The following is a 65,873-nucleotide window of genomic DNA, read 5'->3' on the forward strand; positions in this document are numbered from 1 at the left end:
GGTCCCTATTCCTTCCCAAGTGAAAAAAAGGTTTGTTTTCTAAATCCTCTCAAGGAAAAACATAAGGCACCAAAGGGGAAAGGATTAGAAGGCAATAACATAATCAATAACAAAGAGTTCATTGATAATCACGCTTCCGTTTAACCATTCATCAATGGATTCAGGTATGTCATTTTGTCTTGATTTCTTGATAATACACATGGTAAATGATCCAAAGTGTAAGGTTTATGTTCTGAAATTTATGTTTACAAATGTAATTTCTAAAATTACAAGAGACGATTCATATTTTAATCAAATTTTAAGAAGTGTATTTGTAATTTATATTAAAATTAATGAATCAACAACTTACAAGAAAAGTAAATCCAATCTCCTTAAACAATAAGTCTGAAATTCAAACTTATCCATTTAGATATTTTTGAGTAGGGGAGGTTAAATTTATACATAAAATAAATCTAAATTATAAAATAATAAATTTAAATAATTTTTAAATAATTAAATATGAATTTGTAGTATTAATGCTCTTTAAATTAAGAATGACAACGGGTCGGGGTGGGGCCGGGGATTACACTCCTCGTCCTCGATCCCCGATGGTAGAAATGTCCCCGTCCCCCGTCCCAATCCTCGACGGGGAGCCTATCACCACCTCGTCCCCATCCCCTAACAGGGATCGGGTTTCCTCGGCCCCGAAAATTCCCCGACCAAAATGAAAAAAAAAAACAAAAAAAAAACAAAACAAAACAATAGAAGATCTGAGCATATTATACTAGATTGAACAATATCATTATCAAATCTCAGATCTAAGCCTATACCATACAGATATATTCAACACACCTAGGTATATTCAATACACCATACAGATCTATTCAACACACTCACCCTAATATATTCAAATACCAGAAATATTTAACATACCTATACAGATCTGGCCTATCAACTTCAACACAGATTTGAGCATATATCAGATCTGAGCCTATCAACTTCATCATCATCATCATCAACAACAACACACTAACGATGGAGGGACGTGATCGACAGTGATGGAGAGGGAGGGAGGGAGAGAGAGAGAGAGAGAGAGAGAGATCAAAAACCCTAAGACTTTCTTGCCGAAGACAGGACAGCGAAAGAGGAGGGAGATCGGCGGTGATGGGAGGAGGGAGGTCGCTGCCAACGCCGTGAGTGGTTGCTACGCAAGCAGAGAGAGAGAGAGAGGCTGAGAGATTAATGAATGAGAGTGAAGACAGACAAACATATATTATATATATGTGGGGGAATATTTAGGAAATTGTTCAGTGATAATTCGGGGCCGGGGCCGGGATACCTATCATCATCCTCGACCTGAAAACTGTTGGGGATTTAATTTTTAATACCATCCCCGACCCTATGGAGATAATTTTCGAAGAAAACCCGTTCTAATTGAGATCGGAGGATCGGATCCCCGTCAAACCGGGTTTAAATTACCATCTCTACTTCAAATACACAATTTTTAGTAAAATATATCTAGGAGTTATACAGAAGCAATGACCCCTGGAAGTTTATGGGTATGTTTGGTTTGAGTTTGGGAGATGGGTTTTAGAGATAAAAAGTATGAAAAGTTGTTTGGTTTGGTTTTTTTCAAAAGATGTTTTGAAAAATTATTTTGAGAGAGAATTTTGAAAAAAGTGATTGATTTGATGTGTATGAGAGAGAGAGATTTGTTTGGAAAACTTGTAAACCAAACAAGTTTTGAAAAAAAATTTTAGAAAAATTTATTTAGTTTAATTACTTTTAAAAATTTATTTGTAGAGAATTTTTTTCAAAAATTTTTGAGAAACACAAACCAAACAAGGCCTATAACTCCCTCATGGTCAAAAGCGAAAGACAATGTCGTAACATCCGAATCTTGCTTTATTTTACCGGTGGTCCCACCATAAAGAGTCTTCCAACTAACAAAAAAATGCCATTTCTTGACTTTAATTATTATGAGGATAAATTATAAATACATCGTTGATATTTGTTTAAAATATAAATTATTTTTTGTGATTTAAAAAATTACAAATATTTTTATGTTAAAATTTTTTATTTAACATAATTAATTAAAAAAGTAAAATTTCTAACTGCTCACTTATACAATAATAAAATTATATAAATTATTAATTAAAATAAAATTTTAATATTATTAAAAACTATTAATTAACTTAATAATTTATTAATAAAATGACTTATTTGTTATGAAATTAAAAATTTTTGGAGGCATTATATAATTTCTAAAACTATAGAGGTAATTTTTAATTTAAATAAATCTCAAACAACATTTGTAATTTACCCTTATTTTTATTTTGACTTTACATATTTTAAGTTTTTAAAATTTTTGTATAATAATAGACACAATATAATATAAAAAAATATTATTATATTAAAATTTATATTTATATAATAAATATTGTAAAATATATAATAAAATATTTTTCGATCGTGTGATTTTTAATATCAATTTTTATCTAATTTTAAATATAAATTAATTTTTAAAACAAATTTGAAGGCAAAAAAATAAATAAATAAAATATCAAACAAAAACTCTCTCAATTCTAAAGTAATGATTCTTTTTAAGAACCTAACTTTTTTTACAGTACAATTATTATATTTTAAAATATTATTTTTTTAAAATTATCCTTTAATAGTAATTTTTTAAAAATATTAATTATTATAATTGTATTTTTTGTGTTATTAATAAATTTTAAAAAGAGTAAAATAATAAATTTATATTGTTTTATTTCTTAATTTTTGAAAAAAAAACTAATATTTTAAAATAATAAAAAATAAAATATAAAAGTAATATTTTGGAACCAAGAAGCAAGGATCTCTTCCTTGACTTTCCTATTTGACTCCCTACTTGATGGGTCATTGAGTTCATTTTTTGGTCTAATTAAAGGGTGTAATTTTAACCCAGCCCGGCCTGGCCTATCCCATGTTGGGCTTTGCGGGCTCCCGCCAAAAAAATCAGGTCGGGCCGGACCGACCCACGGGCCAAAAAACTAGGCCCAGGCCCAGAGATATTCGAGTTTGGGGGGCCCAATGGGCCGAGCATCGGGCCAGGCCCTTGCGCTTGGGCCTGGGCTCGGGCTTTGGACGAGCCTAAACAAATTTTTTTATTTTTTTCACCAAAATTTTATTATTTTTCATTAAAAATAACACTAGGCATCGGGTGGGCCGGGCTTTTGGACGGGCCTTTAGCGGGCCAAGCAGGTCGGGCCCACAGGCCAGGCCAGGCTTCAAAACAATGGCCCAGGCCCGGGCCCAAGGCCTCGGACTAGGCTTGGGCTCGGGCCTAAACAGGCCGGGCCCACCTCAGGTCGCCGGCGGGCCATGAGCCAAAATTACACCCCTAGTCTAATTTAGATGATTCGAACTATTTATATTTTAGAATTTATCATGTACATCATACCTGTAAAAAATCAAAATGATCAAATATCGAAAGAATTAAAAACCGTTTATTAAAGAAATTTAACAAATAGTTTCATTGTTTAATAAAACTTTTAATTCATATAATTTTTGATATTCGATCGATTTAATTTTTTACAAATATAATATATATGATAAATTTTAAAATATAACCTATTTAAATTATCAAAATTAAACCCAAAAATCAACTCAAAAACCCATCAAGTAAGAAATTAAAGTAGGGTGGCTAGGGAGGGATCCTTGCTCCCAAGAGTATACTCAATGGAAAATGAGTGGGAGCACTAGTTAGTATTACTACTAATAATATAGTAGTAGGCTTTATCATAAATAATTTGATATTTTAATCTTGATATTATATTTTTTTTTTATTGAATACTATGTTATTAACCCAATATCAAATTCCATCACAGTTTCCACATGCGACCTGAAACAAAATTCCAAACCCAAACAAACCTAACCCACATCGGACTCATATCCGGCGACGACCCACCGAAGAGAGAGAAGATCTCCGATGGGGTACACCGCCGCCGCCGCCACCGCCACCACCACCACCACAAACACCACAGACGGCGGCGATTCAGAGTCAATCTCTCTCCTCCAAGCCGAGAAAATCCCAAAAGACTCATTCCACTTAGCCTACCTCATCTACTTCACCCTCGGCACCGGCTACCTCCTCCCCTGGAACGCTTTCATCACCGCCGTCGATTACTTCTCCTACCTCTACCCTGACGCCTCCGTCGACCGCGTCTTCTCCGTCGCCTACATGGTCGTCGGCGTCATCTCCCTCCTCTTCATCGTCTTCTACGCCCACAAATCCGATTCCTACATTCGCATCAATGTTGGTCTTGCTCTCTTCGTTGTCTCTCTACTCGTTGTTCCGATCATGGATGTGGTCTACATTAAGGGTCGGGTTGGCATCTATGATGGGTTCTATGTGACTACGGCCGCGGTGGCTCTTTCGGGTATCGCCGATGCGTTGGTTCAGGGTGGGATCATTGGGGCTGCTGGTCAGTTGCCTGATCGGTATATGCAGGCTGTTGTTGCTGGCACTGCTGCTTCAGGTACTGATCTAATCGAAAATGTAACGTGTTTTTGGTTTTGGGTATTTTTGGGGATTGGAAACCAGAGTGTTTTTGTTTTTTGGGGTTTTCTAAATGTCCAATTTTCATCAAGTGTGATCTTGAGCTTGTTTTGGATATTGGGTATTTTCTGAAATTGGAAACAGAGTATTTTGATTATTGGGTCTTGGGAGGGTATGGCTTCTATCCAGTTCGGAATCAGATTAGACCGTGCTGTTGGGGCCGGATCAGATTGGACCGTGCTGTTGGGCTCGTGAGGGCTACTACGGGTCTCGTTTTGATAATCTGAACCGTTCTCACGGGTCTCGATTTGATAATCTAAATCGTTCAATGTGTATAGAACTCGTCGAGTACTATGTGTTTATAAAAAAATCACGTTGATCGGATATTGATAGCTGTGTGATCAAAAAAAAGTTTTTTTGTCAACCATTAATTTGTTCACTGTTTAATTTTGTTAATACGAAACTGATTTGATCATATAACTATCGATATCCGATCAACGTGATTTTTTTCAGGCATATAATACTCGACGAGTTCTACAAATTAAACGGTTTAGATTATCAAAATAGGACCCGTGAGCCCCTATGGGCCCAATATCACGGTCTAGTCTGGACTGAAGCCATACCCTTTCTGGGATTGGAAACAAAGGGTGTTTTTTTTAAATTATTATTAATAAACGTCAATTTTTCATGAAAAATGATCTTGACCTTGTTTTGGATATTGGGTGTTTTCTGGGATTGGAAAACAGTTTTTTTTTTTTTTTTTTTTTTTTGGGGGGGGGGGGGGGGGCGGGGGTTTAAATGTCAAATTTTCATGAGGTGTGATCTGAGTTGCTTTGCTCTTGCTGTGAGTTTGTTTACTATTGCAAAATGTCATACAAAATTTAAATCTATAAAAATTAGGGCCTTGCTTTTTGTTACCATTTCTTCATGAGTTCACTATTGCTTTTGATTATCATTAGTTGATTTTAAGTTTGCAGTTTTTGCTACAAACACAAAATACACATAAATGGGGAAAAAAAGATCTTATAGGGTTTGTTTAATTTTGAAAAATCTTATCCTCCATATACATTATGGGTATGCTTCTGTGACCGATTTATATATTTCTAGACTTATTCCGCATTAGTTGATCCCTTTTTACCTAGTTATCTACTACTGTGTCATGATTTAACCAAAAATGGCAGGTGGCTTTATTTAGTTACAGTACAGCTTTTCTTACTAACAATTTGATGAACAAACATAATGCAAAGAAGACAGCTTTAAAGAAAATCAGTAAAGTCCCATTACGTCAAATACTTCATTATTTGTGTCCTATGAAGCACGGATACTTCAAAAAGGGTGACGTATCCGTATCGGATACTTATCGGATACCGATACGTATCGGATACTCGCGGATACGTATCGGATATTTTTAAAAGTATCGGATACTTCTTAATTAATTTTTTATTAATTTTGAAGTATCGGATACTTAATTTTAAAGTATCGGATACTCGAAGTTACATATTACTTATAATATTTTGTTTAGTTCTTTGATAAGAGGAATATAGTGAGAGTTAAAGTAATAGAATTTGTCAAATTGATGTATCCTTGTTGTCTCTCTCACTTCTCTCTCGTTTTCTCACTCTCTCACGTTTCTTCTCTCCGCTCTCTTTCTTTTTTTGATGTTGGCATGTAAGGATGATGTTTAATTTGTATTTGCTTTTGCTTTTGCTTTTAGTTTTGGATGTTTTATGAATGTTTGAGCACTTTTAGGTTAATAGGAATCCCTCTCTTTATTTATTAATTTACTTTAAGTTTTATTTTCATGCATATTACATTATTAAAATTATAAATTTTTTTTTTTACGAATGTATCCCCGCTATACCCGTATCATACGTTTTCAAGTTTTGACGTATTGCCATATCCACATCCCCATATCACCATATCCGTATCCGTATCCGTGCTTCGTAGGCTATCATTGATGACTTAAAAAAGTATATTTGCTAAAATTTTTATTTAAGAATAGTTTTTTGGCTTTAGCTAAGGTCTTGTGATATTCACTGATGAAGGGGAACATGTTGAAGCTATTGACCTTGAAGACTCTTAGTTTTATAGGAATCTTTCTTCTTTATCAAGTTGTCTTTTGCTTTAGGTTTTATTTTTATGCATACTGCATTACTAAAAATTGTTAAAATAATATTTTTTACGAACGTATCCCCGCCGTATCCGTATCCTAGTTTTTCAAATTTTGTCGTATCGCCGTATCCGTATCGTATTGTATCCGTATCCCCTATCTGTATCCGTGCTTCCTAGTTTGTGTCTGTTGGTAAGATTTTTATTTGTTTCCTTACTATTGGCAATTTTGTTAGTGGGGTCTTATTTGTGAGGGATTTGAATGAAGTGGAATAATTTTGCAGTAAAACACTACTTGGTAGTCAACTATTAAATGTGTCGTGTTATTGTAGTTCTTTAGATGTTGTATACATTAGTTCACCAAATTGCAGACATGGCAAGTTATTATTCTAATTTAGAAAGGTGAAGGGAGCCAAACACGTAGTATCATTGTGTAAGTTGGCACCCCTTTACTTCGTTGTATACAATGAATTTCATGATTAAGATCAAGGCATATTTGTCTTAGGTATCCCACTTACACATTAAAATATCATATATTCACCACTGCTGATTCTTTAATTAATTTTAGGGAAAGAAATTTCAACAAGTTTCTGTTCTTAATTTTAATGATTACCCGATCTAATAATAGGCTAAAAATATATTAGTGCCGGTTGTGAGGAAAGGCATTGATTATCGATTTTTTAATGAATCCTAACTATTGTGAGAGGTTTTTCGAAGTAGCTAACTTACCTGGATTTGAATCGGGTAAGATAATCAAGTTCAAATGAAATGACACGCTTGATTTTATTTATTTATTATTTTTTAATTCAAATCCTTATGCTCTATGTTCCTATCTTACCTGGATTACAAATACATTCAGTTATGTGTCATTTCATTTGAACTTGATTCGGTTCAAGTTTGTGAAAAAAAAAAAATGATTTAGGGAAAAATCGTTAAGAAGCAAAAAGAAGAATCACATTCTATTCAATATTAGACCTTCGAACAGAAAGTCATTCAAAACGTAATTAGGATGGAATATGCTCTGGGATGGACGGATTCAAACCTTAAAATAATGGGACCAAAACCTGTTGCCTTACCACTTGGCCACATCCCATTTTAATTTCTATTCGACACTAATAAAGAATAATGTTGGTGTTGATTGATCGTCAGGTCAAAGTCTGAATATCTAATCTATAGAATAGATTAGATTGTTGGTAGTATTTGACACATTGAATTTATTGATTATTACATATAATCCAATTAAGATACCGTGTGAAATTAAAATTTCTTCTATTCTCCTTTGAAAATGGCAGGATTTTTTATCGGGTGAAGTCAAAGAAAAAGAACGATTTTTTTTTTTTGTGTCTACCTTACTTTCTTCTTTTCTATTTATATCAATAACGCAATCAAAGTGCAATTATCTATCTCCAAGGACAAAATTTTTGTTATGCTTTAATATCTTTAGTTTGATGCTGAAAGGCACAACTGAAATTGAACTTCTTTTTATTCTAGTACATACAAGTCTGCCTTAAAGGGCTCAGTAATAGAAGCAGCCTTTCATGCAAGTCCTTAATTTATGTATGCATTTTGGTGTTGGTTTGCATTTTGGTGTTGGTTTGTATGTTACGTATCTAACCATGTGCTTATTTGTATCTGAGTTTGTGTGATTACGGGGAAGAACTGTGTGGAGTTACAACAGTGAAGTTAGTTAATTATAGTAGGTCATAATGAGAAGGTTCAAATCTATTTTGGTGCAAAGTAGTGAAGCAACTTCATCATTGTGGGTTCACATTAAGAAGGTGGACTACACTTTATTGTCTATACATTTTTTATGTAAATGAAAAGCTCAATCCTTTTTATTTTGTTGCCCTCATATGCAAGTTTTGCAAGTGAAATTTCCAACAAAAGCAGCTTAATCTTTTACACATTGACGCAGGTGTCCTTGTTTCATTTCTAAGGATTTTTACCAAGGCTGTATATCCCCAAGACACCAGTGGCCTGAGACAAAGTGCAATTCTCTATTTCATTGTCAGCATTGTTGTGATGATCATATGTGTTGTTTTCTACAATGTGGCACATAGGCTACCAGTTATTAAGTACTACAACGATTTGAAGACTCAAGCTAAAAATGAGCAAGAAGAGAACGGTGTCCTGACCGGGGCACTATGGAGATCAGCCTTGTTCAATATCGTCGGTAGAATCAAATGGTATGGGTTTGGAATCCTCATCATATACGTCGTAACTTTGTCAATATTTCCTGGTTATATCACCGAAGATGTCCATTCCCAGACGCTAAAAGACTGGTACCCAATCCTCCTCCTCACGAGCTACAACGTGTTTGATCTAGTTGGGAAGTCTCTAACCGCTCTCTATCTCCTCGGGAATGCAAGTGTTGCAATTGGTTCGTCGTTTGCAAGATTATTGTTTCTCCCTCTCTTCTGGGGTTGCTTGCACGGTCCTGAAATCTTCCGAACAGAGGTTCCGGTGACATTGCTGACATGTCTTTTGGGCCTCACAAATGGGTACTTGACTAGTGTCTTAATGATTTTGGCTCCCAAAACCGTCCAGCTGCTACATGCCGAGACTGCGGGGATCGTGATGGTTCTACTCTTGGTTGTTGGCCTGGCAATTGGTTCAATCGTGGCGTGGTTTTGGGTCATATGACGCCCTAGCAGTTTCACAATATCCACATAAATCTGGAATGGCCCTTCTGTTGACCTACTGTTTTTCTCATTGTGTAAAAGTCTCTAATCCTTGTGTTGGTAATTCGATCCTCTACTTCCATACTGAAGCAAAGGGTTGTGAAGCTATTAAGCAACTTGAAAATTGTACATTAGTAGCTATCATGTGGGAAAATACCTCTTTCTATTCTTTTTCTTTTTCTTTTTCTTTTTTTTACCTAAAGAAACAGGCCATTAGATTGACTTATCTGTGTGGGAATGTGCAATCAAACTTTGAGGATTGCAACTACCGCTTTTATGTTTCACTACTTGTGAGTTCCACTCGTATAGAAAGAAGTTTAAAATCTGTTGTGATATTTATTACGAGAGTGTTGTATATGGTTCTATTTCTTCCCATGTTTCGCTTTTTCTTCCCATGTTTGGACTATTTCTTGTTGGGTTATTGGGCTTTTGTTCAGTGCTCTACCATTGTTGGATTTTAATTATTCAGATATTGTTAAAATCGATGATACATGTATAATTTTAGATATTAAAATCACATATCATATATTTTGGAGACTAAAGTTTACTTTTAAAGTGAGTTTAAATGACACATATCACATATTTTGCGATTAGAAGTGTAATTTATTAAAGTGGATTTTTATTGACTTCAATGACAGTTTAAATTAGTGGACTAAGCTAAAATATTTTTTATGCACTTAGAATTAAATAGAGGGAATTTTTTTTAGGGTCTTTGGTATTAAAATTTTATAATATAAAGGATATTTAATATTTTTCATAATGTTTAAGGTCCCTCAAATCGATTCAGAGGAAAATTTGATTCAGAAAAAAATTTTCCGGAGAAATTCTGGGAAGGCTAGAGAAATTCTTTGGATTCTAGTCTAGAGATTTTCTCTAGATTTCTAGGCTATCTAGGCTAGATTTTCAGAGAATTTCTCTGATTTTCGCAATAATTTCTTTGGGTTCAAATCATAAAATTTCTCTGTCTTCCCAATCACGATGTGCAATACACAAATTGAACACCCAAATAAGTAACAACAACAACCAATATACATACATTTAGGGAATCTTTCCAAATAAATTATGGGAAGGCTAGAGAAATTATCTGAATTCTAATTTATAGATTTTCTCTTGATTGCCTTCCCAATCACAATGTGCAATACACAAATCGATAACCCAAATAAGCAATAACAATAACCAATATATATATATATATATATATATATAGAGAGAGAGAGAGAGAGAGAGAGAGACTCACTGGATTGTATATCGAAGCCATTGAATTTGGCTCCTATAGAGGTTAAATAGGCGCCCAAGTTGTAGAACACAATCAAATCATTAAGTTGGAGCTCTAGCAGCTTACAATCTATCGTCACTACATCCATTCAATCACAAGTTGGTCCAAATATAGTGGATGGCCATCTCATCCCGCATCCATCCTCTTCATCTTTTGACTGATTAGTAGTAGTGGCTTGAGTGCTATTGATGACCGATCATGGAGTGGGTTATCTCTAGAACATATAATTTTCTCTGGAACCTCAACAATTTCAGAGTTTTCAGATTCTTCACTCCAACGATGAACGGTCTAAAACACTGTCCATTGTAGAACTCTTTGAAGCATATGGTTTTCAGAGATGAAATGGCGGCACCGGGGCCAATAGGTTCACCGCCGTCATTGATGCCACGGAGGCGCTTGATGGAGAGCTCTTTAAGAGAGGAACAGTGATCGAGCACTATGTTCATGCATTTGACTTCGAACATGCAAGATCTACATGAGAACTTCTTCAAATCCTTGCAGTTCTTGGCGAAAACAGCCATGCCGAGGTTGGTGAGCTCGCGGCAACCACAAAGCTTGAGACACATAAGGTTAACGCAACGGAGCAAGGTAAGAACCAGGACGTCATCATCTAGGCTGACAAATCGCCGGTCGCATCGGAGAGCGAGCTTCGTGATGGTGTCGAAGTGAGAGAAGATCGAGGGAGAGAGAAATGAGATTTAATTTAAAAGAGTCAAATTTTTCTGTGCAAAAAGAAAAAAAAGAGTAATCTCATAAAAAAATCAGAATTTCACCATTGTAATAATAGAAATCCTGAATTTTTTATTTCATCAATTTAAATCATAACTTTTGAATTGTTTTCAATCAAAACTATAAGCCTATTTCCATAATGTAGGTGTATATATAATGTTTAAAATATCATTTTTATTAAGTTTAATGATTAAAATATTAATTTTTATGTCAATTTTATTTAATGAAAATAAATAAATAATTTAAAATGAAGACAAATTAAAAATTAAAAATTTAAATTAACAAAATTAAAAATTTAGAATTTATATTATTATAACAGTCAAATCTATTCCCACCAATCACCAAATACAAGCTCCTATATTCCACTATTGTTTTCGGAGTATTTCCTCTCTTTTTTTTGGGTTTAGGTTTTTTTGTGTTTTTTGTGGGTAAATTACAAACAACCTTGAGATTTACTTAAATTATAAATTACTTCATCTAATTCTAAAAATTATATTATGCTCTTTAAGATTTCTAATTTTATATCGAATAGGTATTTTTGTTAATAAATCATCAAGTTAATTAATAGTTTTAATAATGTTAAAATTTTATTTCAATTAATAATTTAGATAATTTTATTATTATATAAGTAAACAGTTAGAAATTTCACATTTAGCGAGGTATTTGTAATTTTTCAAATCACAGAGAACAATTTAGATTTTAAACAAACCTCAAAAGGTGTATTTGTAATTATTCTTTTATTTTTGGTTTCTCATTGGATGTCGGAGCTAGTTTATTCGCATCTTGACTAATTCGTGCTTACGGTGGAAGTATGCTGCTGGCAACGAGATATTACAACTGCCAAGACTCGAACTAAGGAGCAAACTTAGTCAAACCCATAGCCTTACACAATAGTTGACAAGTCACTGGACCACAAATTTGTAGTTTCGGATAATGTTTGAAACTCTATAAAAAATTTTACAATTATATTCATAATGATATAATATAATATATATTAATTTTTAATTTATTACATAATTAACAATATAGAATTAAATATATCATTATAAATAAATTTTTGAATATAAAAACGTGAGTTGCGAACATTTGCCATGCCGAACACAAAGCAGTTACAACATTCTTGAGACGCCACACCACACGGGTATACCTGAGGACCACCGAAAGACTTCTCATCAACAGATAGGGTACTCCCGTAATTTCCGCAGAGTACGGGGGAAACACCCTTTCACAATTTTGGGGACTCTCGGCTTCCCGTAATTTCCACACACAAAAAAACGTGTTTTTCTTTTTTTGATTCCAACTTTCGATTTGATTCGATCACTACGTTTCACCTCTTCGCACACTCTCAGAGTCGGCAGTGGAATCAAATCAGTCGATCTTCACAATCCTCATCGTCTTCAATCTCAAAGATCGAAACTTTCTTTGTTTGTTTCCTTTAACAATGGAATTGGCAGATTTACCCGAAGCCGGTACCAATTTCCGACCCAGGTCCTTCGAAATCGATCTCAACGAGACCCCCCTGCCCTCTCCTCGCGAAACCCTCGACGCCGAGGGAGAGATTTTGGTGTGTGGTGGTTGCGGCCGAGGGTTTCATGTCAAGTGTTTGGGGATAAAGGATGACCAAAAGTCTAGAGAGAGAAAATGCTTCAAGTGTCTGATGAGCAATGGTGGAAGAGCAGGGATTTTGGACATGAATGCGTCGCCGCCGCGAGAGGAACTTGGAGAGGGGTTTGTTGTGGATTTGGAGAGCTCTGGACATAGAGTTCCAGCTAGGGTTCCAGAGCAAAAGGATGACAAGTATGATTTTATTTATTTGTTTTTCGTTTAATTGCTTTCAATTGGACTACTGTTGCATTGAATGGGGTTAAATTTAATTCTTTTAAGATAAAAAATGGCATAAAAATTCTGTCAGTTATATATGACCTGAATTCTAATAACTTAAGGTTCAAATATACTGAAATCCAGGTGTTTTGTTTTTTTTTTTTTTGAAATGGTGGATTCAATTTTTTACTTTTACTTGTTTGTGTTAAATTTATAATTGTTGTCATTGTCATCAAAGTTGAGCATCTCTCTCTCTCTCCCCATCAAATTTGAGTGGTAATTTTGTTAAAAGCTTGATCTGTTATAGAACACTCCAATCATAACTTTTTCTTCTTTTTATCGTCAAATATTTTTGAAAACTTCCTAACTTGTCCTGAAAAGTTGTTTTAACCATTTTTTATGGAAGAAAAATCATTTGCAATTCTTATTCTTTTTAAAATTTCATCAAATTTGAGTAAAAAATATGACTGTTGGGAATTTGGTGAAGGATTTGGTTCATCCTTGATTTGGTGAAAAATTTGTATCTCCCTTGATTTGATGGGGTTGGAGTGCAAATTTGATGAAAAAAAAAGAAGGATTGGAGATGCTCTTTCTAGAAGTTGTTTTGCTGGTTGATTCGAAAACCTGTGACTATTTGCATGTACTTCAATTTCTATTGACAGAATTGGATTAGCTACTCTACATTGGTATGATTTGTAAAATGATTTTCATGCTTGTGCAGCGGCTTTTCTAGTGGTTAGGTGTTCATTTGGCAAGAAAATTACTCTGCTCTTTTAGAAACAAAAACTTTATTGAAATGTACAAAGATACTGACAAACAAGAAGTCAAGTAAAAAAAGAGCAATTGAATAGAGATAAGAAAGGAGGATAAAAATTCCTCTTTTTCTCCACCAAAGTATATGCAGCTTTCTTAGCTCAGAAATCATCGCTCTGGTTGGTAGGCCCTTGGACCCAAGAAAAATAAGAGCCCATCATTTGAGCAATGGACAAAATCCATGAGTAAAATGCTGATTTTTTGGAGCCTTAAAATCTACACTTTAATCAATTTAACAGATATCGTAAATTCTCCTAGTGTTAAATGTTGATTGGTTTGAGTTAACTAATTAAAAGTCTTATATTACAGTGGTTAACAGTTAATGTCTTTGGCCTGTAGAATGCATGCCATGCGTGATATACCTTTCGTTGGTCACCCTCTCAATGCCCCAGTGACGACTTCAAATTTGTTATATCTGGAAAATAGATTTAATCTCCAAAAGGCATCTCGTGGTTTGACACAAATTCCTAAATCAGTTTTTGAAGATATAGTGCTGGACAGACTGTATAGAACGTCAATGGAAGCAGGTTTGAGCTCCACGCCTAAAGGAGGGCTTTGGCCCAGTCATTGTACACCTCTAAACTTTTTTCGTCAGAGTCAAAGTGAGGTGTATCTTCAAACTCTTAGAGAATATATACGTGAGAAACAAGGTTTGTTAGGAGACAATTGGTGTGTGGAATTTATTTATTGTAAAAACAGATGTAAAACCTTTGCGGTTTATTGTGCTCCTGATGGCAATAGGTTTGAGTCAATGTCTGATGTTGCTGGGCATCTTGGATTATTGTCAAACTATCTTTCATTGGAAATGGAGGACAGGAATGATGGGTTTGCTTCACTGCAGAAAGGATTGCATTTAAACCGGAGACGAAAGGAATTTTTGAGGTTTTCAAGAGCCAATAACTATAGAGATAGTCAGAATAATCCGGCTGGCAAATTTGAGAGCAGCAGGAGCAATATGGAAGCCAACTCCATGGAATATGGTGGCTGTGGATTTCAGCAATTTCAGGTAAATGTGTGCATAATCTACTCTGTCTTGTGTTTATGCATTTTATTTTACATATTGTTGGAAGTTATTCAGGTTGAATACTTGGACTAATTGAATTTTCTATTTATGTCTGAATTTCTTTTAAAATATTTTCTGTTTTTCCAGGATGGCTTCCCTTTGCAATTTGAAGATTTTTTTGTCCTTTCTGTGGGCAAGGTTGATCCACGGCCCTCATACCATAACAGTAGTCAGATCTGGCCTGTAGGTTACAGATCTTGCTGGCATGATAAGATTAGTGGGTCCATTTTTGTTTGTGAAGTTTCAGATGGTGGTGATTCAGGTCCCATCTTCAAGGTTCGAAGATATCCGTGCTCCACACAACCTGTTCCTATTGGTTTGACAGTCCTCCTGAGGCAAAAATCTGACTTGTATTATTGGCAAGATAAAGTTGGAAGTGATGATTCAGCTAGTTTTGGGATGGATGATGATGAGAATCTGAGTATTCAGATGATGCTTACAGAAGATAGCCCACCAAATTTGGAAGATGTTGATTTTCAAAAAGCATATAGTTCGACAACCCAAAGATTTTTAAGCATTATAACAGATGATTTAGGGCAGGGTGACTGTATTGGTGAATTTTTAGTTGAAGGGAGGTCATCACCAATGGTTTGGGAAATGGCCTCTCGAACTCTAATGCATGCTTTCCATAAGGTATTGAAGCAAACAGGTGCAATCCAGTTTTGTTGTAAACATGATGTGAATGGAGATCATGTTAAAGCAGCAGACAATGCTGATTCATTATCCAAGTTTTGTTATTCGTTTGGCCCTACTAACATTCCGCATTTAATTCAGAGCAATAATGAGGTTGACACTTATAGTGAAGTGCTGATGAAATGGTTACAACAGGACAGATTTGGATTAGATGTGGAATTTGTACAAGAAATCTTAGAACAACTTCCCGGGGTTCATGCCTGTTCAGAGTACAGATTTCTGAACAAAAGAAATCAGAACTTAGGTTTGCAAACAGTTGGAAGTGGGTTTTTTCTGTCTAAAAGGAAGAGTAGGAAAGGAGCAGATGGTTCTTTCCTAAGCTTTAAAAGACCTCGGAAGCAGTTAGTTGAAAACTTGGGCACGAAGAAATCTTTTCCTTTAGGCAAGCCATTGAGTTCAAAGCTTCCTGCACATTTGATCGGTGACGTTCTTCAGGTATCTTGATAAACTTTTGTTTTGAGTGATGAAATGGAAGGCTCTGTTTGGCTGAGATTTCAGTTTTTTTTTTTAATTAAAATAATTTGATAAAAAAAAATTAAAAACATTCATTATTTTCAAATAATTCTCTTTTTTTGGGCAGAAATAATTTTTGAAAATTCAAAATATCTTGTTTTAGTGTTTATCTTTTGTTAAACTAGATTTTCAAAAAAAAATCAAAAAATCAAAAAAATCAAAAATCAAAAAATAAGTTATGAAAACTCAACCAAACAGAGAGCTTATCTCTGAGTAGCATATTCTCATCATTTTGCTCATGTTTAGGTTTGGGAGTTTCTATGGCGTTTCTCAAAGGTTTTAGGCTTGGAGGAACCTTTTTCATTCCAGGAACTTGAAAATGAACTTATGAATCCTTGGTTAGACACAAAAAATCCACTAAAAGAAGCTGAAAATGATTTCCAAAATGGTGGGGATGTCACCTTGTGTACTGGTGCAGCATTGAGAAAGGCCCATAGCTCACTGCTGAAAGTGTTAATTAGTGAACTCCTTTTGAAAGTTGCGGGATATATAGACCCCAACTTTGATGTGGGAGAATGTAAGTCGAGACGAGGTAAAAAGAAAGATGCAGACAACTCAGTTAATTCAAAGAAAACAAAGTTTGATATGCTCAAGATCAATGGACTTACTTGGCCCGAATTAGCTCGGAGATACATCCTAGTTGTCCTGTCCATCATGGAGGGTGACCTTGAATCTACAGAGAGTAATGGCCGGGAGAGCAGTAAGATCTTTCATTGCTTACAGGGTGACGGTGGAACTCTTTGTGGTGCCCTTACAGGAGTAGCTGGAATGGAGATAGATGCACAAGTAAGATTTAGTCTCCTTTCATTATTCTCCTTTTCAATAGTGTTAGTTACTTTTTGAATCTTTAGTGGATCATGTTTAAAAGAGGAAAGTCTCCAGTACCAGTTTGCTGACATTGGTCGTCGACTATGCATTGTGAAAAAGCATGATATTGTTTTCTGGCACAAAGTAATTTTTTATGTGATGCTTAGGTAATATTTGGGTAAAAGGTTGATTAGAAATATGTTCTCAGAATGCAGATATACCCTTACAACCTTCGGTTTGTTTATGAAGAAATGCTGGCTCTAATGTTTGCTTCTTTGTTACTTGTTGCCACTGCATTTTGAAAGCTTCTAGAATTTTTGGGAAGATCAAATACTTACGAGCTGAAGGGCCACATAATGTTATTTATTATCTTCCTAGTTTATGTTTCATGTGGTCATTTATGGTTCTTTATTGGGGAAAAGCCATTATATATGTCTCAGAATTCAAACCAGACCACAATACTCTCTTTAATCTGTCTTATAAATTTTGTTTTCCATCAACCTCATACTTAGTTTCCATTTGCTCTTGTTGAACTTATGACTTTTCCATGTTGCTGGTTGGTAATTCAGTAAAACTCTATATTTTCTACTTTTTGTGTCAAATGTAGCGTGAATCCTTCTTGGATAAAGTTGCACTAATTTATGTGATTCTCAGCTTCTTGCAGAGGCTAAAAAGAAAGTCTTTGGTTTCATGAAGAAAAATCACATTAGCGCAGATCAAGGAGCGGTTGATGCATCAAGTGCTTCCAAAGTTATTGAGGTGAATAGCAGTGAAGTCCCTGAGTGGGTGCAGGCACTAGAACCTATAAGAAAGCTACCCACAAATGTTGGAGCCAGAATTAGGAAGTGTGTGCGTGATGCTTTAGAGAAAAATCCTCCAGAATGGGCAAAGAAGATACTGGAACATTCAATTAGCAAGGAAGTTTACAAAGGGAATGCATCAGGACCCACGAAGGTGCTTTTTCTTTGTTTTTTTCTTTTAAATGTTATTTCAAATGTTATCTATTTAATTAAGGTGGACGAGCAAGATTCATTTGCAAAGCACATTTATTGAAGTGATACTGCCTGTATCATGGATCTTGTCCGAGATTAAACAACTCAAAAATTCAAGTTTTCCTCTTGAGTTCTCTTATTTCTTTGTATATTCAGCCACAGGATGGTTAATCCTTCAGTAAGATTTGACTTTATTTTGGAAAGAAACCCCATGATAGGCTGAGATATTCTTAACTACTACAGCAGTTCCATCTGAAACCATAATTTCATACTTGTTTGGGATCAGCTAAAAAAAGCCGCTTTTTTGGAGAAATAAGCAAAAATCAAAAGCCTGTTTGTGAAGAGCTAAAAAATCCAACAGCTTTCCCACTAACAAAAAATGCAACTTTTTTAGCAATTCCCAAACACAGCAGCTTTTTTAGATTCTAAAAAAGTTAATGCCATGAATTCACTAAATTTCTAAATTTACAAGTTCTTCCAAGTTTGACACTCTGAAACTAAATGTTTCAATACTCGATCCAAATTTGGAATGATTAATTCTTTTGCCCACAATTTAGCCAAATTGTGGAACATGTAATTAAATCCTATTTTTGGGTTCACATTCCAGATTTTTTTTTTTAAAAATTATTCTGAATTTGTGGCTTAGTATGTTTAATCTAGGCTGTCTGACAATGTGAATTTCCCCCAATTTTCACAGCTATTTGCTGAATTTGGATACTAGTGGTTGCAATTAAGTAAATTTAGTGTAGATTTGCTTTTCCTCATGTAAAATAGTCCTTGGATGTTCAAAATAAAATATAAAAAAAAAGTAATAAGAGTCCTTGTATTAATTTTGATGTTGGACTTTTATTCATTTGCCATTGATTGATTGCAGAGAGCCATTGTCTCATTGCTGGCGGATATGAGCCTTGAAAATCTGCAGCCCAAACCTGATAAAAAAGAGAAAGTGAAAAGTACGAGCACTGTATCTGAGTTAATAATGAAACAGTGCCGCATTGTATTACGGCGTGCTGCTGCTGAAGATGAAGAAAAAGTCTTCTGCAATCTGTTAGGAAAAACACTTATTAATCCTAATGATAATGATGATGAGGGACTCCTAGGATATCCTGCAATGGTATCTCGTCCTTTAGACTTCAGGACTATTGATATGAGATTGGCTTACAAGGCCTATGGTGGATCCCACGAAGCTTTCCTTGAAGATGTTCGGGAGGTATTTTTTTCTTAATTAAATTAAAGTGCTATGTCCCCTACATGTCACTGGTAATAAGTTTAATTAGGATATACTGTTTGAGTTGCATTATGCTTTCGTGAATTTCCATCATGCACAGGAAACATTATTATAGTATTGCAGAAGTTTGATGTTCAAATGTCTAATTATGTTTATGTATTATGGTGCATGAATTGGATGGTCACGATGGCTAACATTAATGTTCTTTTGGTAGGTTTGGAATAACATTCGCACTGCATATGCAGATCAATCTGATTTGGTCGAAACTTTATCCCAAAAGTTCGAAGTTATATATGAAAAAGAGGTTGGTTGGTACCTCTCCTTTTGCTTTTACTTCTCTGCAAAGTCTTCATCCATATTAGCCGTCCCTTTGTTACAATCAATTGATTTGTCTACTTTTTGTACAGCTTCCAATATCTCAAAATGGATATACTTCTTTGTTAAAATGGATGCTAACTGAGGAATGTTGTATAGCTTTTCAAACCATTATTACAACAGTTGCCTCAAAATGGCATAATACTAGCTGAAGTGATATGTCTATTAAATGCTTGTTCAATCTATAACAGTAAATCATTTTGAATGAGATCTTATCTGTCTTCAATCTGAAATTATTTATAAGTGGGGATGAATTATTTGTTATATCTTCAAAAGGTCAATGTCACCCCTCTCAATGATTTATGTTGTTAGGTCTGGTAGTTTTGTATCAAGACGAAACTTAGAGAGAGATGTTTTATATATTCGCAGACCTGGACATTTTTCAACCAAAGAGAGAGAGAGAGAGAGAGAGAGAGAGAGAGAAGAGAATCTTGATGAAATTTGGTTGTCTCTAGTAATAGTCTTGCTTATTAGTCCTCGTTAAGCATGTGGGCCTCTTAATCCATCTGATTACATCAATTTTGGATGCATTCCAGCACTTCAATGGGTTCCTCGAATTCTGAAAATAATTTTCTTGGGTTGGCCAAGACTAATATTTCAGTCATATGGTTTTGTTTTTGTATTTGTTTTTTTAAATGTGTGCAGTTATTATGTTTGTGCTGGAAATTTGGTTATTATTGCCTTGATTTAGTCAATATTCTAAGATCTGTTTTTTCCTATGTAAATATGGAAAGTAAAGGCTGTATAGAATCAGGAAAAATAGGAAAGTAGAAGCTGTCAAATATTAGCTTTAATTAGTTTCCTTTTCTGTTGTAATTGCTCTCTTTATAAGAGAGAATCATATTCTCATTCTTTAAGTGATTAAAAATATATTCCTTCCTCATATTTTCTGAGTTGGTATCAGAGCAAAAAACACAGCAGCCCTAAAACCATCGTAGCCATGTCGGAAGTCACATCCGAAACCACTTCAACCCCTGCCGCTGCCATTCCGGTGAAAACATCCAACTCTCACTCTGTCCAAATCACCACCATCCGCCTAAATGGTGATAATTTTCTCTGCTGGTCACAATCTGTCCGGATGTATATCCGTGGGCAAGGAAAGATCGGTTACATCACTGGTGACAAGAAGGCTCCTGCTGTTAATGATCCGCTGTTCGACAGTTGGGACGCTGAAACCTCCATGGTTATGACATGGTTGGTCAATTCCATGGAGGAGGATATAAGCTCTAATTACATGTGCTATACTACTGCACAAGAGTTGTGGGATAATGTTAGTCAGATGTATTCTGACCTAGGAAATCAATCTCAAGTTTTCGAATTGACTTTGAAGTTGGGAGAGATTCGTCAAGGAGATGATTCCGTCACAAAATATTTCAATTCGTTGAAAAGGTTGTGGCAGGATCTTGACATCTTCAACACATACGAATGGAAATCGGTTGACGACTGCAACCACTACAAGAAAACTGTGGAAGACAGCCGTATTTACAAGTTTCTTGCCGGCCACAACATTGAGTTCGATGAAGTGCGAGGAAGAATTATTGGCAGACCTCCTCTCCCATCCATTGGCGAAGTATTTGCCGAAGTCAGAAGGGAAGAGAGCCGAAGGAGCGTCATGCTTAAGAAAAACAGTTTCTGGTGAGTCAATTGAAATTTCTGCTTCAATTAGCGATGCTGCGGCCAACAAGGCTGCAAATTACCAGCGCAGGTTTGATGATAAGTCACGGGTCTGGTGTGATTTTTGCAACAAGCCTCGCCATACACGCGAAACGTGTTGGAAGATCCATGGCAAACCTGTCAACTGGAAAAGTAGCAAACGAGGAGAGAAGAATCGTGGCTTTCCTACTGCTAATGTAGCCGATTCAGGTTCCTTCAACAAAGAGCAGATTGATCAACTCTTAAAGTTGATAAAATCCAACTCCTCATCCGGTACTCCTAGTGTTTTTTTGGCACAAACAGGTAGAAATCCTAAAGCCTTCTCTTGCCTAAACTTCTCTTCGTGGATCATAGATTCCGGTGCCTCCGATCACATGACTAGTGTAAAAATTTATGTATTATTGATTGATATTGATGTCGTATATATTGATTGATGTTCTGAATGTTGTATATAATGTGAAGGTACCTCTCCTTTTATAGAGGGGAGAGTGTTACAAAGGAGCCAAAGAGCCGAAAGAAGAAAACATAGTTATTAAACACTTTACATATTATATTCTAACAGCCCCCCTCAAACTCAAGGAGGATAGGTACTAGCCAACTTGAGTTTGGAGAGAGTAACAAAACAGAAAAATAAGCTGACAAATAAAATTAAAAAAATGGGATAGGAGACACTGTATGGTCGTGTCAGACCGTTGTAGCAGACAGTTTACGGGGTCATGTCGGACCGTTGTAGCAGACACTGTGTGGTCGTGTCAGACCGATGTAGAAGACAGTTTATGGGGTCATGTCGGACCGTTGGAGCAGGACAGTTTACGGGGTCATGTCGGACCGATGTAACAGCTGACCGGAATCAATGTCGGGACAGTTTATAGAGTCTTGTCGGACCCTTGTAGAAACTAACCGGAATCTATGTCGGGACAGTTTACAGAGTCTTGTCGGACCCCTGAAAAAGTTGCACCCTCAAAAAATGTGCCCAAAGTTGTCAAAAAGGCGTGCCATCAAAAGGCGTGCCCAATTCATCAAAAGGTGTGCCATCAAAAGGCGTGTCCACTTTATCAAAAGATGTGCCATGAAAAGGCGTGCCAGTGTGTCGGGCGTCAAGAGGCGCGCGATGCGCGTGGCTGCTTCGGCTATTTAACCATGACAGAGCCTGAGGCCGAGGCAGAAGCAAAAACCTGCGAAATCCTCTGTAAAACTCTTCGTTGTGCTGAGAGAGAGAGGCTTTAACACTGTTGTGCTGAGAGAGAAACGCTGTAATACGCTGTAACACTCTGTTGCCCAGAAAAATGGCCTCGTCCTCGTCCTCGTCTTCCCGTGGACTGCTCACCCTCTTTCCCGACCTTAACGAGTCAACGAGAGAGAGAACTGGTGCGGTGGCACTGGAACCTCAACCAAGCGCCCCGGAGTTTGCTCTGTTGAACTTTCCGATGCGGTCGGTGGAGCAAAGAATGGCAGTGCAGTCGGATGTGGAGGCCAATCAGTATACTTTGAAGGCATGTGTGGAAAGCATGACGGCGGTCACAAACCTGTCGAACCGGCTGCAGAGTAGGACAAATGAGGTGCAGCATTTAAACTCCCAGCTGGCTCTGCTCCAACGCATGTATAAGGATGCGCGAGCAGAGATAAGCGTGCTAAAGGCGGAAAACAAGGAGCTGAAGCGGAAGGCCACCGTGATGTTCCGATTTGGAGGGACGCCATATGCTGCAGTGGAGGAGCAGGGAGTAGTGATCGTGCCCAGTGGAGTGGGAAACACGGAGGCAACACCGGCAAGGGCTGCTCAGGACGGAGGCAAGAAGAAGAGACCTGCGGCTGAGTAAAGAAGAAAAATCCCACTGTGGGTGTGGTTGTGTTGTTTGTGGTTTTTTTTTTTTTTTTTTTTTTTTTTTTTTGGTGTAAAATGGTGATCGGGGTGAGCCCCGACATGAATAAAATAAGTTGGTGTGCAGTTCATCTTCGTCCTCGTTGTTGTTGTTGTTGTTTTTTTTTTTTTTTTTTTTTTTTTTTTTTTTTTTTTGCGCAAAGAAAAAAATAATGATATAAAGTAAGATGAGAGGTGTGCAAATCAGGTGGTGGGGCGGTGTCTTTTCAAAAGATAGAGTAAAATAAAGATATAAAAAAAAAAAAAAAAAAAAATCTCGTGGGTGTGTGGGGGAGTGTTGGGTCAGCATGTGTATGGCAAAGAAGACAAACCCACGTGACTGACATTCGGATAGTTCGATATATTAATAACCGCTAGCGACTTGCAACTATGCTTTAGGGTTGCAAGGACCTCATCATCAAGACCAGGGCAGCCCATGAGAGACGGGAGAGACGGCGCCGGAGCTCCAGTAGGCGGCGTCGGAGGACTCAGTAGCGGAGACAGCGCCGGAGATGTCGGCTTGAGAACAGAGGAGCTAGTTAGGAGCCTCAGAATTCTGTCCAGCATCACTGCCGCATCTGGGTTCTTCGTCGGCAGCTGAGCCGCCACCTCCGACGGCGACACATAGGCACCTGGACCAGCCTTACCCATGATCTCCAAAAGGTCAAGCTCAATGGCCGATTTCAACACCATGGGAAGAACAGACGCGCTCGCTAAAGACTGAGTTAACCCGGGTGAGGACTTAGGAGATGAGGTCGGTGGCTTCACGGACGGTGTCAGAGCCACCGAAGGAGTCGCGGCGGCCTTCGGCGGCGACGCCATCGGAGATTTCGTCGGTGAAGCTGCCGGAGCCTGAGCGATGGCAGATCCAGCCACCAAAGCGAACATCAAAAACCACCACTACGCTCGGGTAAGCCATTGGAGTTGATTTTCTCTCTCTAGAAACACTACAAAAACAGGGAGTTTTAGAGAGAGAAAGCTAGAGTATAGAGAGAGAGAGAATTAGAAAATTTGGGTTTGTCCGGCGGACGGCCAAGGCGAGGTTGCCGCCCGCCGGTGAAGCGGAATCACTAAGTTCTTAACCTCGCTCTGATACCATGTAAAAATTTATGTATTATTGATTGATATTGATGTCGTATATATTGATTGATGTTCTGAATGTTGTATATAATGTGAAGGTACCTCTCCTTTTATAGAGGGGAGAGTGTTACAAAGGAGCCAAAGAGCCGAAAGAAGAAAACATAGTTATTAAACACTTTACATATTATATTCTAACAACTAGTTTTTCCCATTTATTTAGTACCTATTTCCCTTGTTCTGGTCATGACAAAATCAGAATAGCCGATGGTAGTTTTTCACCTATTGCAGGAAAAGGATTTATTAAACTAACTGAGAAAATTAATCTCAATTCTGTTCTTCACGTCCCCAACTTAGCCTGTAACCTTTTGTCTATCAGTAAACTATCTAAGGATTCTAATTGTCGTGTTACATTTTTTGAATCCCATTGTGAATTTCAGGACCAGAACTCGGGACTGATGATTGGGTGTGCTAGGATGCTTGAAGGTCTTTACTACTTTGATGAAGTACTTTTTAGTAATAAAAAAGCTCAGAGCTGTAATAGTACTAATTCAATCTCTGTTCGAGAAAAAATAATGCTATGGCACTATAGGCTAGGACATCCTAGTTTTCTTTATCTGAAACATTTATTTCCAGAACTATTTAAAGGGATTGATTGTTCTTCTTTTCATTGTGAAAGTTGCATTTTTGCAAAATTTCATCGCTCTACTTATTTGCCAAAACATTACTAGGCTTCCAAACCTTTTTATTTGATTCATAGTGATGTTTGGGGCCCTTCTAAAATCACAACTCTTTCTGGTAAAAGATGGTTTGTTACATTTATTGATGACCATACCCGCTTATGTTAGATTTATTTGATGAATAAAAAATCTGACGTGAAAACTTTATTCACAAATTTTTACAATATGATTGAAAACCAATTTCAAACCAAAATTGGTATTTTACATTCTGATAATGGAACAGAATATTTCAATGAGCAGTTGGGTGAGTTTTTGGCAAAAAAGGGGATTTTTCATCAATCTACATGTCGGGATACCCCTCAACAAAATGGCATTGCAGAACGAAAAAATAAACATTTACTTGAAGTAGCACGTGCTATAATGTTTTACATGCATGTTCCTAAATATTTATGGGGTGAAACAATTTTAACAGCCTCTTATTTGATAAACAGGATGCTTACAAAGGTGTTAACATACAAAACACCTTTTGATTGTCTCAAAACTTTTTTCCTTGACACGAGGTTGTTTTCTGATTTACCCGCCAAAGTTTTTGGATGTACTGCCTATGCTCATGTTCCCAGTCAATTTCGTTCAAAACTTGACCCCCGTGCTCAAGGTTCTGAAAAGCGGTTGCGGTCGCCGTAACGGTGGCGGTGACGCGGTTGAGGTTGCGGGGTGTAAAGGCCGTAGTGTAACGGTTGCGGTAACCGGAACCGTGAATTGTTTTATTTTTTGCACAATTTGAAAAAAACTTACCGATATGCATATTTTTTTTCCATGATCATATTTATTGGATTAAAAATAAATATTGATCAATTTTTGTAAATTTTAAGTATGATGCAATATATTTCATATATTTAAATAACTATAAATTGAATTTTTTACATTTTATTTTAATAATTAATGACTTTATATTATATAAAAAATCAATCACTAACTATTATATATAAGATAAACAATGATAAAAGTAAAAGAATAAATTAGAGCTTAAATATATATATATATATATATATTTTAACCAAGCCAAATAGATAATGACCACACTTACTGTTATTATTATTTTCAAACAATATATAGATAGACACACACAAATAAAATGATTTAGTGATAGCAGCTGAATAGAATAGCATAGGTCTTACAGTTTTAACAAATCAATAACATGTTCTTCATCTTCCCTCTTCTCTCTCTCTATCTCTTGCTCCTCCATTTTCTCTCTTTATCTTCCCTCTTCTCTCTATCCCTCTTCTCCCATTTTCAGTTTTTTTTTTTTTTGTGTTTTTTCGAAAGAAACAGTTTGAAACTGTTATGTAACGGTGCGTAACAGGCCGTTACGCCTGTTACGGCACTGTTACAACCGCTACGGCAGCCGCTACGGCCGACACACCTGTGAATCTCAATCACACTGCAAAAGCGGCCGTAACGGGTGGCGGTAACTGCCAAAACCGTTACGTAACGGAGTTATGTAACGGTTGCGGCCGCTTTTTAAAACCTTGTCCGTGCTATAAAATGTGTTTTTTTTGGGTTATTCCTCAAACCAAAAGGGGTATAAGTGTTTCGATCCTCAAACCAAGAAATTTCATGTGAGTATGGATGTGTCATTTGTGGAAACAAAATCCTACTTCCCCAACAATTCTCTTCAGGGGGAGACAAGTGGAGTAGAAGACAATTTTTGGGATATTTCTATTCCACTCGCCAATGTCATTTATCCTACACAAAAACCACATCTGTCTGATAATGATCACTTAGGAGAACCAAGTTCTTTGGTGTCTAGTCAAAAAGATTCTTGTTTAGGGGGAGAAGTACTACAAAATGATCTAAATTCTGAGCTTCAAGTTTATACTAGGAAGCGATTTCATCTGAGGAATAATGACCCGAATGTCCATCCTAATGACCCGAATATCCACCCGAGTTCTGGCATCGAAATTTTAGGTAATCCTATTCCTTCTATTTCCGACCTTGATGTTCCTATAGCAATTAGGAAAGGTGTTCGAAATTGCATTAAACATCCTATTGCAAATTACCTCTCCTATCAAAGACTGTCTAAAAACCATAGAGCTTTCACATCTAGGATTTCACACTTGTTTGTTCCAAGGAATATACAGGAAGCATTGGATGATCCGAATTGGAAACTAGCAGTCATGGAGGAGATGAATGCTTTAAGGAGAAGTGGTACTTGGGAAATAGTTGATCTACCCAAAGACAAAAAAATAGTTGGGTGTAAATGGGTGTTTACGATAAAATGTAACGCAGATGGAAGCGATGAGAGATACAAGGCGAGACTGGTGGCTAAAGGCTTCACTCAAATTTATGGGATCGACTATCAGGAGACGTTTTCTCCTGTTGCTAAAATAAATTCCATCAGAGTACTGTTATCTCTTGCAGTAAATTCAGATTGGCCTCTACATCAACTTGACATTAAAAATGTATTTCTCAATGGTGATCTTGAAGAGGAGGTGTTCATGAGCCTACCGCCGGGATTTGAGCAGAGACTTGGTAGCGACAAAGTATGCAGATTGAACAAGTCATTATACGGACTCAAACAATCACCAAGAGCGTGGTTTGAACGCTTTGGAAAGGCAGTTATCAGTTGTGGCTTCTCGCAGAGTCAAGCAGATCACACAATATTTTATAAACATTCAAAAGACATTAAAATTGCAATTTTGATTGTTTATGTTGATGACATCATTTTAACTGGTGATGATGAAGCAGAGTTAGCAGCCCTCAAAGAGAAACTCGCAAAAGAATTTCAAATTAAGGATCTGGGAGCCCTCAAGTATTTCCTCGGAATGGAATTTGCAAGATCCAAAGAAGGTATATTCGTTAATCAGAGAAAATATGTTCTTGATCTCCTTGGAGAAACAGGTATGCTTGGTTGTAAGATGGTGGAGACTCCGATCGAGCCTAACTTGAAGTTACAAGCTGCTAAGGCTGAAGAAGTCAAAGAGAGGGCACAATATCAGCGACTTGTAGGAAAATTGATTTACTTGTCTCATACGCGGCCTGATATTGCCTTTGCAGTCAGCATGGTAAGTCAGTTCATGCACTCACCAGGGGCAGAGCACTTTGAGGCTATTTATAAGATCTTAAGATATTTGAAAGGAACTCCAGGGAGAGGCTTACTGTTCAAGAAACATGGACATCTTCAAGTTGAAGTATACACAGATGCAGACTGGGCAGGAAGTGTTGCAGACAGGAGATCAACATCCGGATATTGCTCCTTTGTAGGTGGGAACCTAGTTACATGGCGGAGTAAAAAACAGAATGTGGTAGCTAGAAGTAGTGCAGAAGTAGAGTTCAAAGCTGTTGCCCATGGAATCAGTGAAGTAATGTGGATTAAAAGAATTTTTGAAGAATTAAAGCTTTCTCACCCGACTCCTATGAAGGTCTATTGTGACAACAAAGCAGCTGTTAAAATTGATGTATTATTGATTGATGTATTGATAATTGTTGATTTATTGAATGTTACAATGATTCCTATATATAGAAGAGTAGGTGGTAGTAGGTGGTAGATGGAGTAGGTAAAGTGGAGGTGGTAGGTGGAGTAGGTGAAGTGGAGGTGGTAGTGGTGTAGTGGGTTTAGTGGAGTAGGTGAGGTGGTAGTGGTGTAGTGGGTTAGGTTTAGTGGGTGAAGTAGGTGATAGGTTTTAACAGCCCCCCGCAAACTCAAGGGGGATAGGAACTAACCAACTTGAGTTTGGAGAGAGTAACAAAACAAGAAAATACATAAAAATAAAAGAAGATAGGAGACACTGTATGGTCGTGTCAGACCGTTGGTGAAGACACTGTATGGTGGTGTCATAACGTTGTAGAGGACACTGTATGGGGGTGTCATAACCATGTAGAGGACACTGTATGGTGGTGTCATAACGGTGTAGAGGACACTGGATGGCGGTGTCAGACCGATGTAGAAAACAGTTTATGGGGTCATGTCGGACCGTTGTAGCAGACAATGTTGTGATAGTTGTTGTGACAGTTTACGGAGTCTTGCTGGACCCTTGTAGAAACTAACCGAAATCAATGTCGGGACAGTTGACAGAGTCTTGTCGGACCCATGAAGGAGCTAACCGGAATCAATGTCGGGACAGTTTACAGAGTCTTGTCGGACCCTTGAAGGAGCTAACCGGAATCAATGTCGGGACAGTTTACAGAGTCTTGTCGGACCCCTAAAAAGTCGCACCCTCAAAAGGTGTGCCCAATCTTTCAAAAGGCGTGCCATCAAAAAGGCGTGCCCAATCCATAAAAAGACGTGCCATCAAAATGCGTGCCCAATCCATAAAAAGACGTGCCATCAAAAGGCGAGCCCAAGTCATAAAAAGATGTGCCGGACATGATGGCGAGGCACGTGAGTGCCTTGGCTGGCGCGCCCGTTTGTCGTCTGGCGTCAAGTGGCGCGCGATACGCATGGCTGCCCCGTCTATTTAACCAAGGTTGATGCTGAGGCTGAGGCAGACAAAAAAACTTCTGAAAATCCTCTGAAAAAACTCTTCCTTTACTGAGAGAGAAACTCTGTAATACTCTGTAACCAACCCGTCTCTGAAACACTCAGCAACATGGCCTCTTCTTCTCGTCCAGCTACCCAGAACATGGCCTCCTCTTCCCGTGGTCTGCTCACGCTCTTTCCAGAATTGAACGAGTCCACAAGAGAAATAACTGGTGCGGTAGCCAGTGAACCTCAACCAAACACCTCTGGTTTTGCTCCGTTGAACTTTCCGATGTGGTCGGTGGAGCAAAAAATGGCGGTGCAAACTGATATTGAGGCCAATCAGTATACTCTGAAGTCATGTGTGGAAACCATGACTGCGGTCACAAACCTGTCGCACCGGCTGCAGAGCAGGACAAATGAGGTGCAACAGTTAAACTCCCAGCTGGCTCTGCTCCAACGCATGTATAAGGATGCGCGAGCAGAGATAAGTGTGCTAAAGACAGAAAACAAGGAGCTGAAACGGAAGGCCACCGTGATGTTCCGATTTGGAGGTCCACCATATGTTGTAGTGGAGGAGCAGGGAGGAGGCAACTTGCTTGGTGGTTTAGGAAGCACGGAGGCAACACCGGCAAGGGCCGCCAGGACGGAGGCAAGAAGAAAAGACCGGCGGAATAGGCGAAGAAGTGAGGTCGGTGGGTGGCCGTCTGCAGAAAAGAAAACAAATCTTTGGGTGTTGTGTTTTTTTTTTTTTTTTTTGTGTGTAAAATTGTGATCGGGATTGATCCCTGAGATGAATAAAATATGGTTTGATGTGCAAAGCTATATGGTATGAATGAAATTTGAAAAAGATTAAAAATAATGTGAAAGAAAAATAAAGAAAGAAATAATAAGAATATATTGGAAATCGGCAATGGTGTTCGGTATATATATATATATATTGTTTTTTTTTTATTTTTTTATTTTTTTATTTTTGAAAAGAAGAGATAAAACAAAAATAAATAAATAAAGAAACAAAGTAAGCACCGAGAGAGATTAAAGTGCATTGGTTAGGGGATCACGTGGGTAGCTGTCAATCTCACCGATGAAGTAATCAATCAACATATCTCTTGCTGAGTCACTGTGGCCCACGTCTTCAAAATCATCTGGTGCATCTTTCCCAGTTGCTGTTAGCAAGACTTCATTACCTCCAGGATGATTATCCAAGAATGATGTTACATCATACACCTTTCCAGAGATGATAATCCAGCAATCCTGTTTGTGATTGTGATTTGCAACCTCCTCAAACGAGTGGACTTTCAAATTTGAACTCATATCTGCCACTAGTGGGGGAGAGAGGTTGAGGGAGCTCACGTGACAGAAAGCGTCGCACGGGACGCCGGACCATGTGCAGTGGCTGGTGGAGATGTTCCAGCTGGAGGGAAATGATTGGGTTTGGTGGGTGGAGTCTTGGGGTGAAGGCTGAGTCAAAGCAAAGATAGGATAGGGCTTGGTTTGAGGAAATGAGATGTCTTCGTCGAAGAAGATCACGCTGAAGAGCTCCGACGGAGAGGCGTTCGAAGTGGAGGAGTTGGTGGCGCTGGAATCGCAGACGATCAAGCACATGATCGAGGACGATTGCGCCCACAGCGTCATTCCTCTCCCCAACGTCACCAGCAAGATCCTCGCTAAGGTCATCGAGTACTGCAAAAAAGCACGTCCAGATTTCCAAGAGTACAAAGCCAGCAAGCCACTACAAAGACTGGTGTATAGGAGGGTACATTGAATTGGTACAAACAAGGCATTCGAGAAGCTCCTGGACGCTCGTGGTGGGATGAATCGCAGAAGATACAACATTGTTGTGAGGCTTCGAAGAAGGAAACTGAGAGTGATGAAGATGAGGAAACAAAGAAAGAAGAGTTTCTGGTATGTGTTTGTGGTATGTGTTGAAAAAATTCCAGCGGGCAGCGAAGACAAGGTTGCCGGCCGGCTGCCCGCCGGAAAGAAAAGAGTATAGGCCTAAATCTTATAGCTCTGATACCATGTTAAAATTGATGTATTATTGATTGATGTATTGATAATTGTTGATTTATTGAATGTTACAATGATTCTTATATATAGAAGAGTAGGTGGTAGTAGGTGGTAGATGGAGTAGGTAAAGTGGAGGTGGTAGGTGGAGTAGGTGAAGTGGAGGTGGTAGTGGTGTAGTGGGTTTAGTGGAGTAGGTGAGGTGGTAGTGGTGTAGTGGGTTAGGTTTAGTGGGTGAAGTAGGTGATAGGTTTTAACAGCAGCTATATCCATAGCTCATAATCCAGTTCTACATGATCGCACAACATATAGAAGTGGATAAACATTTCATCAAGGAGAAAATCAATGCTGGCATAATATGTATGACCTACCTTCCAACAGATGAACAATTAGCTGATGTGCTAACGAAGGGACTACACAAGAAGCAATTTGATAAGCTAACTAGCAAGCTGGCTATGGAAGATATCTTCAAACCAGCTTGAGGGGGAGTGCTGGAAATTTGGTTATTATTGCCTTGATTTAGTCAATATTCTAGGATCTGCTTTTTCCTATGTAAATATGGAAAGTAAAGGCTGTATAGAATCAGGAAAAATAGGTAGGTAGAAGCTGTCAAATATTAGCTTTAATTAGTTTCCTTTTCTGTTGTAATTGCTCTCTTTATAAGAGAGAATCATGTTCTCATTCTTTAAGTGATTAAAAATATATTCCTTCCTCATATTTTCTGAGTGTTTGTTTGACCAAAATTTAACGAAGTTATTTCTTGCTTCAGGTCCTGACACTGGTCCAGAAGTTTGCTGAGAATACCAATTCTTTAAACATAAGGGATGAAGCAAAAAAAGAGTCTGATGATATGCTTTTACATGCAAATGAGAGCTCACTTTCCAAAGCTCCCTGGGATGAGGATGTATGCAAAGTGTGTGGATTAGACAAAGATGATGACAATGTTCTTTTGTGCGATACTTGTGATTCTGAGTATCATACATATTGCTTAAACCCTCCACTTGCTAGAATTCCGGAAGGAAATTGGTATTGCCCTTCTTGTATTGCTGGTCAATTCAAGTCTCAAGGCACATCACATGGTACTCTGGTCAGTCAATGCCGGAGAAAGAGACGCCGCGGAGAATTCACACAAAATTTTATGGAGACACTGAGCCAATTAGCACTCACTATGGAGTCGAAAGAGTACTGGGAGCTCAATGTAGAAGAGGTTAGTCTGTATACACCTTTGTGTGAACATTGAAATTCCATATACTACTTTTTTGGGCTGATCTGTTTGCATCTGTGCTGCTTTACCAGATTTGCTACTACTGTGGTTTTGAGTAGAGTATAGATTCTCATACTTCTCTTATAAGAATAGTTGTCCAATACCTATAGAATACCACCCCATACCATTTGCAGCATGCTTTTCCTTGTATATATGGCACTATGATCCGTTTCTGTATTTCGTGACGGTTATCATATCGGATCACAGATAACATATCAATAATGCTATACTAACCACATTTCTATAGCATATTATGCTTACCATCTTGTCAACACAATATTGGTGTAATGGATCCCACAACTAATGTATATCTCCAATGCAGTGCTGACAACTAGATTGTCACATCAGATGGTAAGATAAGATGGTAGAAATAGATGGCCATTGTAGTCTCTATTAGTTATATGACGATGTCATTCCTTTTTTCTATTTCCCCTACTAATGTTATGACTAAGTCTTATTTTCCCTTGATGCAGAGAATTTTACTTCTAAAATTTTTGTGTGACGAGACACTGAACTCGGGCATTCTTCGTGACCACCTAGATCATTGTGCCTCTATATCTACTGATTTGCAGCAGAAGCTGAGGTTCCTATCTTCTGAATTGAAGAACCTATCATGCAAGGAAGAAAATCTGCCAAAAGCAAACAATGTGCATAATAGAGTTGGAGAATTGGCTTCAGATGGGTTGCCTTGTATCATTGATAGAAATCAAAATTTTAAGGAGTCTGATATAGTTGGTCAACTACGAAATCAACAGCCTGTTGAGGAGCAGAGTCTAGTACCTGAGAATCATTTTTCCAGAAACCTTGAGATGAGCTCCCTTGAGAATGAGATTTCTGTTATCCAGGATTCAATTGCTCATGTAGAATCTGAACTTCTGAAGGTATCTGTTCGAAAAGAATTTTTGGGAAAGGACTCTGGTGGCCGAGTGTACTGGGTTTTTGGCAGGCCCGATACTTCCTCACTGGTGGTTTTTAATGGTTGTATGGAGGTAAAAAAGAGTGAAATGAAAGAGCTTGGAGATCCTACTGAAAAAAATTCAAATTTGAGGAACTCATTGGTTTCTTACCAATCTGATACTGAAATTGAAGAACTCGTTGGTTGGCTGAGAGATGGTGATGCAAGGGATAGAGAACTGAAAGAGTCTATCATGCGTTGGCGAAGAAATAAATGCAAAGACTCCAATAATGCTGAAAATCAAATTCAAAATGACCTCTCCAATGGTGGAAAAGCTTTTGAATCCAATTTTCCGGTGACCGAGGCTATGACTGTTTTGGAAAAGAAGTTTGGTTCTTGCTTGAAACCAGAGGTTACCGATGTCTCAAAGAAGACGGGTCCGAAAGATAAGGTATCTTTTGAGGGTAGAATGTACAGATGTGAATGCCTAGAACCTATATTGCCTGTTAGACCTCATTGCCGATCGTGCCACCAGACATTTTCCATGAGCACGGAACTAGAGAGTCATAATGATGGAAACTGCAGTGCAGGTTCACCTGTCCCCGAGAATAACAAAGAACGTGAAGATTTAAAGAAGGGGAAGAGGATGACAACTAAAACCCTAGCTGAGCAGCGCTGTACCGACAAAGGATTTTTTAGAAAATCAAGAAGCGGAAAGAATGAGATTGGCTATAATGCAGTAAAATTTCAAGAGCCGGATTGTCCGTTTGACTCTGAGGAGATCAAGTCAAAGTTTGTCACCAGGAACTCTCTTAAGGAATTGGTAGATGACGTGGGACTTATTAGATCTAATGGGATTCCATCATTTTTGCCGAGTTTATCTCCTTATCTCAGTGACCCTGCCTTAAGGTTAGTCCTTACCGGAAAGAATGAGATCAATAATGGAAAGGAATTTGTGGGTATGAACGGTAATAGCAGTTCCAACAATTTGCCAAGAAATGCTGAAAACGACATTGATGAGGCATCGAAAATTGAGAGATTAGACTCTAATTTTACGAATGAAAGGGTTCAATTGTCTGCTAGAAAGAACAGATGTCCAAAGCTTGGGGTTGGTAAGCACTGCGTGTTTCGTGAATCGTCATCGAGACGATTAGTGGGTAGGGTTTCTCAACTTCTACGGCAACTCAAGATCAACTTGCTTGACATGGATGCGGCGCTTCCTGAGGAAGCTCTGAGACCTTCTATGTCCCATTTGGAAAAAAGATCTGCCTGGCGTGCATTTGTAAAATCTGCAGGTTCAATCTATGAGGTTAGTTTTATATCTCCATTTTTATTATTGCATTAACCTAATTTGAATTTTTAGTGTCAACTTTAGTCTCCACTTGAGTGTTTTAGAAAGTTGATTTTTATAAAACAACTTCCTATCCAAATTGTCTTTCATGATGCGTTTTAAGTCGGACTCTCTAATCAGGTTCTTGGGGTTTTCATTTTCAGTGATCCTCTATTTTCATTGTGATATTGCTGTTCTCCTTTCACACTCTGTTTGTTTTAGCGGAAAACATTTTCTACCAAATTTTTTTCCTAGAAAATGTTTTTTTTTTTTTTGGTTGCGACCTTGAAACTAATGTGCTATGGTTGTATTAGTGGTAGCGGGCTTGGTGGTGGAGGTGTTGGTGCAGTGGCATTAGTAAGACTGTCCAGAAAACATTTTCAACCTCAATAACTGGTTTTCCGTTTTATATTTGTTTTCTGTCATACCAAATGAATACTAATAAATACAGAAACCGTTTTCCAAAAAATTGTTTTTGGCCGAAATAAATGGAGTGTCATAGTTAGGCTTGTAGGCTCTAGAATCCCTGTAGGAATGGGACTTTCTTTTCATGTATCATGTTCATTGTTGGTTCGTACTGTTTAAACTCCATGCATTTGGTTTTATAAACTGAACTTTTTAACTGTATTTTCAGATGGTCCAAGCAACAATCACACTCGAGAACATGATAAAATCCAAATACTTGAAAAACAGTTGGTGGTATTGGTCTTCTCTTTCTGCTGCAGCCAGTATTTCTACTCTTTCGGCTCTATCTCTCCGCATATACACCTTGGATTCTGCCATCATGTTTGAAAAGCCTTCGCCAACTTCGGATTCTATAGAAGATATCAAATCAAATCAAAATGACAATGCGAAACCAAAAACTAGACAAAGCACAAGAAGGAAAGACTCTGGAGGGTGAAATCGAGCAGACACTTGTTACCATTGTAAATTTTTTTTTGGACCTAGTTGAATCTGAAGCAGTCTTGACCTCTTCTTAATGTGGAGTTCTTTTGTAACCCTAATGTTGGAAGGCATGAGGGCATTTGCTGCTGCCATGCCCCCTTCTTGTCTGTATATAGAAAGCAAGGCTGATTCACTGATAGATGTCGGATGGTGATTCAGAATCAACTTGTGCTGAACTGGTTTCTCAGAATGGGAGCTGCTGGTGCCGTCTTCCGAAGAGTAAAATTTACATTTTGTATATGAAAGTATCACTCTGGGAAAAAAAGAGTAAAAAAAAGGAATCTGCGCAGGAGTAGGTCTGTTGTGTATATGTATATGTTTAAGAATGTTGTCCAGGTTTTTGTTAGAAATGTGAAGGCTTAGTTTAAATCCAGCCCTTCTGTACAACAAGGATTAGGCCTGGGATCCTTTCCTTAATCGCTCTATTTTTCTGTTTTTAAATACATGTTTTGAGATGGTCATATGTTGAAATATTCACCAGATTCAAATGGAAAATAAAGAAATAACATTTTGGCACCAAAAAATACTTTTGTAAATTTCCATTTCTGCAAGATCCACAACTGAAACTGCAGCTCAAATATGAGTGAACCATCAAAACACTAACAGGATGGTCACTTCTAAAACCAAATTTCAAGTGTTCTACAAAAACCTCCTTTGACTGGAGATATATATAGCCCTCAAATGCATGGCAGAATCCAAACAAACAAACAAACAAAGCAACCATTCTTTAAAAGCACCCTTTTATATATATTGATTGAGCACTTCAAAAGGTTTACTAATACAATCTAATCCAGATATCAAAATACTGGTTTTCCACAACATTGATATTATGCAGATGCGAAGTGCAACAAAAAAAAAAATTGGATTTAACTGCACCAACTTGCCTAAATCATTACAAACTGAAGAATAAATCATGCCTCAAGAGAAGTGCCGCGTGCCTTCGTTCTTTTAGAGTACAAGGGAGAGTTGAGACAGAAATAATGTCGAAGAAAAAGTAAATGAAAATCAATTCTGCAGCTACAGGGAAGCCCTCAACATCTGGATGAAATTCATCAGGTTTTAGACCTCAAAGCAAGACCAGTCTCTATTTTCTTAATTTCAAAGATGAGCATTCTCCACATCTTCAGCACAAACATTTCCGCTTCATCATCCAAGATAGACTGGAGCCTCTCCAGCATTTCAGATGCCTTCACGTGTTCACACGTGCTGGACACAATGTAGTCCACCAGTGAGGTCTCTTCCTCGCCCAGGAACTCTGTTATCTTCTTAGAGATCCATGGTCTCATTCTATCGTGCAGCTCATTCTGAGAGTTCGTAAAAAACAATGAGATATACCTTTGAACACATCACCATTATAAAACAATACAACAATTAAACATAAACTATAGATACTTGAACCCTTCATCCAATTATTTACTCGTTTGGCAAAACCCAAGGGAGGCAATTTTTGAGAACAGAGGGACTAAATTTGGCAAAAAACCCTTCATCCAATTATTTACTCGTTTGGCAAAACCCAAGGGAGGCAATTTTTGACAACAGAGGGACTAAATTTGACAAAAAATCAAATACAGAAATCTAAAAATAATTTTCAATTCAGTTTGCATTTACCAAGAGAGATTTATGTGCACCCATGGTACATTTACCAGAAACATGTTTCTGCCTATGTTACATGGACTTGAAGGGTTGTGTATCTAGAGGTCAGACCCATTAATCCTCTTAAGTTAAAGGTTATGGGAATCAGCAAAAGAGGGTCATATTTTCATGTTTGTAATCTATGTTGTTGGATTAAATAGTTTTCTATGTAACAGAGAGTGTCAAAAGACATTATACTCATTTACAGCAACAATGCAACAAAATATGTATATAACGCCATTGTTGAATACAATCACAGAAATGTACAATATAGAGTATTGAACACATATCTCACACTCTAATCAAAGTGTCCAACAAAGGCATTTGAAGAGTCCAGATATGTCACCTGCTTAGAAGCTAGGTCCAACGACTACACTCTCAAAGCTGCCTCCAAAGAATCTTATTTATCTATTTCATATTCTCGTGGTTACCTCCAAGGAATCTACATTCAATTCAGTAGAATATATGCCTTTCCCAGCTTTGAAAAAAAAAAAAACAAAAGGAAAGATATGTCTGACTAAACCCTAATGCTATGTTTGGATTTTTCAAGGGAAAGGAAAATGAAATGGCAATTAAATTACTTCATTAATGAAACAAAAACAATAACAATAACAAATGCCTATTCATCTTCTTCTCATTTTCCTAACCCAACCTAAAATACAAATAAAATTAGCTTCCTTCACTTTATTTTCTCTTCCTATAAAACCCTTTTTCTTTTCCAAAATCCAAACATAGCCTAAAGATTAGGTCATGCTGGGATTCTGCTATTCGGAAACATGTCCTTGAAATTTCAAGCAAAAACTATGAAATCAAAAATTTATGGTACAAGTTACTCACCTTATCATAAACGGCCCAGTTAATTTCATATGAGAATAACTCATCCTTGGTCTTCGGTATCATATCAATTAATTGCTTCGCATCCAATAGCTTTTTATTATCAGGTGTCTTCACTTTATCCAGTCCTTGTTCCCGATCTCGGTCGCGTTCAAAATTCTCTTTTTTACGTTCATCCCTGGTGCGATGTGTCTCAAACTCATTCCGGTCTCGATCCCGCTGGCTAGACCTACTATCATGAGAACGTCTTGTTCTTTCTTTTTCTGCATCAGGCCTCTCTTCTTTCGGAGCAACACCAGAGATACGTTTTGCAAATTCTGCTGCCGCAGCCAAGTTTGGAGATGGTGCGCCAGAAGTGGTAGGGGCAACGTGCAGTTCCTCAGTTGAGTAATCAATGGGAACCAGCGGCCTCATCTTTTTATCTTTCTGTGCATCCTCATCTTCCTCCTCATTGAAAACAGAGGGGACAGCAGTCCGTTTTCCTGATCCCATAAGACCAAACCCCAACTTTTTAGCAGGAACATTGCTATTATGCCTATCTGATGCAGCAATTGATCCCATGACTAATTCATCCCCATTGCCATTAGGTACACTCCCACCCCCTGGCAAATGGATGTCCAAACCTGTTTACCAAAAAAAAAAAAAAACCGATGATCAAATTAATAAATGAAGGAAAGTGACTACAGACAAAAAAATAGAAGAAGAAATTTAAGTTTAAAAAAAAAAACTTGCCATCGTGGTTTCCATGATCAGAATCCCCATCATAAGTTTCATCAACATCCATGTCTTTGCTCCCGACATTAGTTTCATCAGGCAATATGGCTTTATCACTTCCATTAGTTATGTAGCCAGGCAAAATTTCCAGCGCAGCTTTCTGTTGTTGTTTCTGCTGCTGCAGTTCCTCATCAGCCCTCCTCTTGGCCTCAGCATCTTCTTCCTCTTCTCTTTGTCTATCGGCCATGTCTTCTTCCTTTTCCCTTAGCTTTCTTTTTCTCTCCTCTGACCCGCTGCTCTTGTGTTTCCTCCTTTTGGAATCACCATCATCGTTGTCATGCTCCTGGTCCATAATTTCCCGCTTCCGTTTGTACTCCCTTTCTTTCTCCTTCTCCTTCTCCAGCTTCCTCATATACTCTTTATCTCTCTCCCGTATTTCCCACTCCTTAACACGCGCCTTGTACCTACGATCATCTTCCTTAAGCTTGTACTCTCTTTCCCTCTCTCTCCTAGCTCGTTCCTGCTCCCTATCTCTTTCATATCTTTCCAGTTCTCTTTCTTTTTCCCGTTTCAGATCTCGCTCCTTATCTCTGCTCCTCCTATCATACCTTCTACTCCTATCAGGTGAGCTTGTTTCAGGTCTGTCATGCTCACTTGTAGGTTTACTTTCACTTGTCATCTCATCATCAATTTTATCTTCTGCAGCATCTGCAAAAGAAAAATTAGGGTACACGTCACATGGAGGATCTACTTTAAAGAGAGTATAATGTATAAACAAACTATAGCAATAAAACTCCCAATATCTGATACAAAAGACTCACCATTTCTCATTATATCCACATCCGAGTCCCCATCCTTTGATCTAGCTGGTTGCTCTGAGTTTGATTTACCAGAACCATCAGCAGCTGTCAGTGGAGGTGGAGGTGGTGGGGGTAAAGGGTTGTTCTTTAACCTCTCTTCTATCATACCAGTAAGCTTCTCTAAAGCTTCTCGGTCAGCTTCCCTGTCTTCATCGGTCACAATGCCAAAGTTAGCAGTGTCATTATTTTCTTCATTCCCTGAATCCTTGTCATCTTTCTTTGAGTCATCGACAGAGGGTTTTGGAGGTTCACTCTTCTCAGCACTCAGTGCACCTTCTTGATCTTTCTGGTCCCCTTCAGTTTCAGTCTCTCTGAGTTTCTTTGAGTTTTCAGCTTTCTTTTCAACATAACGCTCAAGATACTCTCTTGTTGCTTGTGTAACATTTATCTGCAGAGGCAGGTGTATCAAATTTACCCAATAAGTTCAGGAGTAGATCAAACATCAAAAATTAAAAGCAAATACAAAGAATGCAAAATTTTCAACACACAACAAAGATGATAATTAATGCACATTAATATCCAAAAAGGATAAGCACCTCAAGTCATACATGATTCACACAATAACTTCCTTTTCTTTTTGATACAAGAGTAGATATAAGGCTGTTCAAGTTCGAGCAGCAAACACTTAAACTAGGTCTGCAGACACTGACCTATCCTTTTGAGTATCAGCATACAATCCATACTTACAGTTACAGAGTAATTGTTTTCATAGAAACTATAAACACCTGATGGCACATTGTATAAAGCAATGCCACCAGGATCACCTTCCACAGTGTGGCTCCCCCACCACTACTACACCCTATTCAAAAACCTTTCCATCTTTCAACCACACTCTCAAATCGAAAGGGGTTTTTACCACAGTGAATACCTCTACAATCAGACAGGATGGATAAGTGACCAGACACTGGCCTCAGCATAACCACCTAGGTCACGTTTGAAAACTTCTCTTCCTGCTCTGAGGATCTCCAGGTTGTAGCATCAAGTATACCTAGCTCCAACCAGAAGCAAGTCCATTGGCTTGTTCCCATCAATGAAATCCAAAGATTCCCTCACGGCTGAGGAATTGTGATCACAACCCCTCCATTCCACTGGAAATCGAATGACATTAAAGTAATCTCCTATGCAACATGGCTTAGACCGCCTTTCTTTCGCAATCCCGAACTCCCAACAAAAGTCCTTCCTGCTGGCCTGCAATACTTGTCCATACAAATTGAGAAAGTCTGTTGTTGGAAGCCATCCTCCACCAAGGCAGATAAATAAGACACAGAATGCTTTCCTAAAGACATCTTTTCTCTCTGCCACCCTCCTATCCCAAAGCACCAAAAAGCCACCCGTTGCCACCCTATTATCCCAAAGCACCAAAATGCCACCCATTGTACCCTTTGCTGCCACAGCTCCCAACTTACAAACCTAGAACTCCGCAAGCTTCTAAGTTCTAACTATATCACTAATCACATTATATGTTACATTATCTAACAATTCACGATTCAATTCACAATTCATACATAGATTGATGCAAATCTATGGATTAATTTATTTTGGGATATATTTTTGGTCAAAGATCAAAAATCCAATACCAACCTAAACGGGAGGAACATATTCGACACTTGCCGATAGAAAAAGACAATGCAGTATATTGCAGACTTGATGTCAATTACCTAAAATGAAACATAAAATAATAATGACAACAACAACAATAATTATAAAACTAATATTCATATTAGTGCTAGTAGTGGTAGTAAAAGCCTGGAAAATACCATAAAGTATGGAACCCAAAAAAAGAAAAAGAAAAAGAGAAAAAAGGAAATCATCGCTTACCACCAACTCTTGTCCATCAACATTTAATTTACTCAGCAGCCTTAATGCACGAAGAACCCCTTCAGCGGACTCAAATTCACAAAAACCAAATCCTTTTGGAGTGCCGTTTGTCGGATCTTGAGCACGTTTCCAATTCTTGACAGGTCCACAAAGCTTCACAAATCAAGAGATATGGGAATTGTTAGTTCAGTAAATTGGGGGAGGGGGAGGGCTACACTTAACCAAAGAAGGGGTATACACATTTATAAACCTACTTGAAGGAGAGAGAGGATGAAATCACTTTCAACTGTTGATGCAATCTTGCCAACATAAACTGTAGTTTGCGGTTTCTCTGTTGGTGCAACACTTGGAAAGAGTGCTGGCCTAGCAATAGGGGGAACAATCGGACCACGAATTCCTAGAACAGGGGGCCGTGACAATGGTGGAACCATGCCAATTGCACCTGGTGGCCGTAGAGAAAATGCTTGCCGAACCATTGGCGTGAATGGATAGCGAATACCTGCAAGAATGGGAAAAAAAATCTATGCAAAATTGTCAGAACAGGTTTACAGACCAATTATAGTAACAACAGTCTTTCCCATCCATAAAACTACGTAGCTAAAATAATTTCACAGAATAACTAAATGCTTTTACCACATATTACATGCATAATAGAGATGGCAGCACAGGCATGGGAACAATCACCACCTGAACAGATAACCTGAAGGAACATAAAGACAATAACATCGAGCTCATAAATCATGGATATGTGAGGTGAGCTTACCTTATGCATCCACTTGCAAATAGTAGCCTTCTCAAACTAACCCATGCACTGATTATGAAGTTTTGAAATTGGATAACATGCGTCTCATTAACGCCAAAGAAATTGAAGATACAAATATTTTAGTGTTCCAGAATCTTTAAATATCTCAACTGTTAACATCTCAATGCGCAAATAACCACAAAGAAAGAACCAGATAGAGGGGGAGAGAGAAAGAAAGAAAGAGAGACTGTAAATGAAAAGATAGTGATACCTTGGAATGCAAAGGCAATGAGGACTCAGTTGCTAACATGATCTGCTGCCGCAATTCAAATATCAAGAGCCCATTAAAGGGAAAACAAAGTATCCTTATAACTACCAGATAATAGCCCACTAAATGAACATGGCCAACCAGACAATATTTAGCATGACAACTAGGAAGAATACATTTGTTCAACTATTCCCTATCGTTCAATTTCCTCTATGCCAGTTTTGAGCATAGAAACAAATTTTTCACTAAAATGATGTCATATTTCAAAAAAGAAAAAAAAAATTCAAGGAAACTAAGCAAATATGTGCATACCAACAAAGGAGTTGTAGAGTGGAAGTCTCTAAGGAACTGCAATATGAAGCCTTCGAACCTTTCTGACCGAAATCAATCAGGACACTGTAGGAGAAAACATCCTGTCATCGATACCCCTTATACAACCAGCACGAATTGCTTCCAACTCCTCTCAACCAAACTTTTCCCCTCTAAATCATACTATTAAACCCATGTAATATAAAGGCAAATGCTAACGAGTGCCCTTGGGGCATTGTTTATTATTGGGATTAGAGTGAAAATATAAAAAAGTGTTTTGATTTGAGTGAAAAGTATTTTGAATTCAATAAAAAAGGGTATAGTGTTCCTTTTTTTTCTTCTTCTTCTTCTTCTTCTTCTTGTGCTATAGAGGAACTTGTTAGCAAGACCCATAGAACTATACTAATACTATCCATGAACCATAAACAACTCTTCATAATAACTTCAATACACAAAATATTGGGTTTACCAAATAAAATAAAATAAAATATAAAGTTCACAATTTTCTAGTACTTACAAATTTTAAAGATGTGCATACAACTTCATGCATCAGAACCAGAGCAATGGCACGATCAAAAGGTTGTTGCCGCTAAAATAACAATAATAACTATAAAAAGTTTCAATTTTTCATCACAGAATAAGACCGAACTATTGCAATTCGATCAACAAGAAACTGAAAGCAAGGGACTTGATCATGAAGATGATAACATTCATACACATACAAACACATATATCGGAATAGAATAGAGAGACAGAGACAGAGACAGAGACAGAGACAGAGACAGAATAACCCACCCGGAGGAGGAATAGTCCCTTGAGGAGTGGGAATTGCTGGGTAACCATTCGGCATCGGAGCGTAATGCCTGAAAGCTGGATTGGGAGGCTGACCCGGCGGAGCATAGGTTTGCATCATTGAAACACCCGGTGGCTGAACGCCGACAGAGCTCTGAAAATTAGGGTTATGAAAATTCGGAACCGGAAGGGGCGAGAACTGCGGCGGCGCGGATGAGACCGGAACAGGTGGCGGCACCAGCCGGAACGACGGAGCCGTCGGTGCTACGGCGGGGACTTGCGGCAGCGCATAGGGATAGATGATTTGTGGCGGTGGAGTAGGGTTAGGGTTAGGGTTAGGGTTTACTAGAAGAGAGGTAGATGGAGCGGATGAGGATTGTGGCGGCGGAGATGGATCGGGTTGATTGGATTGGGAGGGCGGGTTTTCGGGTGGGTCGGAAGGTTGAGGATTGGGTTCTGTGGTCGCCGGCGAGGGCGGAGAGTCCGCCATTGAAAGAGAGCTCACGGCGGAGATCGGTGGTGGTGGTGAGATTGTGAGATTTGATGAGTTGTGCGTTCGAGTCCTCTGTAGTGCCTTGGGTTTGTGCCCTAATAACTCTGTGTTGTGTTGTGTTGTCGTGTGGGAACTGGGAGTGATCAGCTGTGTCGCTAATATAGATTTTAGTAGGGTATGGTTTTCACGTCCAGTTAGGGATTGCCCATCATCATCATCCGTCACCCCCATCCAATCGGTTTCGGATTAAAAAGAGAAAAATGCTGAGATACTGATTTTCCTAATAATTTTACTAACACACTCATAAATGGACGTGGGTTTAACATTAAGTAATAGTTGATCTTATCAAAATTTGTGTGTGTTGATAAAATTATTAGTAAATATTTAAGGCTCTGTTTGGAATAATATTGAGTTCGCATATGGTGTTTAGATAGAGTTGTGGAATTAATTTTTCACAATTCTGCAGAAAACTCAGTCAAATAGAGCGCGATTTTCAAATTTTTTTTCTCGAAATTTGGCCTAACTGGTCATCCGACCGGTTGACCGGAACAGTGAATTTTTTTTTTTTTTTTTACAATTGATATGTTAATTTTTATATATTCGAAAAAATTATTTTCTGAATTTTTTAAAAAAATTTATGTGCTCTAAAATAATTTTAAGTTGTATATTTAGTTATGAATTGTAAGTTTTTGTATCAAATATCAAATGCCATATCAAAAATTTCCACTCAATTCAAAACTATTTTCAAAACTCTTTCATCAAACAAATTTTTCACGCTCAAATCATAATTTCAAACCTCACAAACTCAAAATACAACTCATATTCTCAAATCATAGTTACAAAGCTCTACCAAACGCAACCTAAGTATTCCTAATATTATTGTTAAGAAATTCCATCCGTATTCATAATTTTAAAATCCATCGAATAGATTAAACAGATTAACCAATAGATACAGATTGGATCGATGAATTAAACAAATTATAATTTTATCCATACAAAATTATTTGTTTAACTAAACAATTAAAATAGTTAAGGATTCATATTTTTTAAAAAAGTAAAAAACGTTTTTTTTAAGTTTCAATATTTTATTTATTGGACAAATAAATAATATGTATATATCAATATTTACGAAATTTTTTGAATTCCATGCAAGCGAGTTTTTGGTTTGACGAGTTTCTTTTAATATTTTATTTATTAGATAAACAAATAATATGTATATATCAATATTTATGAAATTTTTTTAATTTCATGCAAGCGAGTTCGGTTTAATTAATTGAAACTTATATGTGTGTCGCCCGATTAAAACTTGGTTTTTTACAAATTATTAAAATTCACCGTTTTGGGCATTGCATGGAAGCCATCCATTTTATGCATGGTTGAATCGGATTTGTTCAATTGGCAAGTCAAACGAATGTTTGTCCCATCCTAAGGTACAGTTGGGTGGAGATGTAACTTGGGTTTCAATTTTTTTGAATTCTAAAATATGTTTAAATTTAATTACTGTTTGGTTTTAAAAAATTAAAAAACATATTTTAAGTTTTTAATTCATATATATATTTTTAGTATTTTTTTTGGTGACAATATTTTAATTTAAATACAATTAAAATATACAAAATTTATAATCTTTTAAAAATTCACTAGATATAAGAAAAATATAAAATATATATATATATACATTTTTTTGAATGAATTTTTTTTTTAGACTTCTTGACAACTATTTTGCTTTCACATTTAGATTATGTACATCTAGAAAAAAAAAATGATTAAAATATGTAAAAAATTACTAAAAATATAAATTATATTATAAGCAATTTGCCAGCATATCTATAAAATTATATTATACACATTCAACAATAAAAATATAAATTATAAAATCAAATAAGGCATTGTTACTGGACCAATAGGTGAAATAGATGGTTATGAACTTGAAAGATGATGTTATTTTTGTTATACAATAATAATAATTTTAGTTATTACATAAATAAAATAAAATTTCATTTTAAAAAGAAGTGTATGGTAGTGGTGGACTATTTGGGGCTGTTTGGGAAGTGGTTTGGGCGGCTAATATAGCCTAAAAATGAAAATCAGCCCAAAAGCTTAACTGTAGCAAACTTTTGCTTGATTTTCAAAAAAAAAAAAAAAAAAATTGATTTTCAGTCGGCAGCTGCAGCAGTGCAGCCTACACTGCCACCAACAGTGTAGGCTGCAGGTTTGCTAAATTACATTATTACCCCTATTCCTCAATCTTTTAAAAAAATAAAGTGAAGGGTAAATTTGTAATTTCAATTTAAACATCATTTCAAACACTTTTTTCAATACAACAATCAACCTAAAAATTTAACTCAACTTCCCAAACACAAAACTAAAATAACCTACTAAAATAGCCAAAAAATCAAATAGCCTACTAAAATAGCCACTTCCCAAACGAGGCCTTTATAGCACTTGGAGTTATAATTTAAACTCATAAAGTCGGGTTAGATATATATTTTTATTTTATTTTTAAAACTTGATTATCATGTGTTTAAAGCTTGAAAAAATAGAGTTGTCCACGCTTGATGCAACCTAGTCCATCCATAAAATTATCTGTCTACTCCTATTTTGAAAGTGTAACGTGACTGTTATGTTTTTTTTTTTTTTTTTAAATTTTAATTTTACCATTTCAAATCTACTATATTTACAAAAAGACATAAAGAGTCATATATAAACTATCTTTCTCTTTATTTTTTGAGTTGACTACTCAAAAATAATATATCTACTTCTAATAGTCCTATATATAAGCAAAAAACCGTCTCTCTTCTTATCAAAAAAAAAAAAAAACATCTCCCTATTTTGTTACATTGATGATAATTGAAGAATAAAAAATAATTAATCTTTCTTATTTTCTGTGTCTACTTTTATACTAATATACATAATATTTACAATTGTCCATCATGCATCAAATTACTGTGAATAATTTTGGTTGAATCTTAAAAGTTATATGCATCCGTTCAAATCTAGACAGAGAAAAGTGCATACGTTTTTAAAATAGAGATTTGTACTGCATTTTAAAAATTCGCAGATAATCTTCATACACTTTCTTTTTATTTAAATTATATTTTCTCAGCTATAATATTTTACATGATACTTTAATAACCAATGTATGACATCAAAATTCTAAAAAAGAACCACTTTTGTTGGTTTTATTTTTTAAATCTATTTTTCCAAAAAAAAATTTCATATTTTTTTATTTATTTTTCATATTTTCTCAGTTTTTGTGATTAAAGATACTGAAATTTCTTCATATTTTATATTTAAATTATACTCTTAAATGAATATTTAATATCTAATAATCTAAATAGAATTAAAAAGTAAATTATTGATAAAAAAAATTATAAGATCGAGCACGTACTGACTTTTATTGTTGTTAGGGCAAATTTCACTTTACCCTCTTGTAGTTTGGGCTGGATGCGGATTCCTCCCATGACATTCAGAAATCACCACATAACCCTTTTGTGGTTGGTGGACTAAAACGCACATTAACTTCTGTTAACAGAAGTTGTAAATTGACAGTTATACCCTTCTCTCTCTCTCTTCCTTCTCTTCTTCTTCTTCTTCTTCTTCTTCTTCTTCTTCTTCTTCTTCTTCATGCCTAGAAGTGTTATACCCTTCTTCTCTATCTCTCTCTCTTTTCTTCCTCCATACTCATTCAACAAATTTCCACTTCTATTCAACAAAACACTTGATTTAGTTTCATGCTACCAACTCTAACACACATACACACACACACATATAAACATGCAAATTGCATATATATAATCTATATATATATATACCAAAAGGGACGGGTGCAAGGAAGGAGGAAGCAACACTAAAATAAAATAATTTAAATCAACAATCAATATTAATAGTATAATACATAAATAATAAAACTTACAATTGTTTATTGGAATGAAACAAACAGTTCTTCAAAATACATAACTTGAAAACGAACTTGAAAATAAAATTACGGAGCTATTTTTCTTGAGGAATAAGTACTCTCAATTTTGCCTTATTCTTGACTGAAGAGGCCCATTTATAATCAAAAGAGACTACTGTTAGCCTTGTGAGTGAATACTATTAGCCTTGTGAGTGAATAATCTTGACTTGAAAGGAGCATCAGGAGCACATGGGAGATGTCTGCTGCTTTCGGTGAGTGACTAAAGTTGATGGCTGCCTTTTACTGTGCTGAATTTGTTGGTTGGATGAATCATGATGAATGATGAATAGTGAATAGTAAAGTTGACTTTTTTCACTATTCATTGCTTGGAGGCATGTGACTAAGAGAATCAATATAGATATATATATAAGCAGCTTTTCACAAAAAATGAGTATTGATTGAAGCTGATAATTATAGCTATATAAAATCCAATTACTGAATTAGGCATATGGGTCCTGAGCATCTTAAAACAGGGGCCCATAAGGATCCTGATTAGTTGAATCGTCAGAAGAGTTTGAATTGTCTGAACTTTCTTCTGAATCACTATTATCCGAATCTGACTTGGCTTGGGCCATAAGGAGACGAGTCATTTAGAGAAGCTCATCTTTGGATGACTTGGATTTAGGCTTAACCTTGGACTTGGATTTTTCCTTTGATTTGGGTTGATCAATGATGGCTTTGCTGACTTGGACTTAATCTTTGACTAGAATGACTTGGGCTTGAAAGAACTGGATGTTGGGCTTCCAAGATTGACTGGAGGAAGTTGACTTCCTTGTGTTAATGGAGCAGCTGGGATCTATTGAGCTTTAACCATAGCAGGAGTTAGAGCATGGATGTTGATTGGGAATTCAGTTTGAACAATTTCAATGATGCGTGGAATTTAGAAATTATTCCACCATTTAACCATGTGTTGACGGTAAATAACATCATCAGAAATACCATATTGCCATTTGAATATCCAAGGGATTTTGTATTTGGATATAAAAATAAGCAATGGAGGGAATTTTCTTTGCTGAGGAGTGAATGAGAAAACAGTGGAGAAGTAATTGACTTGTTCCATAATTACAGATGAGAAGATTTTTGAAATGGCGCCATATTGAGTCCACCATCGCAGAAACCAGGTAAGTAACTCGAATTTGAACTTTTGATCAAATTGAAAAAACCAAGAGTGACTGTTTGACTCATTTTGATACAAGAGGACTTTGAACCAAACATCAATGTAATCATAGTAACTGTATTGATTTGAATGACCAGGCAAATTTCGTAGTTGGTAAGGAGAACCCCAATCAACCAGAGAAGCAAAGTTGTGAATATAGAGTGAATGGTACACAATTTTACTTGTGTAAGTGCGATCATAAATGGGTTTAATCACAATTGACTGATGGTTGAACAGGATGTCTCTATAGAAAGTACATATTTTTTCTGGATGGAGATGAATAAAATGCCATCCATGAGGGAAATAAGATTTAACCAGATCATGAACAGTATGACTCTTTGGGTGACTAGGTTCTTTGAAAAAAAGATTAGCAGTGGTGGATTTAACATAATCAGATCGGGCTGATTTAATAGGATTATGAGGGTATGGAGTAACTGCTTGACTGGATGAAGCAAAAGGATCAGTAGCCAAAGCAGATGTATAACTAGGTTTATGAACGTTACCAAGATTTGGTAACGGTTAACCAATTCAGCAGGATGGTATTTGGTGACTAACTCTAATGGAGGCGGAACAAAAGGTTGACTAGATGGGACCAAGGCTTTGGAAGGAGGCTGTGGACGAGACATCTGTGAAATAGAGGAGATAAATTAGCATCCACTGAGGATATCTAATTGATCAGTATGTTCATGTAAACAGTTAATATAACGAGCAGGTTGTTGTTTCTAAGCTTTAATCCGATGAAATTGTATGTACTGGGCTCTTTTAGTAGGTAAATGGGTTGATTTGAGAAAGGTAAGGCGACGAGCAGTATGTTTGACTAAGGTTTTATAGTGTTTAATCTGGTGTTTATGGTAAGGAATAGAGGGAATTGTCATGATGTAACTCACTATCCACCCTGTAAAAATTCTCGGGTAAGAAAATCAGGAATAAAATTTTGACAACCAGGTATATATTCAATTTCAAAATCAAAAATACTTAAAATAGATTGCCAACGAGCAAAAATTTGCTTACTAGCAAGATTTTGAACATCTTTTTCTAAAACATATTTAGCAGATTTGCAATCAACACGAAGTAAAAAATTTTGATTTAAAATATCATTTTGAAATTTACTAATACATATAATAGTAGATAAACTTTATTATTTAATAGTACTATAATTCTTTTGTGCTTTATTCCAGACACCAGAATGATAACGAACAATTTGTTCAGATGACTGAGGAGTAATTTTCTGGAGAAGGATGCCACCATAACCAATATCAGAGGTATCAGTTTGAATAATTTTGAATGAATTTTCAGTAGGAATATCAAGACAAGGAAGAGACTTGACATATTATTTGACTTGTTTAACAATAGCAGTATGAGTGGAAGACCAAAGAGGAGGATTATCTTTTAACCGATCAAACAGAGGTTGACAAGTTTTCCTAAGGTCATTGTAAAATTCAGCAATATAATTCAGTGATCCTAAAAAACGTTGTACCTGGGTTTTATCTAAGATTTCATCAGGAAATTTGGATGCAAATTCAATAGAACGACTAATAGGTAAAATATTATTTTGGTGAATATCATAACTTAAAAATCTGACTTTGGTTTGAAATAATTTAATCTTAGGAGCAGAAATGACTAGACCATGACTCTTAATTGTATAAAAGAATGCAGTAAGGTGTTTCTAGTGTTCACTAATTGATTTTGAAAAAATAAGAATATCATCTATGTAAACTATGGAAAAATGACTAAATTGATTGAAAATATCATTCATTATATTTTGAAATTCACTAAGTGCATTTTTTAATCCAAAAGGCATAACATTCCATTCATAATGATCAAAAGGTGTAGTGAATGCAGTTTTATATCTATCTTTAGGATGATTTTGTATTTGCCAAAAATCACTTTTTAAATCAAATTTACTAAAAATAATAGCTTGACTAAGTCTTTTGATTAAGTCTTTTTTATTAGGAATAAGATAGCGAATCCATTCTAAAACTTTATTTGATGGTTTATAATTGATGACTAAACGAGGGACACCTCATTCTAATTCAGCATTTTTATTACCATAAAAAGCAGGGCAAGACCATGGCGATTTATTAGAACTAATAATTTGATTTTTTAATAGTTCATTGATTTTTTTTTTTTACACATTTCAACTAATTCATGATTCATTTGAATAAATCGAGATTTAGTAGCAATTTGTCTTTCATTAAAATTCTTAATGTATGATAAAGTGACTACATGTTTTTTCATATGCCAAAAGGCAGTTGGTAAAGTAGAACAAACAGTTGTTTCTAATTTTAATTTAAATTCTTCAATCTGAGATATAACAACAAGATCAGTTAATTGTTGTTCAATGCGTTTATAATTGACTTCTTCTTTGAGAAAATGTAACTGACGAGTTAATCGATTAATAGATTGAGAAATAGAACAGTCTTTTAATTGATTTAATTCCAATACTTCAGATGGTGATAAGAATTTAAAAGTAACTATTTGACCAAAAGCTTGAGTTGTTATTCCTTCACTAGATGTAGTAAATGGATATAATAATAATATAAATGGTGTGCCTAAAATAACTTTATCAGTCATATTTCTAACTAAAACAAATGAGGTTTTGAAACAAACATTATGTTGACATATATGGACTTTAGGTAATTTATATTTAATACGCATTTTACTACCATTAGCAGAAGTTAATTTTTCACTTGTTTTTTCATAATATTTTGTAGGAAGTAAACCTTCTTGAATACAATTAAGATCAACACTAGTATCAATGAGAGCAATAATATTTAATTCAAAATCATCAATAACGAGTTTAACTTTTGAATACCATTTTTGAATATGAATTTTATTGATCAGATTTAATCTTTTATCTTCATGATTATGAGATTGATGTGATCGATTATCAAATAAAATATTATCAGGATTAGTATGTTCAGATTCATTAGGCGATTCAGCATTGTTTTCTTGGAAATTCCTTGACTTTTATTAAGTTTTAATGTAAGAATTTCATCTTCTAAAGTTATATCTTTATTTTGTAAATCTTTAATAGTTTGTTTAATCTGATTGATTTCATGTTGTAAATCTTGAAGAGTAATTTCTTTTGTTTATTTTTAAATCTTTCTAAAGTTTTAGATAAACTAATAATGGGTTTATCATGCTTTGGTTTACGATCACTGTTAGTAAGTAAAGATTTTAATTTTTCAGTAAACTTTTGTTTTAACTGGGGATCATCTAATCGACCAATTAATTCAGTAAGGGCAGTTTCTTCTTGATGTTGTTTAGTGAGGATAGTGATTTGTTTAATGGGTTTGCAACAAATATCATTACATCCTAATTTAATGTTATTAGCAGAATCATCACTAGGTGAATGGTAATCAGATGAAGTATGAGTATTATCAGAAGAAGAATTATTATCAGCTTGGTTTAATTGAAAGATTTCAAATAATTGGTGTTTGGATTCATCATTAATTTAAAGTTGATTAACTTTATCTTTTAATTTTTGTTTTTCTTTACATTTGTTAGAATAATGATCTTTTTGACCACAATTATAACAAGTAATATCTTTATAGATTTAGATTTTGGATGGGATTTTTTATAATATTTCTTTTTGGGTTTAGTATAGAATTTATCATTTGATTTTAAAGGTAAATGATTCTTTTTATACTTACGAGAATATTTGTAAGATGATTTATGTTTATTGTACTTATGTTTTTTACAATGAGAAGGTGCTACAGGAGGTAAACCGTATTGTTTACAGAAATTACCTAATTCGTATTTAGCCTTATGTTTATCTTTAAGAGCTTTTTAACTAAGTTTAAGATCAATACACATTCTTAATCATTCTTTTTGAATAGTACTAATGATATCACCATAAATTAAATTATCATATTCAATAACACCAGTAGGTTGACTAAGGACATCTCTAATTTTGTGAGCAAAGAGACTAGGTAAACCATGAATAAGTTTTTCTTTCTAAAAGGATTTAGTACAATCTTCTCTTAACATAACTCTAGAGGTAAATACATCTTTGTACCATCTAAAATCGCTTAATGTTGGACAAGTAAGGTTACTAAATTTATCATGTATGCGAGAATATATATTAGTAGGGATACCTATGAAATGTCTGACAATGGTATAGATTAATGTATTAACACCATCGGGTTTATAATAGTCAATAATTTCATCAAATATAGGTAAATCATTTTCATCTTTTTGATTAGCACGACAAATTGATTCGCGCTGATCTTCATTAAGATATTTTTCCTACCAAGATTTGAGCAAACTAGTAAAGCCAAAAGTAATTAAGGAAACAATTTCAAGTTGAGTATAATCAGGGTAGTTACTAAGATAACTATTTGCAACCATAGATAAATGATTTAATTTTTGAAGTATTTAATCTTTATTGAGACCATCAATATTCCATTCGTATTATTTTTTAGCAGATACAGAAAATTGATTACTAAGATTATTTTCTTCATATTGGAGATCAAGGGGAGTAGGTCGTGAATACCAATTTTTTATGAGCGTTGTAGGATTAGGTTTAGGATAATGAAGTTTATTCAGAGTAGTTGATTGAAATTGTTGAACTAAATGATTAATTTCATTATCAGTTGTGTCAGGGTCTAAATGAGTAGAAACAGATTCAAGAGTATGATGTTGGTTTAATACAGTAAGACCTTTCTCAGTAGATGGAGAAGCTTTCTCAGAGGTAGTTAATTTAGTAAATAATTGTTCAATGGCTTTGACAGTAGAATTATCTTGGGTGACTAAACTATGACGTTTAGAACGATTACTACGTAAATTAAGCAATGGTTGGTCTAAAGATTGTTTAATAGATGTATTGTTAGCCGAATAATCATCGAAATTAGTTTCTATCTTATCTAATTGTTTACCAATAGTTTTTAAATATTGATTAGTATAATTATTTTATTCAATAACTTTTTTGATTTCAGGGTTAGTGCCGGGTGACTTAAAAGGAGAGGCCGGAACTTCAGATCCTTGATGTTCAATAATTATAGTAGATAAAGGAGGATGACTAGGGCTTACAGTAGTATTGGGTGAAGTTTTCCATTGATGTTTTGTAATTGTTTGAACCTTTTTATGATGGTCTTCTAAATATTCAAAGAAAGGAATTTCAATTTTATGTTCAATCATAAATTTGTACCATTGACGAGTAATTTTAGATTGCTGAGTCAAATCATATTTGGTATGATATGCATAACGTTTAGTCCTATTGTCTTTAGATTTAAATTCAATATGTAATTTATCAAGATCAGGAGTAAAGAGTTTACTAATAGTCATTAACTGAGGATTTATTGGAAGTATAACTTCGAAATCAGTTTGAGTTGGAGAGTCTTGAGACTCAGTATCTTCTTCACGTAAATGTGTGTGAGTAGAATAAACAGGTTTACTAATTTGGGAAGTTGTTGAATTATCAATTCCTTTCATTTTACTATGCGAAGGTTAACCTAGATGAATTTGACTATTTTTTCTGAATAAAGGTATATTAAATATTTCATCTTCTGTTTCAACATCAGTAGGTATACTAGAAGTACTATGACGAGAAGATTGAGATCGATTAAATTTAATCTTAACAGATCCATCAATAAATTGTTGAATATCTTGAATATCTTGACAAGTTGGTTGTCGTTGATTATGTTTGTAATTTTCATTAACTGTAATCCATTGGTAGGGGAGAGTAATATTTTTCCATTCAATCATTTGAGGAATATTTATATTAGTATCATTATTACTACTTTGGATTAATAAGGTTTTGTCTTTAAGACTTTTATGTAAGGCTTGAACATTCAAATTGGTTTTAATACATTTGTAATGAACACGATAAATTAAAGAAATATTATGAACCTTTTCTTTCATATTTGTAAATGAGCCATGTAATTGAATATTTAGAATTAAAGCATCTAATATATGGGGGTCTCTAAGACTAAGAGTGAAATCAGGAAAATAATTAAAATGGACGGGTCATTTGTGAAGACCAGTTTCCATCATACCCAATAAGCTATCATTATAATAAAGAAAACGAGCATCTCTTAAGCATAGTAAAACAAAAGTATTCTTACCTTGTTGTGGCCGGTTTTTAAATGTCGTTTAATAGTATTAGCATCAAATAATTGACATGTTTCTCTAGGTTTTTCTAGAGCATAGACTTGTTCTAAAGTTTTAACATGAAGATTAACATTAAATGTATTTTGTATAAAAGTAGTTTTATAAATTTCTTTGATTAGTAAACGTGATATATTCCAACTTAAATCAATTTTATCATTTTGTATTTCTACATCTTCTTCATTGATTACTAAACCTTGATTAGGTATATAAGGCAAAGTTGTTGACCTAGAACTAACCGATGAATTACTTCTAAATAATCGACTCATTTTATCTTGAAATAGTTTACGGTGAGCTCAATACATTGTCTAATTTTATCATGTTTTCACATACGATGCTTTCACACATACCCAATTCAGAGAACCCCTAAAATCCAACACTACCTAACCAAAGGACTTACCTAAGACTTGGGACGAAGGATGGGTGGCTAATAGCAATGTGGAAAGACACGGATATAAATTGGACAGATTAAGATTGTAAACAATTTCAACACAAGAGAATGAGTAGACACAGAAATAATAATTCAGTGAGTCACAGAATACAACATAACCTGGATTTGATATCATTATTGATTGTTGATTACAACATATCTTTATATATATATATATATATATATCAAAGATTGTCAAATCATTTTCATCTTTTTTATTAGCATGTAAGATTGATTCTCTTTGTTCTTTAGTAAGGTATTTTTCCCACAAAGATTTGAGCATACTAGTAAAATCGGAGGTAATTAAAGAAGTAATTTCAGGTTGAGAGTAATCAGGGTAGTTAGTAAGATAACTATTTGCAACCATAGATAAGTGATTTAATTTTTGAAGTATTTGATCTTCACTAAGACCATTAATATTCCATTCGTATAATTTTTTAGCAGATACAGAAAATTGATTAGAAAGATTAGTTTCTTCATATTGGAGGTCAGGTGAAGTAGGTCGAGAATACCAATTTTTAGTAAGAGTAGTCGGTTGAGGTTTAGGATAGTGGAGTTTATTAAGATGAGAAGTTTGAAAAATTAAATGCATATTACTACCATTCAGAATCTTCAAGTCTACTAATTAATTCAATAAGAGCAGTTTCTTCTTGATTTTGTTTAGTAAGAACAGTAATTTGTTTAACAGGTTTACAACAGACATCATTACATCCTAATTCTATATTATTATCAGAATCTTCACTAGGTGAATTGTAATCAGATAAAGTATTAGAATTATCAGGAGAGGAATTGCTAACAGATTGATTTAATTGAAAGATTTCAAATAATTGGTTTTTTGATTCATCATTAATTTGAAGTTGATTAACTTTATCTTTTAATTTTTGTTTTTCTTTACATTTATTAGAATAATGACCTTTTTGACCACAGTTGTAACAAGTAATATCTTTATTAGATTTAGCTTTTGGATGTGATTTCTTATAATATTTCTTTTTAGGTTTAGTATAGAATTTATCATTTGATTTAGAAGGTAAATAATTTTTTTTTATACTTGTTTGAATATTTGTAATGTGATTTACTATGTTTTTTATGTGTTTTCCTACGGGAAGGTGCAACAGGAGGTAAAACATATTGTTCACAAAAATTACCTAGATTTAAATTCGACATGTAATTTATCAAGATCAGGAGCAAAAGATTTACCAATTGTCATTAATTAAGGATTGATTGGAGGTATTACTTCGAAATTAGTTTGAGCAGGAGAGTTATTTGATTCAGTATCTCCTTCACGGAAATGTGTATGAGTAGAATAAACAGGTTTACTAATTTGAGAGGTAGTAGAGTTATCAATGCCTTTTAATTTACTATGGGAGGGTTGAACAAGATTAATTTGACTATTTTTTCGGAATAAAGGAGTATTAAATTTTTCATCTTCAGTTTCTAGATCATTAGTTATAGTAGAAGTACTATGTCTAGAAGATTGACTACGATTAAATTTAATACGGACTGAACCGTCAGTAAATTGTTGAATATCTTGGATATCTTGACTAGTGGATTATTGTTGATTATGTTTGTAATTTTCATTAACCGTAATCCATTGATCAGGGAGAGTAATATCTTTCCATTCTATCATTTGAGGAATATTTATATTAGTATCATTGTTACTAGTTTGAATCAGTAATGTTTTGTCCTTAGGGCTTTTATGTAAAGCTTGAACATTTAAATTGGTTTTAATACATTTATAATGGACATGGTAAATTAAAGCAATATTATGAGTTTTTTCTTTCATATTAGTAAATGAACCATTTAATTGAATATTTAAAGTAAAAGGGACGGAAGCAGAAATATAAAGAATATGAACAAAAGGGACGGAAGCAGAAATATAAAGAACATGAAGAAGGTAACAACACTAATAATACTAAAAATAAGCTAAACTAAAACTGAAATATAATACTAAAAGAAAACAGTTTAAAAATACATTAATAATAAAACTTACAATTGTTTAATGGAGTGAAATAAACAATTCTTCAAAATACATAACTTGAAAAGAAAATTACAGAGATAGGTTTTTCTCTTGAGGAAGGAATGCTCTCAATTTTTTCTAACTCTGCCTTATTCTTGACTGAAGAGACCCTTTTATAATCAAAAGAGACCACTATTAGCCTTGTGAGTGAATACTATGAGCCTTGTGAGTGAATAGTCTTGACTTGAAAGGAGCATCAGAAGTACATGGGAGTTGTCTGCTACTTTCGGTGAGTGACTAAAACTTTTACTGTGCTGAATTTGTCGGTGGGATGAATCATGATGAATGATGAATAGTAATGTTGACTTTTTGATGAATAGTGAACAGTAAAGTTGACTTTTTTACTATTCATTGCTTGGAGACATGTGACTGAGGGAATCAATATAGATATATATACCAGCAGCTTTTCTCAAAAGACGAGTATTGATTGAAGCTGATAATTATAGCTATATAGAATCCAATGACTGAATTAAGCATATGGGTCCTGAGCATCTTGGAACTCGGGTCCATATGGATTTTGAGTAGTTGAACCTTCAGAAGAGCTTGAACTGTCTGAACCATCTTCTGAACTGCTGTTATCCGAGTCTGACTTGGCTTCGGCCATGAGTAGACGAGCCATTTGGAGGAGCTCATCTTTGGATGACTTGGACTTGGGCTTAATCTTTGATTTGGATTTATCCTTTGACTTGGGCTGGTCAGAACTGGGCTTTGCTGTGTTGGATTTAATCTTTGATTTGGATGACTTGGGCTTGGAAGAACTGGATGATGGGCTTCCAAGATTGACTAGAGGAAGTTGGCTTCCTTGAGTGACTGGAGCAGTTGGGATCTGCTGAGCTTTAACCATGGCAGGTGTAGGAGCATGAATGTTAATCGGGAACTCAGTTTGAATAATTTCAACAATTCGTTGAATCTTGAAGTTATCCCACCATTTAACCTTATGTAGCCGCTGAATCACTTTACCAGAAATACCATATTGCCATTTGAATATCCAAGGGATTTTATATTTGGATATAAAAATAAGCAATTGAGGGAATTCTCTTTGCTGTGGAGTAAATGAGAAAACAGTGGAGAAGTAATTGACTTGATCCAAATTACTGATGGGAAGATGTCTGGAATGGCACCATAATGGGTCCACCATCTCAGAAACCAAATAGGTAATTCTGACTTAAACTTTTGATCAAATTGAAGAAACCATGAGTGACTAAATGTTTCATTTTGATATAGGAGGACTTTGAACCAGGCATCAATATAATCATAATAATTATACTGAAGGGAGTGATTAGGTAAATCTCGAAGTTGATAAGGAGAACCCCATTCAACTAAGGAAACAAAATTGTGAATATAAAGTGAATGGTAAACCACTTTACTAGTGTAAGTACGATCATAAATGGGTTTAATCACAATTGACTGATGGTTGAGCAGGATGTCTTTATAGAAGGTGATTGTTTTCTCTGGATGGAGAGGAACAAAATGCCATCCAGGAGGGAAATAAGTTTTAACCAGATCATTAACAGATTGACTCTTTGGGTGACTAGGTTCTTTGAAAAAGAGATTAGTAGTTGTTGAGTCAACATAATCAGATCGAGCAGTTTTAATAGGATTAGGAGGGTATGGAATAACTGCTTGGCTGGATGAAGCAAAAGGATCAGTGGCCAAAGCAGATGTGAAACTGGGTCGAGGAATATTACCAAGAACTTGGTAACGGTTAATCATTTCAATAGGATGGTATCCAAAGGAGGAATAAAAGGTTGACTAGTTGGGACCAAGGCTTTAGAAGGGGGCCTTGGGCGAGACATCTGTTTGAAAAGAAATAAAGGTTAGCAACAACAATTAGCAACCACTAAGGAGATCTAAATAAGTTTGATGAAAATCCAAACAGTTGTAATAATCAGCAAGTAAATGGCGACGAGCTTGAATTTGGTGGTACTGAATGTATTGAGCACGTTTAGTAGTTTTTCTGGCTAATTTTAATTGGGCAATGCGACAAGCAGATTGGTGAATTAGATCACGGTAATGGGTAATTTGGGTTTTATGGTAAGCTTATATATATATTCCTAAAATTTGTTAAGACGCTTAAGATCAAACTATATTAAAAGAAATATATATAAAAAATATATATAGTTTTTATGAAGTGTATATATATGTATATATTCACTGTTATATATTTATGAGGTTTGATCTTCAATTTAAGAATGAGCTCAAGGGGAGAAAAAAAAAAACTACAGATCTAATGATATAATTGATGCTAGCTTCGAAAATTAAAACCAAACAGGCCTTAGTTTGTTTATGTTAAATCAGATGTAGCCTTGTGAATTTGATTGTGGAGGTTTGTTGATTTGGGTTATGTGTAGAAAGTGTGGCTGGATAAGACTACATATTATATATACATATATACACATTGGGTTTGTTGATTTGAATATATACATATATATACATTGGGTTTGTTGATTTGGGTATATTCATATATATAGCTACAGATTATATATAGGGGAATTGACCTATAAATCCCATACGGATGAAATGTAAACCAATCAGTCCCAATTGTTTTATGTTAATATCAGAAGTCCCATTTTTTGGTGTATTACGTTTCTGCCCATAGTTAATGTGTTTTGTGTTGAGTTGATTAAATTGCGTACGTGGCGGGGTTGCCACGTTATGGAAAAGCTTACTATAGACATTTTTACTTTGGTACGTTGGATGGGTTCACCCATATCAGCCCCATGAATCCCAATTCTCGGCCCAAAATTAGCGTGGGTGGTAACTCCGTCGGGTCAACCCACTATGTAGACGAAGATGATAATACGGTGTACTTACGTCACATTGTTTTGGGCAACCCGGTTATGTGGTTGAAGTGTCGAGAAAGCATCAGTCGAGGCCGTTGATCGGAAACCATCCACATTCCATTCTGCGGCAGTGATCGACCCCTACTGTCGTCGTTAGTTGGTGTCCTCACGCCAAATCATTGGCTGGAAATAGGGAATTTGGGAAATTTGTTTGGATAATCCTTTATTTGCGGGGTGGGGTGGATGGCGGTGGACCACATCGTGTTAAAGTGGATAAGCGAGACAATCTATGACGCCCGAATTTATAAATTTAATTTAATGCTGCAATAAATAGAATTCTTTATTAGTATTAAAAAAATAATAATAATAATAATAATAATTAATGTTATGGTTGTAGGTGATAAAATGTAATCTAATTAGATTATTAAAACCTTGGACCTAATGCGAATTAAATCAAAGGTTAAAAATAAAAAATAAAAAAACATGATGATTTATCACCATCCTAATATATAGAATGGTGACTAAGTAAGTACCAACTTAGGCCACGTAATAGCCACGCGAAGGAAGAGAGAATGCCACTTGTTACACAGGTGGCCAAATTTAAAGCAACCCATTTGGTATGAACCCATGCATTTACGCCTATAAATAAGAGCAACTATAGAGAAAAATACAAATCCAAGGAGTAGCGTGAAAATAACGAGACAATCATTAGAAAGTAAAGGCTAAGGGTTGATATTAAAGTGAGTTATATTATATTTTGAGTTACCATGATATATTTTACGAATGTTTTGAGTTACCATAATATATTTTACGAATGTTTTGAGTTATCATAATTTATTTTATATAATTTATGTTTTATGGTTATATTAATGTTTCATTTACGTGGATTATTTTCTGAACTCCATTTGCTCAAATTGAAACCCATGGATATGTTTGTTTAAATTTTAGAAATTATTTAACAATAATTTTGTAAATAATTATTTTTTGTAAGTACCACCACGGGAATCCCATGTCTTGGGGGACTTAAAAAAGAAACCATTAGCCCCTGTTTGGCCACTTTATGGTCCTCTATTTGTCATGGATCCATTGACCCTTGTTCTGTGTAACAACCCTCATACTGTTTACCGATTAATGACTGATTATGACTGATAATTGGACTGATTAAAGTACTGAACTGACTGACTGGAATCTGGAATTAATTGACTGAGTCTATCTGTGTAATTGTGCATCTATCTGTTTGATTGATTATTTGATCTGTTCGTGTTTTACGTTTAAACTGCTAATTGAAGGCCTTGTCGGCGGCCGAACCGGGAATTGATTGATGTTTTAGGATCCTCATAATTAATGTGATTTTATGGTATAATTATCTGAAAACTGATTAGGTATGATTAAATTAGATTAATGGTGTTAAATTACATGAACTGGACTTATTACCAAATTGCCACCCTTAGTGGCCCACTCAATATAACACATTAGAGCCCTTGCATGCGTGAATCATGAATCAAAACATTTCATTAGTTCCTTCTCCTTGTTCAACCGGCCTTAGAGAGAGAGGAAGGGAGAGAGTTGAATTGTTCTAGTGAATTGGCTTGAATTGCTTGGAATTGAAGTGCAAATTGTCAAATTGGGCACCTAAACCTTGAACACAAGACTAAGGTAGGACATTCATCTTCTTGTTGTTGTCATAGACTTGATTCTTGCATGATTCATGCTTCATTTGTAGAGTTAAGCCATGTTTTAGTTCATACATGTAGGATTAGAACATAATTCATGTATGCATGTTTGACTTGATGAGTTTGAGTTGAATCCATGGTGAAATGGAACATGCATGTTCATAATTTTGTAATGGTCCATGTTTTCAACTTGTTTTTGGATCAATTGGCTCCTTAGAGCATCATATTGGAACTTCCAAATGATTTGAATTCATGCATGTTTGCGTGTTCATATTGTTCATGAAATTGGTTTGAAATTGAGTTTGAATTAAACACCCTTGGGCCTTGATTTCTCAAAATTGAGCTTTGAACTAGGATATTCTATGTGTTTATAAATGTTTTCCAGAAAATGGGCCCAAGAGGATTGGTTTTGATGCATTTGAATGTGAGTTTGAGCTTGGAGGTGCAATCTGGAATTCCCAGATTCTGCACTTCCGCTCGAGCGGGGGAAGTGCCGCTCGAGCGTGGAATCCGAGCATCCAGTATCTCTGCACTGTTTTACAGTACGCTCGAGCGGAGGATTGGGCGCTCGAGCGAAGTCATGTCTCAAGCTCGAGCGGGCGTCGAGCGGAGATTTCACCCATCCAGTACTTTTACAGTACGCTCGAGCGGGAAAGTTGACGCTCGAGCGTGTACCTTTGTTGCATAACTGCTCGAGCGGGGAAACCTGCGCTCGAGCGGGACTCTGTTTTTCTGCAAATCTTGAAACAGTCTTCTGATCACATCTTTGCATCCTCATTCCATTCTAGGCATTCTTAGGCCTAGTTTTAGACATCTTGTTGAAGATAAATGTAGAACACACCGAGGCATTAGGGGTTAAATTATGTTATCTCCCAACTGTGTAGCTTAGTGTGTGTTTAATCTGTTAACTGTGTAGGGTTGGCGACTAGGGAGGCGCGCTCTAGCATACTGTAGCCCAAACTCTGTGAGTAACAACTGTGTAAAGATATGTTCAAAATGATTATTTTCTGAACAATTGAACTGTACTGCTTTCTGAACTGTTACTGTTAATTGAATGAATGTATGTCCTCTATTCTGAACTGTATTTTGGCATCCTTAGCAACTACTGTTACTGACTGTTACTGTTACAGAGATCTCTGTCGGTTCCCTCGTGGAACCACTACTGTTTACTGATTGATGGCCATCATTACTGTTCGGTCTTTAAGACCTACTGTTTACTGCTATGCTAATGGATGTACCACATATGATTGAATAACTGTTATGACTGAAAGACTGAAGTATTGTTAATGAACTGATTTCAATACTGTAAGGACATTTCATTCTTAACCCTTTTGCGCATTATGTTATTCACTGGGCTTTAGCTCACTGTTTATATATATATGTAGGTGCTCAGCCACCAGATCGGAGCTAGGAGCACGGGTTAGACTCCAGTTTTGTCAAGCCAGCCTTTGTGCCTCACTGCGAGGTTCCGAATTGCCATGCTATGGCTTTGGGGTGTCTTGTTTTTCCCCCGTCTGTCTCCGTACTGTTTGGTTTACTGTATAGACTGTCAGCTACTAACTGTACTGTTATCAAGGGATTTGGTCCCTGTACTGTATGACTGTAAATTTTGTGTGAATGCTTGAAAAATCTTTTTGGCATACAGACTGTCACAGCTCAATGGACATTATTTATTTACTGTTTTGGCTTCCGCCAGGCCCTGTACTCTGTTTTACTATACTACTGTTCTGCAGGCCTTCGGTAATCTCGGATTACTGGCCGGTTACGATGCTAAACCCATAGGGCCGGGTTTGGGTCATGACATTTTGATTGTCACTTCAGTGACCCCTGTTCTGTTATGTTTTGTACCGTGATTGTAATTGTTTACATAATTTTTATTTCAGTTTCTGTCACTTAAATAATTTATTTATGCAATTTAAATTATGTTAATGTTTTAACTTAAATAACTATCTATGGCTATTTGGTGCCCCTATACTCACAGTATAATATTTCTCACTCTGCTATGTGTTTATAGCTGTTACTCCTTTGAGGTGACGAGGTATAGCGGGATCAAGATGTGGGATAATTTATTTATTTATTTATTTATTTTGTACTGTCTACATTTCTAATTGGACATCTGGAATAAAATAAAAACCCAAATGACTATGTCTGTTTCCTTTTAATAAACATTCAGTACCCAATTATTTTATTTTAATTTATTTGATTTATCCGTTGTGCTACGACTACAAAATTATTTGAATTATTTTATTTTTATCTTGTTGCGACGCCGAACCTTTGGGTACTAGGCTTGGATCATGACAAAAGTGGTATCAGAGCTTTTACAAAAAAACAAAAACAAAACCCTGAGTGTCTATTAATAAATATATATATATATATATATATATTGTCATAAAATAAAAATAAATAATACTATATTTTGTTCAACAACATAATTAATTAATTATATATATATTGTCATAATAAAAAATAAATAAAAAAAATATTGTGTCCAACATGATTTAAATAAATATTGGGTAGGTTAAGTGTTATCCCAAGTAAGCAACCCAAGAGGGTGGTGAATTGGGTTATTAAAAATTTCACAATATTAAAATTAACACAATATTCAGAATTTTAATAAAAAAAACAGAATAATAATTATCAATATAAAAGTAAGAGAGATAGGGAGAGAAAATCAAACACTGAGATTTATATTGGTTCGGCACGCCAGGCCTACGTCCACTCCCCAAGGAACCTCCTTGAGAATTTTTTTACTATCAATTGAATAAATACACTACCAAGCTTGTGGATTTGGCACAAGACTTACTCTTATCTTTTAAGCCTCATTCAACAATAAATGTCTTACCCTTACAAAATCTCTCACAAAAATAAGGAATAAGAATGAGTGGTATTTAAACCCTCTTTTACAATAATTCTCTCACAAAGAATAGATATGAAAGTGTAAGAACAAAGTTTAGACTTAGATCTGAAAGTGAAAGAGCAGAATACAATATACTCAAAATTTTGGAGCTCACAGAAAATTTTCTCTTGAAGTTCTTGATTTTTCTCCACACACAACACTTCTATTTATACACAAAAATATACCCGTTGGACGCTCCTTGCTGGCGTCATGGCTTACATAAGCACGCTGCTGATGTCATGACTTACATAAGCATGCTGCTGACGTTACAGCTTACGTAAGCACGTTCATTGATTTTAAATAGTCACCAAATGTTAATAATTAAAAAGATAAAAGTAAAACTAATTTTTGCTTTTCCTTTTTTATTTTTTCAAATATGGAGCCACCGTTTTTGTAGACAATTTAATACAAAGTTCACAACTTTCAAACAAGTAAATGATTTGGTCCAACTTGTTTTATTATAATATATAACTCCATCTTTTTCTTCTTGTTTTATTATAATATGATATAATCAATGTAGTGTAAAAAATTTAATTGCTCACGTGATGTATTCTATTTATATTATATGCATTCTATATAATATTCTAATCAAATATTTGCATA

At 35.8% G+C, this 65,873-nt stretch overlaps 3 protein-coding genes across 13 annotated transcripts; 2 read left to right on the forward strand and 1 right to left on the reverse strand.

Annotated features, from left to right (window-relative positions):
• Window positions 1-3,810: 3,810 nt before the first annotated feature.
• On the forward strand, window positions 3,811-9,651 carry LOC114320285 (equilibrative nucleotide transporter 1). The gene is made up of 2 exons (XM_028267427.2): window positions 3,811-4,499; window positions 8,544-9,651. Exons 1-2 carry the CDS (start codon window positions 3,950-3,952, stop codon window positions 9,269-9,271), a joined length of 1,278 nt encoding a protein of 425 aa, XP_028123228.2. The 5' UTR covers window positions 3,811-3,949; the 3' UTR covers window positions 9,272-9,651.
• Window positions 9,652-12,387: 2,736 nt separating this feature from the next.
• Window positions 12,388-36,311, forward strand: LOC114320288 (methyl-CpG-binding domain-containing protein 9). 4 transcript variants are annotated; one of them, XM_082871372.1, is made up of 11 exons: window positions 12,408-13,111; window positions 14,288-14,598; window positions 14,690-14,954; window positions 15,099-16,139; window positions 16,464-17,003; window positions 17,679-17,978; window positions 18,891-19,226; window positions 19,459-19,548; window positions 32,123-32,560; window positions 33,091-34,821; window positions 35,477-36,311. In XM_082871372.1, exons 3-11 carry the CDS (start codon window positions 14,700-14,702, stop codon window positions 35,741-35,743), a joined length of 4,998 nt encoding a protein of 1,665 aa, XP_082727498.1. In that variant the 5' UTR covers window positions 12,408-13,111; window positions 14,288-14,598; window positions 14,690-14,699; the 3' UTR covers window positions 35,744-36,311. The 4 variants fall into 4 exon arrangements, with proteins under 4 accessions (XP_028123229.1, XP_028123231.1, XP_082727498.1 ...); XM_082871373.1 differs by having other exon boundaries at window positions 12,489-13,111; window positions 14,790-14,954; XM_028267428.2 differs by having other exon boundaries at window positions 12,388-13,111; window positions 14,288-14,954.
• A 199-nt stretch (window positions 36,312-36,510) lies between these two features.
• On the reverse strand, window positions 36,511-44,557 carry LOC114320289 (splicing factor PWI domain-containing protein / RNA recognition motif (RRM)-containing protein). Of its 8 annotated transcripts, none has more exons than XM_082871378.1 (8): window positions 42,968-43,003; window positions 42,279-42,345; window positions 41,900-42,144; window positions 41,646-41,798; window positions 39,789-40,215; window positions 38,986-39,675; window positions 38,257-38,876; window positions 36,511-37,091 (listed from the first exon to the last, which is right to left on the reverse strand). In XM_082871378.1, the coding sequence occupies exons 2-8, from the start codon at window positions 42,292-42,294 to the stop codon at window positions 36,840-36,842; spliced, it is 2,403 nt and encodes an 800-aa protein (XP_082727504.1). In that variant the 5' UTR covers window positions 42,295-42,345; window positions 42,968-43,003; the 3' UTR covers window positions 36,511-36,839. The 8 variants fall into 8 exon arrangements, with proteins under 8 accessions (XP_082727504.1, XP_082727503.1, XP_082727506.1 ...); XM_082871377.1 differs by lacking the exon at window positions 42,968-43,003 and adding an exon at window positions 42,409-42,777; XM_082871380.1 differs by lacking the exon at window positions 42,968-43,003 and adding an exon at window positions 42,409-42,491 and having other exon boundaries at window positions 42,289-42,345.
• Window positions 44,558-65,873: the final 21,316 nt, after the last annotated feature.

Source organism: Camellia sinensis, chromosome 5 (assembly GCF_055761805.1).
Source record: "Camellia sinensis isolate YWXY chromosome 5, ASM5576180v1, whole genome shotgun sequence".
Taxonomy (NCBI): domain Eukaryota; kingdom Viridiplantae; phylum Streptophyta; class Magnoliopsida; order Ericales; family Theaceae; genus Camellia; species Camellia sinensis.

What these genes read in the sequence shown, in the direction of transcription:
- LOC114320289 (XM_082871374.1), bottom strand. Translation starts at nt 44,480, where the DNA reads ATGGGGGTGACGGATGATGATGATGGGCAATCCCTAACTGGACGTGAA. An exon ending in TGTGGATATAATGAGAAATG is followed by an intron (nt 39,676 to 39,788) that starts GTGAGTCTTTTG and finishes TTTCTTTTGCAG; the next exon opens with ATGCTGCAGAAGATAAAATT. An exon ending in TGATCATGGAAACCACGATG is followed by an intron (nt 38,877 to 38,985) that starts GCAAGTTTTTTT and finishes TTTGGTAAACAG; the next exon opens with GTTTGGACATCCATTTGCCA.
- LOC114320285 (XM_028267427.2), top strand. Translation starts at nt 3,950, where the DNA reads ATGGGGTACACCGCCGCCGCCGCCACCGCCACCACCACCACCACAAAC. An exon ending in TGCTGGCACTGCTGCTTCAG is followed by an intron (nt 4,500 to 8,543) that starts GTACTGATCTAA and finishes ACATTGACGCAG; the next exon opens with GTGTCCTTGTTTCATTTCTA.
- LOC114320288 (XM_028267428.2), top strand. Translation starts at nt 12,756, where the DNA reads ATGGAATTGGCAGATTTACCCGAAGCCGGTACCAATTTCCGACCCAGG. An exon ending in TCCTTGAAGATGTTCGGGAG is followed by an intron (nt 19,227 to 19,458) that starts GTATTTTTTTCT and finishes TTCTTTTGGTAG; the next exon opens with GTTTGGAATAACATTCGCAC. An exon ending in AAGTTATATATGAAAAAGAG is followed by an intron (nt 19,549 to 32,122) that starts GTTGGTTGGTAC and finishes TTCTTGCTTCAG; the next exon opens with GTCCTGACACTGGTCCAGAA.